The 66,019-nt window shown below is 36.7% G+C and overlaps 2 protein-coding genes across 3 annotated transcripts; one reads left to right on the plus strand and one right to left on the minus strand.

The window, feature by feature from the left end:
- Positions 1 to 1,032: 1,032 nt before the first annotated feature.
- LOC133864528 (ethylene-responsive transcription factor ERF023) lies at positions 1,033 to 1,847 on the minus strand. The gene has a single exon (XM_062300891.1). It carries the CDS (start codon positions 1,712 to 1,714, stop codon positions 1,190 to 1,192), a length of 525 nt encoding a protein of 174 aa, XP_062156875.1. The 5' UTR covers positions 1,715 to 1,847; the 3' UTR covers positions 1,033 to 1,189.
- A 29,755-nt stretch (positions 1,848 to 31,602) lies between these two features.
- LOC133862863 (exportin-2) lies at positions 31,603 to 44,982 on the plus strand. Of its 2 annotated transcripts, none has more exons than XM_062298761.1 (2): positions 31,603 to 34,734; positions 44,738 to 44,982. In XM_062298761.1, the coding sequence occupies exon 1, from the start codon at positions 31,804 to 31,806 to the stop codon at positions 34,732 to 34,734; it is 2,931 nt and encodes a 976-aa protein (XP_062154745.1). In that variant the 5' UTR covers positions 31,603 to 31,803; the 3' UTR covers positions 44,738 to 44,982. The 2 variants fall into 2 exon arrangements, with proteins under 2 accessions (XP_062154745.1, XP_062154744.1); XM_062298760.1 differs by lacking the exon at positions 44,738 to 44,982 and adding an exon at positions 41,608 to 41,788 and having other exon boundaries at positions 31,604 to 34,734.
- Positions 44,983 to 66,019: the final 21,037 nt, after the last annotated feature.

Below are 66,019 nucleotides of genomic sequence, written 5' to 3' on the forward strand. Positions count from 1 at the left end.
ATACGCCGTCACCGTTGGATCCGATCTCTGCATCGTCACTGCCGAGGCCCGCCAGATCCTCGACTCGTCCAGGTTTTGGTTCCTCATCACCGATCATCTCGACGCTCGCCGATCCTCATCAGCTCAAGAAATGAGACGGGTTGGGGTTGGGGAGATAGGTTGGGGTTAGGGGAGACCGGAGAGTGAGAGGGAGAAGTGAAAAAAAAATAAAGAAAAAGATTAAAAAATAATATTTTAAGAAAATGAAGAGTGGAATAGAGATTATTATTGGAGTGTTTTTAAGATAGTCAGTGGTTAAAGTAGAAATTTGTACTTTTTGAGTAGTTATTTTAACTCCAACTGCTGGAGATGGCCTAACAGTAGCCAATAATTTTCTTTAACAAATTATAAGATGTCACATCATTATCTTCTTTGTCCAAATCTACCATCAAAGCCATTAATTGCCCCCACGTCAAGCCTCTAAAGTTTTTTTTGTCCTCACTGGTTGTTTTTTATTTTCAAAATAATTAAACACATTAACAAATTACTGAAATTAAACACATAACAATTAAAATTATTTTTACTTTTATACCACATTCAAAGTTTAAAACACATTAACAAACTAAAGAAGCCTTCAATTTTCTGCAGGATACATATCCCACGATTAGGCACGGGCTTCATAAATCACTCTAATATATAAATACTTATATAATGTTTATCTTTTAAAAAATTCCAAACAAATTATCCTCACCACAATCGTGCGACGTTAGCCAACCACGATGGTGATAAAAATTTAAATTCCTCCACATTTAAACAATAATTTGTGCATTAAAGAATATATATGACCACTTATTGGTAATGTGGGCTTAACTTACGTCACCTAATTCCTCTATATATGAAGGATAAAATTTATATAAACCAAGTTAATTAATGAAATTGCTTTGAGTTTGATAGAAGATGCAGATATTCAATAGATTAAACTCATTAAAATGAGCTCAAATTAATATTGCACTAGAATGCTCAAAATAAGGTAGCAATAAGTAATAATAATAATTAATAAAAACTCCGTAAGACTTGCTTGGAATATAGGCCCTTCAATTCTTAACAAGTGTGAGAAGCAATACACAAACGATTGTCATGTACATATATATTACGTACATACATAAATGGAGCATATATACCCACCGTAGAAACAATGAAACAACACGCACTAGAGGAATGCCATGAAAGGCTGCGAAACCTCTCCGTCCAGCACCGCGGAGTCACCAGCGGTAAACGACCACCCACACGAGTTCCAATAACACCCACTATCCCTCAGCTCCGGCAATTCAATCTCACCCCAAAAGTCGTCGCCCTTCTTCTCCAAAGCTATGGCATGAGCGGCCTTCGATGCCGCGGCCTGGATATCCCTGGCGGTGCACGTGGGAGGCCTAGGCAAGTCGTCCACCTTGTCCGGGAAATTGAGCTGCGCTTTATGACCTTTTAAGCAATAAGCCGCGACGTCGTACGCCTTGGCTGCCATTTCTGGCGCTGGGAAAGAGCCTAGCCAAATGCGTGTCTTCTTGCGCGGTTCCCGAATTTCGGACACCCATTTACCCCACCTTCTCTTCCGAACACCGCGAAAGACCGGGTGGCGCGTGCCGCCACGTTGGGAGTCGGATTTACGGTGAGATTGGGTGGTGGTGGTGGTGGTGGTCGAGTGCAGGGCATCTTCAGTGTATTGTGGTTGCTCCATTTACAGTACAACCCGTTGGCTTTGAGTGCCGATAGGCTGAGGCATATGCATTTATACCTGTGAATCTGTGATAGACGTTACAAGAGGCGGACGCAAAGTACTGGTATGCCCTTCTGTGAGAATCGCCATATACTGGGCTGTTTTTTTTTTTTTAACGTAAATGTTTGAACAAGTGAGAGTTCTCCCCTCTGCATTATAGCGCGTGAGGAATGTGTCAGTAATGGGTCCTACCAATTGCGGACATGATTTTTTTTTCTTTTTTTTCTTTTTTAAGGAAATTGCGGACATGATTTTCTATTTCAATTTGACCTTAAAAAAATGGATAAGGTAAACTATAATTATTTGCTTAAATTTAAAAAAATTGATACATATAATTATAAAAGATTATTTATAAGATTTACTTGATCGAAAAAGTAGTTAAGCAACCTAATTTTTATTTGGTCAGGTAGGTCTCATAATAATCTCTCACAATTACATGTTCGAACTCTCTCAAATTCAAACAAATACTTATAAAAGATTCTAATCCAAAAAAATCTTCTTTATCACAATAATATTTATTTTGCATATATATAAGATTTAATGGTGATTTTAAAGGGTCAAAGGATGAGAGTCTTGAGATAATGATCATGGGAAGAAAATAAGCATTTTTCAAAAATATAAGATATTCTTTCATTTACGCTTGCTTTAGCGATCGATGAAAAGCTGATTTCGCTAAGCAGTGAATGGTTTCATTAATTTCATTTTTAGTATGCCCCACAAATTATGACCAAAAGTTATTTGACATAGTTTTTATATCATCAATCAATTAGCAATATTGACTCCAACATCATTCCTACTACAGTGTATGCACAATTTTCAAGTCATCTCCCTCTACGATTACCTGATGGATTTTCAAATCTTTATAAAATTCTATCACCTTTCATGTTGCCATAGTCTCAGCTACTGTTGGATCAATAATAAAAGATATTGAGGTATGTAATGTACACATAGTCACCAATACATTTCCAGCCATCGTAATCGATCTTTGGCTATAATGCCTACACCCATCTTTTCTTTTCCCCGGCCAGTTTATTCATCGTTGCGTTTTAATTTACTTTAACAAATTCAGCAGGTGGTTTTTTCTATTTGGACTTCTTCGCTCTCGTTTTCCTCCATATTATTCTCCAAGCTCTGTATTGCTTGATAGAACTCCTCCAATGAGTCTTTAACGCTTTTGACTATATGAAATGAGTGTATAAGATCACTTCAAAAGACTATTGTATTTCTATGAAGCCAAATCCTTCTAATTGTTGTTGCCATGCACCAACTCCAATCATTCTTCATCTACTCTCTCCATTATTTTTCCAAACAGACACATCAAGAAGTCATCTTCATTGTTGAAAAAAAAGAAAAGAAAAGAAAAGTTATGTTGCCTTTCAATTCGCCCGTACATCTATTGATGACGGCAACTCCGAAAAATATGACCGTTATTCTCTGCAACAAAGCCACAAATGAGACAAAGAGGATCTTGCACTGTCCATTTTCTAAACATATTTTATTTGGTGGGTAATAAATTATTGCAGGTCCTCATAAAAATATCTCTTCAACACCCCTTATACTCTCATTTTTCAAATTCTCTTCTACACACAGCTAGAGATCGATACTTTTAAGCATTCTCCTTTTTTTTTCTTGAATGCTTCTCTCTTTTTCAAGGCGGTAAGAACTTTTAACTAAAAAAATTTCATTCAAAGTCCCTATCCGCACCGGTTGATCTTTTTTCCCGTACACTTTTTTTATGGCCCAACTACATATTCTCGCCGCTTCACCGATCTTAATTAAAAATTTCTTTTATCAGAGTAATCTTCCACCGCTTTGTAAATATATATATATATATATCTCCATCTATTTGTTCTTTTACCCTTGCATCTCGAGGAAGCATTCTTACCACAGATTGAACGGACCGAATATGATGTTCATCCATATTTGATTATGAAGAACACTTAAATAAGATATTTCTTTGAAAATTATGTGGTGAACATGAGAGAGAGAGAGAGCTTTGACACAAAATACACGAAATGGGTACATGAAGTGGATGAATACATACCGGATGTATATTTGAGGGGTGAGATATGTGGAAGAATACGTATCAAATATTTGAGTGAGATGGTATAAAAAGAATTAGACTCCATTTATTTCGGCGTAAAATATATCCCCTAATCTTACTTGAGTGGGACAAGTTGATAACCATCGTATTAAAAGAATTTTAGGCTCTATTTATTTTGACGATAAAATATCGTCCAATCTTGCGTTCTAAAGTCATATGATTCGTCATACTTGTCACTATTTTTCGTAAAGACCATGCATGTTGATGGACAAAAACATATTTCTTTATAAAAGTACTGGTAGAGAACTGTTGGAAGCTAAGAGAGCGACAAGGTCAAACTTTTCAGCCACGAAGTTGTGGAAGCTAATTAATTAAAGGTAGCCATGACTAGCTAGCTAGAACCTTCTTGATGGATAGGCGTTGTTAGATGAAGTGCCATAAAGACATAAAGCGGCAACAGATTATTTCTTGCAATTGGGGGACTGAATTCAGGCATTTGTACGTACGTGGAACCAATTTCTTGAATTTTTTTTCTTTGTATTCTGTTGCAAAGTTTAACGTAGACATTGGAAGCACAATTGTTCGTCGAGAGAGATCGAACAACGTACGATAGGTTAGAAGAAGAAGTCGATGTTTTACCACCTCCAGTAATTATGGATACAATACAACAAATTATACGCACGTACGCACGTATGCGGTTGGACCACGTCCGAGGCGATTGAGCTGTATATGCATCACAGCGTAAGCGTTGCCAATGCTTGAGTGTGATCTGTGAGGGTTCTATCGCACTTGTCACTACGGTCCATCTCACATTTTCCCTTGTTTTGGAGCTTTCAAGCCCAAAAATAGACAAGTGGCTACACTTGTCCAGCACCACGCAACCTACAGAGAACCATCACATAAATGAGACATTAATTGAGACAAGACTCTTAAAGCAAACAAATTAAAAAAGGTATGCCTAGCAAGATATTATCAAATATATATCTTGAATCAATGAATATATCTCATAGAAACTGAACTGATTCAATTCGTTGATGAGATTGTTAGTGCTAATTAAGTACATCGTGGCAAGCCTGATGACTAAGATTAGCATAAGTGCAGTGACTGTGAGACTAAATGACAAATACAGTGCTGCTTCCAATTACTGAGCCCCTCATATCAATTATTGAGACAAAACATTCTGATATATATGCACATAACTTTGCTCGATCAATACACTGCTTCCAATCTTATTATTCGAAGGATTCTCATATCTTTTCTCTCCTCGATCGTATATTATATATCTCCCTTATCAGAGACCAAAATCCCCCTTAATTCCCCTTTTTGTTTTTTCTTTTAACTGCCCAGAAACAAAATATTGTTGCATTGGCATGCAAATTAAATGTGTCACATGCGGCATGGAAAAATGAAACTGTAGGAGAGGTTGCAAGCTAATTTTAAAATATGTTAATTATTTGGGCAATTAGTTTACATTGTGATCTATTTAAAATTGAAAGAAAATTTAAGAATTTAATTGTTGAATTTAAAAATTATATTAATTAAATAGCATGAAAACGCAAGTACTGCTAAAAGATGAAGATATAGGCAATTCAAGAAAAAAGTCCGGACTCTAAACAAATGGGTCATTTTAATCTTCTCTTTCTTTTACCTTTTGTTGATGGTGATACTAATAATTAAACATCTCTGATCTGTCTGATTGGCCGTGCAAAGGGACTCATGCTGCAATAGTACTTCACTTAATTAATTGTGTCAATATATAGTTGTGTGGGTGGCAACATTTCATATTTTTTTTCATTAGAGAAATGATATATACTTTGTCATCTAAAGATATAATTATTGATTTTTTATTTTTTTATTTTTTTAAAACAAAATACAAAACCAGACCCCAACCCATTTATATAATTTTGTGATTTTTTGTTTAATAATAATAATAAAAGTTAATAACTGTGTCAATAATTATGTCACGGTGACAATTAACATGCATATCAAATCTCTACGACAAAACGGTGTCAAAAATATTGAAAGATGCAGTACTGTATATCTTTCTTTCTCTCTACTACTCTTAGCTTTTGCTGAACGTCGTTAACCCTAGTACGTACGTAGGTGATCCCAAGATTCACAATTGAGAGCCAAACACGTGAGCTTTTCGGGAGGATGGAAGAAGACGAGAGAATCAACAAGAAGCGAGAGGTACTGGCAGATCACAAATTAATTGAGTTTTGTTTGTTTGTTTGTTTGTCTTTTTGGTTGGTTGGTTCTACTTGCTTTCTTCCGTGACTCTTTTCCTTTCCACACCACACAAGTAAAGATAGAAAATGTTACACGTGAGGAAAATTTGACGAAGTTTTGTGAAGGTAGGAGTCTGTGTCAATGTCAGGTCGATTATAACTAGGCCTAAGCCTGGGTCCGGATGGCGTATGATTATTCCTCTGCCCCCTTAATGTTTGTTTGTATCAAAGCCCCATTCCTTCAAATGACAGATCGAGTAGCAGTAATGCCTTAATGGCTAGGTCCACTTGGAGCTTTCTCCGATTAATTTCCCAATTGCCATGACACCTTTTCCTTCAATGCATGGGAGGGACCGGAGGAGCTGCCCGGCCCTACCCAGTGTCTCCCCCACTTCCGGGGGGTTTGGGACGTCGGGAAATTCTGATCAGTAAGCGTGGAGCAGATCTTACCAAACACTCTGCAAAAAGTAAAGCAGATCTTACCTAACTCCAATATCATGTAATGTGGGAAACAACAAAACTCTTTCTAAACTATGTGTTTGTATCTTTGTATAATCCATTAGGGATGTATGTACTTCCTGGTGTCCACCCTGTCTAACGTATCTCCTCCTTCAGCTTGTTTATAAAAGTTACTGTCAGAATATTTTTGTTGCTTAAGCTTGCACGGTGGAAATGGCCAATCAAGTGTGGAGAAATTAATATACTATGGGAATAAGAGTAACGGTACCGTACACATAGCGGCTCCAGCCTCAAACGATTTAAGCCGTTGCTTAAGACCTCATTGAATACGGCAGGCTTCTAACTAATAATTATATAATAAATAATCTTTAGTTTTTTTAAAAAAAAATTAAAACTAAAAAAAACAAAGGCTCTAATATGATAAAAAAGTTAATAAAATATTCTTTAATTAAGGCCTCCACTTAATAAGTGTACAATACAAGTTATTTCTAAAATAATATTTAAGACCCTAATATGGTAAAAATATAATAAATAGTTTCTAATTAAGGCTCTCAATTATGGTAAAAGTAATTACAAATTGAAAGTCTCATTATTCACATTCAGGAGAAAAAAAAAACCATAAATTCTTGAAAAGTCTCACTTATTTACTCTTTTTAAAAGCCTCATTTTTACATTCATGACATTAGTCCAACTTGCATAATTTTTTTTCCAAAGTTTATTTGAGTTGAAAAATGTTTAGAAAAATATGAAAAGTCTCCAAAGTACATAAATTTCCATTGTTTGCATTGTGCATAATAGATATAATTACATTATCAGTGAGTCTTCAATGTCCAACAATTTTTTCCTCACGCATTATGTTCTATTACAAATCAATCTTTAATTTATATAACTTATTTCTATTTTTCTCTTTATTTTTATTTAAATCTTATTATTTCATGTCTTAAATCAAATGATAAGTCATTCTATATCTAATAAGTTATAAAAAAAAAAAAGTTTTAAACTACATTTTACAGAAGAAAGTGCTCTAGTTGACATATTAAATAAAAAAAATATAATATAAATATTAAAATAACTTTAATTTAATGAATATAAGTATAAGAAAATGGTTTCACTTAGATCTCTAAATTTATCGAGCCGGCCTTGACGGTACACACTCTCACTTTCTCACTTATTTCCAAATCTCTTTGGTGACTTTTAAAACCACCATTAAATTCATGATGAATTTTTATTGAATTTTAATATAATAGTAGTTTTAAAAGTTACCTAAAAAAGTGTAAACATAGGTGTGAAAAAGTGAGAGTGCCTGTATCAATACTCTTGAAATAATATTAAGAAAGAGAGAAAAAGCAGAGACAAAGAGACAAAGTGATGGGCTACGTGTTTACTATATATATTGAATTATATGAAACAATATTACATAAGTCCCCTAAAAATGAAAACATAACATTAACAATATTCTAACAAAATGCTTGGCACTAAAATGGAAGTAATCAGGTCTCTACTCTGGTTTCTTGGCCTTTATAACTCTTCTTTAACTGTCCCTCGCATAACTCAGTATGAAATAATTAGGTTATGTCAACTGATTTGATAGGTGAAGTCTTTTTCTGCAATAAAAAGAAATGGCATGTTTGGCAAAGCACTCAATTTCTATTTTAAATCATATCAACTTAAAAATATTTTGTTTTTTTATATCATATCAATAACTTTTAACAATTTTTTTTTTACTTTTTATCATCAATTACTTTTTAATAACATTTTTCACTTTAAGAGAAACTTCACTTAATTCTCTTGAACTTCTATCAAATTTGTAATTACTCTCTAAACTTTAAAAACTTTTAATTTAGTGTATCAATCTTTCGATTTTTTTTTTTAATTTCATTTATCTGTTAGGATTTTCCATTAAATCCTAACGGAGGTCGGAGGAGTGTCAAAATTTCCCAAATACCCCCTTTTTTTATGGGAAAAAAAATGTAAAGATTTAAACGTTGGTCAGGGTTTAATGAAATTTACAAAGATAACAATGCATAAATCTTTGAAAAAAAAAATAGGGGCATTATGAGAATTTTTACTGAATTTAATGGAAAATCTTAATGGATAGATGAAATTGAAAAAAAAAAAATTGAAAGATAAATACACTAAATTGAGAATTTTTAAAATTTAGAAAAGTAATTACAAAAGCGACAACAATTCAAAAAAGTTAAGTGAAGTTTCCCTAAATTTTATACACAATATGAAATTATCAACCAGGTTCTCTCAAAGCCTCAAATGTCTGTTATGTGGCAATGTGGAGTTTTGGTTGCATGGTTAAAACTATCAACTAGGTTTCCTAGCCGAACAATATTGTTAGGTCCATTACTTTCTCACTTTTGTTTGTGCAAATCATGGAGAAATTTTATTTATTAATATACTTCTAATACGTAATTATTATTTTTTCTATATATAAGAAATATCAACTATAAGAGGATCAACTATATAACATACAAATAAGAAATAGTAATTGAATTTCTATAATGAATATATCAATTTTACATCTATCTACAAGAAAAAGATTAATCAATTATCGGATCTTTATCCAGCACCAGTGGTCGTGGTTCAATTTGCATCATGTAGGATTAGGAGTAATAATATGGACCATTTTTTTTTTTTTTTTATCATCTCAAATATGATGTGTCTTTTTTAAATTACTATTGGATTTATCATAAATTCAATGATAATTTTAAGAGTCACGCTAATTTGAGCATATTAAAAATCCGTGGCATTACTCACGGGCCTAGAGGTCTGGACCAAGCCTGCTAAGTTTGACCCAGAAGATGACGCTGCTTCAGAGTCAAGCTTAGGCTGAAATATTTTGACTCAACCCGACTAGATTGGGACTTCCGAAACAAATCCCGTTCACAAAATCATTTCTCCGGGTGCCAACAATTTGGGCTTGGTGAGCAGGAAATTGCAAGCGGTTGTTTTTCGCATTAAAACAAAATTAATTAGACCAAAAAAAAAAAGAAAAAAAAAAAAGAGGAAGAGAGTGAAAGTTGTTTCCTATTTGCAGCCCAACAATGTAATCTACAGAAATCCACTTTACCCACACGAATTGGGCTCCTCGGTTGAGGCTGAGGCCCACTGAGCCTATGAATGGTTTGTAGCGGTTGCCTGGCGGACTTGTTTGTCGACTGAGGGCTCGACGACAACGAGGCAGGTTGGGGTTGGTCTAGGGATGTAAACAAAGCAAAGGAATCCATGAGCTCGCTCGGACTACTCGTGAACACGAAACTATACTCGATTTTTAAACGATACATACCCTGATACCCGTATAAAACTCTGCTCGCTCGTTTAAAGTTCGCGAACATACTCGAAAAAAGGCTTGGCTCGCTTATTAGCTCGACTCGTATATATTTATTAATATACATATTTATTAATAAATATATGCATATATATTGATAAAAATAACTTATTTAGTATATCATTTATTAATTAACAATAATTAATTATTATTATACAATATATAATTATTAGTTATATCTATAAGTATCTATATAATATATAATTTAATTATAAAAGATAATTAATATGATTTATCTTATATGATCTAAGAGACAAAGACTCTAAGTCTAATAATTAAATATCTAATGATCGTTGAATTAACAATAAATTGTTAATCATATGATTTAATGAAAATCTTGATATTTAATCGTATTATTCAAATAATCATATCATATACAATGACAATGTAATTGGTATAATCCCAAATCAATTGATTAGCATTAAAATCAACAATGTGTTTCTTATCATCACAAATTAAGTATAATTATTAGAATTCATATCATTATATTATATGATGATCATATGTATTATAACTAGAATTTATATGAAATGCATATAATCTAAAATTTATATAATATTAAATCTTAAGTGATATGACACATTCTATCTTTTTTATATAATGTAATAATCATATCAATAATACTTATTTTGTATCATTGTATAATTAAGTGTGATATAAGTTCTAACAATGTACTATGATGTAACAACAATAAATTATGTGATCAAATAATTCATTTGATTTAATTTAAGTATGATCTAACAATTTATATGATATTAAATCTCATGTCATATGTCACAATGTATAATGTAATAATCATATAAAAAAATACTTATTTTGTATTATTATATAATTAAGTGTGATCTAAGTTCTAACAATGTACTATAATGTAACAACAATAAGTGATGTGATATAACATTTTATTTGATTTAATTTAAGTATGATCTAACAATTTATATGATATTAAATCTCATGTCATATGACACAATGTATAATGTAATAATCATATCAACAATATTATATCATATAAATGTTATTATTAATTAGATATTAAGGAAGTTATGATAAGTAATTAAGTATGATTCATAATTTTCATATCATATGATATGAATCATAATTCATAACTATATATAATTAAAATTCAATCTATAACAATAATTATTATAGCCACATAATGACATAGTCTGATAGTCACATACCTATATAAGTCATAACTCATAAGTATACAATTTACACTAAATAACTAATATAAATTATAATGATTAAGTATCTAGTTACTTAGATAATTTTGATACAAACTTGATACTTGTAGGTTAAGTATAAAATAATGATTAAGTATTATTATTATTATTATTATTTTAATTTAAATATAATTAATAATTTGTAGGCTTTTACTCTTGAGGCTATGAATTAATGAATTATGATTAAGTGTAATTTGTGTAAATGTGTAATTACTAATTATGGATTTATGATTAACATTTAACAGATTAACTAATTAAATATAAATGTATAATTATACGAATATGACAATATGTAACTTATAAGTTAGAATTAATTATCTTTAAGTATAAATAATAATTTTTTAAATTTTCAATTAACTTATAAATATAGGCTTATAATTTATAAAGTAATAAGTTATTAACTTATTGCAAAAATGAGAAAACTGTAATTTTTTTAAAAAAACTTTGAATCATCATATTAACTAATTAAAGATAACTGTTAGATTTGTTTGTTAATCAATTTCAGCTGTTGGATGGCTAATGTTCATTTCAGCTGTAGAGCACGACTGACACTGAAATTTATTCAGTGTTTCGCACGTCACGTTATTCATATATAGTCTAACAATTTATATAATATTAAACATTATGTCATATAGCACAATATATAGTGTAATAATCATATCAACAATACTTATTTTGTATCATTGTATAATTAAGCGTGATCTAAGTTCTAACAATATACTATGATCTAATAACAATAGGTGATATGATCTAACAATACATTTGATTAAATTTAAGTATAATCTAACAATTTATATATATGATTTCAAATCTCATGTCATATGGCACAATGTATATTTATTATAGAATCTAATAATCCTATAGTCCTATATAATGATAATGCTTATCTAGTTATATTATATCATATAAATGTTATTATTTGATACTAAGGAAGTTAGGATAACTGGATAAGTAATTAAGTATGATTCATAATTTTTATATCATATTACAAATAATCTCATATCATATGATATTAATCATAATTCATAACTATATATAATTAAAAATTAAACTATAACAATAAATTATTGTAGCCACATTATAACATAGTCACATAACTTATAACAATGTAAGTACATAAGTCATAACTCATAAGTTTACAATTCATACCAAGTAACTAATATAAATTATAATGATTAAATATCTAGTACATAAGTCATTAATAATTTATGTTTTGAGTGGCCATCATGATACTTTTTTGTTCAAAGATCAAATGATAATATCATAATACTTTCGTCCCCAAAGGGTAGCTCAATCGGCTGAAGACCACGCCTCATGAAGCGGAGGTCACTAGTTCGAATCCCCCCTCCCTCCTCTTGTGTGGACATGTCAAAAAAAATAAAAATAATAATCATAATACTTTCTTGTTCAAGATTATATAATACAATCTTTAAATATGTATTAAGTATATAAGTATATAGAATAAGTATCCGTGTATTTAAATTATGATTAGGTATCTAAATTATGAATTGTTGTATTATAATTTATAAATATATAATTATAAAAAAAGCTATAAGTTTGAGTTCACATAATCACATTATTATAAGTTTGAATTCACATAATTACAAATTAAGTTATGAATATTAAACAATTAAGTTATAAATATACTTACATAATCATACTTAAATTAATAGCTTAATTAATAGTCCATACTTCACGCAAGCACATAATTTAGAGCTTAAGTATTATTATTATTATAGCTTAGGTATAAATTTCATGTAATTTATAAAATTATATTTAATCTATTAAAAATATAACATATTTTAGTTGCAAAAATGGTCTACCGAAACTATTTTTTTCTTATAAATGAGAGAAGATTGCACTTTTTTGTTTTTTGTTTTTATTGAAAGAGGATTGCAAAGAAAGAACAAAGAAGGCCCACGTACATTAAAAAAAAAAAAAAAAAAATGTCTGATGATACCTCTCTTTTTTTATTTCAAATTCAAATTAACACATAAAATGCATGCCCATCTTAATGGTCGCCAGCTGCATTCTACCATTTAATATGAACTCATCTCGCTTTGACACGTTGTCTCGAGATACACGCTTCTCATTAATCCCACGCCTTCAGCCTTCTTTTACTTTTCCTATAATCAGCTTCTGGACTCTTCCTTGTTTTACGAGCTTCTTTGTTTATTTTATTTTTTTATGAGCTATTGCTCGACTCTTCATCTCATCTTCTTCCTATCTTCACATTTGAATGTTTACTCATTTTTTTTCGCGATCGCAACAATTTCGCCCACTCTTCTTTGATTGAAATACCTGAAGGCTCGGCCCATGGACCTATAGAGGTTGGACAGAAGAGTGAACCTGCCTACTGCCACAACATCGAGATTGAAGCCCAAGCGCCATGGGGTAAACCTTGGTTCTATGACATCAAGAGATAACTTGAGGGTTGTATGCTCCCAGCTAAAGTGTTAGGGAAATAATCAACTCCAAAGACACCTGGACTCCAGGACAGGTCAGAGGTTCGAACCACAGGTCTGATCGGCGTGTCACCTCGGTCAAATCACCTCAGATATTTGTCATAATCTTGTATGAAGGGATCATCTCGGTGCCTGGAGGATTGAATACCTCGGACCTAAAAAAAAACTCTACAGGGTGCGGAATATTTCGAGATCTCCTAGTTTGGGCAGAGCGAACACGTCTCGGATATTTGCGACTCGGAGAGTTGGTGAAGGTACGAAATAATCGCCTCGGGGTTATCTCCTCAGGTTTAACAAGTGTTTTAAGGTCCTTAGAACTCTATATCCAAGATTTATGGGTGCAGATTCCAATCTACGATTTAGTGAGAGTCGTGATAAGACTCCAATCCCAAGATCTTCGGGATTGACCCTTATCCCAACATTAATGGGATAAGGTACCTATCAATGTGGAAATCATCTAAACAGTCAGACTACTATCCAACTTGTTCCCGATTCAAACTCCATGGAGATAAGGTTGAAACCTACACGATCCAGGATTTAAATTACTAGTCCGACTATGCTTCAAACACTCCAGTAGTTTTATAAATGTGAACTGTGCGCCTATAAATATGACTACTACGCCAAGTATAAAGCACGCATTCTTTAAGCTTTGAGATTTTTTATTCACACAAGAAAGTTACGGAGTTTAAACTGACTTAGGCATCGGAGTGGGCGTAGTTGACACCCCCGACTAGTTGTTTGTTATTTTTGCAAGTAAAGAGGAAGGTGAAAATACCAAAGGAGAAGACGTATCACAAGGCGACACGTCACTGTACCGAAAACTGTACCAATAGTTTGGTGCCGTCTGTGGGAACGACATTGTTCTCTAAAAAAAAATCCATGATGGTGACTACACAGCGTACTAATCCGGGTCACAACAACACCCATGAAGAAGCACGACGTACTAATCTGGATCAGAACGACACTCATGAAGAAGCAGAGTCCATCAACCCTGAGGTCAGAATAGCCAATCTCAACCAACAATTGGCTTAAGCACAAAAGAACGTGGAGGATTTATTGGCTCAGAACGCACTGTTGCAAGCTGCTCGAACATCTGCACCATCACAACATTTGAAAATGGGGGAGAACCGGAGAATAGTCAAACTGGAGATGGCCAAGCGACTCCTATTGAGCACCTAGAAGATCCGGGAGAACGGGTCGAGCCACGGATCGAAAACCACATCCCACCTGGGAACCAACCTCCACCCCTACCAACGGAGGTAGAGAGAAGGCTACAAACGACTTGGGCGCGAAGTATGATGCACTGTCCAAAACCATGGACTAGAAGCGCGATGGGAAGGAGTCACTTGTGGACAACCTCTTCCAGAGCAAGGAGTCTATCTTTACCGACGAAGTGGCTAACTTCGACTTACCCAGAAGGTTTAAGGTACCTGATATCTCTGTTTTTTCAGGTTATGAAGATCCGGTCAAGAACTTGGATAACTTCCGATCCCACGTGTCTCTGCATAAGACACCCGACGCAGTAGCTTGTCGGGCATTTCCTCTCACCTTGTTAGGAAAAGCCCGAGACTGGCTCAAGAACCTCCTTCTAAGATCAATTAACAGTTTCGACACCCTCGGGAAGAAGTTCTTGGCACAATTTATGTACAGGAGAACTAGGAGGAAACCCAGAGGATATCTACTCTCTGTGCGTCAGAGACCAAATGAATCTTTGAAAGATTACCTATGGAGGTTTAACCAGGAGAAGTTGGGTACAGAGAGCGCACCAGCTGATTTTATTTATGGTGCAATATTCCAAGGACTAAAAAAAGATGAGCCGCTGATGGCCGATTTGGCGTTGAAACCACCGAAGGATCTCCACACTTTTATGATAAATGTAGACAGGTACATTAATCAAGAGGAGACGCTTCAAACCCTCCTCGGTTCTTCCTAATAGCAACCAGAGTCCTCATCTGAGAAGCCCAAGAAGAAGAAGAAGCCAGAGGCCGCATAGGATGACAGTCCCAGGGAATATTATAAAGTAAAAAAGAATTTCGGAGACTACAAGTAGACTCCATTGAATTCTTCTCTCACCGAGGTACTTATGGAACATAAAAAGGATCCTCATTACTAGAAGCCGAAGCCGATCCTGGGAGTTCCACCCCCACGCTTGGCTCATAAATACTGTGCCTTTCATGATTCATATGGTCATCTTATCGAGCAGTGTGTATCTCTAAGGCAATTGATCGAGAAGCTCATCGAGAATGGGAAGTTAGTCCGATTTCTCATTGATGAAAGAAATCAGCAACAGGAGAAGCAAGGCCAGTATCCAAGGCCTAGAAGAGAAGAAGACCGAAATGAAAGAAGAGATTATCAACCGAGGCGAGAAGAAAGAAGAGATATGGCTAGAGAACCTACACCTCGGCCTCGGGAGGAAGAAAGACGTGGGAGAAGTAGGAGCAGAGCCCGACAGGAGCAGCATGACAACCTTCCCATCATTCACACCATTTCGGGAGGATTTGGTGGGGGAGGAGAATCCAGTTTGGCTCGGAAGGCTTATGCCAAGCAGCTGGATGATTTCGAAGTATACTCGGTCTAGAAGCCCCCCAAGTCCCGAAAATGCGATCCTATGGCTATAGGGTTTTCGGATGAAGATTATGCTAGAGTCTCTCTTCCACATACTGACTCCCTTGTAGTTTCATTAACAATAGCAAATCATCAGACTCGGCGTATCCTTATTGACATAGGAAGCTCGGCTGATTTCCTGTTCAAACCAACCTTCGACTACATGGGCATTCCTCGGGAGAGGGTGGCCCCGGTCTCCTGCCACTTATTAGGATTTGCTGAAGAGAAAGTACTGCCCCACGGATCTATTGAACTCCCTGTCACAGCAGGGGCCTATCCGAGGCAGAAGGTCATTATGGTAAAAATTTTGGTAGTAGATAGACCTTCGGCCTACAACGCCATCTTTGGAAGGACGGATCTTAACGAGTTGAAAGTTGTCACCTCAACACTGCACCTTAGTATGAAGTTCCCCACCGAAGAGCGGGTCGGGGTGGTGAAGGGAGATTAGAGAAAAGCTAGGCATTGCTACAACTTATCCTTGAAAAGTACCCCTGAGAAGTACAATCTTGGGGAGAAAACCAAGGAAGACGGGAAATAGCAATCACCGTTGGGGGAGCCTGTGGAAGACCTGGAAGAATTTAAAGTCGGTGGTCCCAAGAAGAAGGTTCGTATAGGCTCGCAACTCCCCCAACATATGAAGGAAGATCTAGTGGCATTCTTGAGGCGCAATAATGATGTATTTGCTTGGAGCCATGAAGATGTGCCAGGAATTGATCCTTCGGTTATTGTCCACAAGTTGAATGTGGACCCAAATCACCGACCAGTGAAACAAAGAAAGAGGGCCTTCGCAGCAGAAGAAGTCGAGAAGTTATTAAAGGCCGGATTTATCCGAGAGGTGGATTACCCCGAATGGCTAGCTAATGTGGTGTTGGTAAAGAAGTCGAATGGCAAGTGAAGGATGTGCGTAGACTTCACTAACTTGAATAAAGCATGCTCGAAGGATAGCTTCCCATTGCCTCGGATTGATTTGTTGGTAGATTCAACGTCCGGGCACGAGCTTTTGAGCTTCATGGATGCCTTCTCAGGGTATAACCAGATCTTTATGGAAGAGATGGATCAGGAAAAAACTTATTTCATCACAGATCGATGACTCTACTATTACAAGATGATGCCCTTTGGGTTGAAGAACGCTAGGGCCACCTATCAAAGGTTAGTGAACAAGATATTTCGAAATCAGATTGGTAGGAATGTCAAAGTTTACGTGGACGATATGTTGGTGAAGAGCATCCAAGCAACTGAACACATAGCAGATCTCCGAGAGACTTTCTGGACACTAAGGAAACACAAGATGAAGCTTAATCCCATGAAGTCTGCTTTTGGAGTTTTTCAGGAAAATTCCTGGGATTCATGGTATCGCAGAGGGGAATAGAGGTGAACCCTGAGAAAGTCAAGACTGTCCTAGACATGCAAGCACCGAAAACTACAAAATAGCTGCAGCAGCTAACAGGGAGAGTTGCGGCATTAAACCGGTTCATCTCACGATCCACAGATAAGTGCCTTCCCTTCTTTAAGATCTTAAGAAAAGCCTTACCTGGAATGAGGAGTGTGAAGAAGCGTTCAGAAAGTTGAAGGCATACTTGATGAACCCTCCATTGTTGAGCCGTCCAACCAAGGGGGAGACACTCTATCTCTATTTTGTTGTATCTCCCTCGGCGGTAAGCTCGACCCTGGTTAGAGAAGATGCAGGAATTCAGAAACCAGTTTACTTTACAAGTAAGGCACTTCATGGAGCAGAAAAGAGGTATCCTCGGATCGAGAAGTTAGCATTTGCTCTGGTTGTCTCGGCTCGGAGATTGAGGCCATATTTTCAGGCTCATGCTATTCGTGTCTTAACCAAATATCCAATGAGGAAGGTTTTGCAAAAGTCCGACCTCTCAGGGAGATTAGTTAACTAGGCGGTGGAATTCAGACAGTTCGACATCGAGTTTCACCCTCGGACAGCTATCAAAGGGCAGGTTCTAGCAGATTTCTTGGTAGAATTTTACAATATCCTTGGAGCGGAAGAACTTCCCAAAGAATTGACATGGATTGTGCATGTGTATGGGTCCTCGACACGGAGCAGAAGCGGGGTGGGAGTCATCTTCAGAAACCCCGAAGGCCAAGAGTTTGGATTTGCCATAAAACTGGATTTTGTCACCATTAACAACGAAGCAGAATATGAAGCGGTAATAGCAGGCTTGGCACTATCTCGGGAGATGGGAGCAACAAATGTTGAAATTCGAAGTGATTCTCAGGTGGTGGTGGGCCAAGTTCAAGGATAGTTTGACACGCAATAAGATCGGATAGCCAGCTATCTGGACCAGGTACCTAAGTTCCAATCCTATTTTGAGAAGGTTGTTGTGACAAAGATACCCATGGAAGCAAATACCCGAGTAGATGAGCTCTCAAAGATAGTTTTAGGAATAGACGAGGAGATTGAAGCCTCACGACGGCAAATCATTGTTTTAACTGAGCCATCCATAACCCCGAAGGCTAACATTATGGAATTAGACACATCTCCGACTGAGCCAGAATGGGCTACTGAGATCATTCAGTTTCTAAAAAATGGGTCATTACCTCAAGACAAGGCTAAAGCCCGAAAGATCAAGAACCAATCAACTCGGTATAGTTTGCTTGGAGAAGTACTCTACAAAAGGGGATACTCCGAACCCTTACTGAAATGTCTCTCCAAGACCGAGGCGGATTATATGTTGAAGGAAATCCATGAAGGCGTGTGCGGGAACCATTCGGGAGGACGAATGCTGGCACAAAAGGCCATCCGAGCAGGTTATTATTGGCCTTCAATAAGCAAAGGTTCAGCCCAAGTTGTGAAGCATTGTAACAAATGCCAGAGATTCTCCAGAATTATGAAGACAACACCTGAGAAGCTTACTCCCATTACTTCTCCATGGCCCTTTGTGAAATGAGGGGTGGATATTGTCGGTCCAATGCCTATAAGGAAAGGAAGTCGGAAGTTCCTAGTTGTGGCTATTGATTATTTCACCAAGTGGGCAGAGGCAGAAGCACTGGCAGCTATAACCACAACGAATATCACAAATTTCCTATGGAAATCGGTGGTGTGTCGATTTGGGATACCACATGCATTTGTCACATACAATGGAAAACAGTTTGACTGCGGACCATTCCGAAGGTGGTGTTCAGAACTTCATATCCACAACTACTATTCGTTAGTGCTACGTCCGAAAGCAAATAGGCAAGTGGAGGCAACAAACAAAACACTGGTAAGAACATTAAAGAAGAAGCTCAAGAAGAAAAAATGAGCTTGGGCTGAGTATGTTCTTGAAGTAATCTGGTCATACCGAACCACAAGTAGAACTCCGACAGATGAGACGCCTTTTTCCCTCACTTGTGGGACCAAGACAGTAATACCAGCTGAGGTGGGCTCCCCTAGCTTTCGAATGGCTTATTACAATCCTGGGCTCAATGATGAAAGCATCAAACTACATCTAGATTTTTTGCAGGAAAAAAGAAATGACCCTCAGGTTACCTGGGCAGCATATCAAAATCGAATAGCTTGGTACTTTAATAAAATGGTGGTTCCTAGATAATTTTTAGGTCGAACATTGGGTCCTCAGAAAAGTGAGCTTAATGACGAAAGATTTAGCAGAAGAAAAACTGGCACCAAAATGGGAAGGTCCCTTAGTAAGATGTCATAAAAAAGGGGCTTATCATCTAATGACCGAGATAGGGAAGATGCTCTCGAGAGCATGAAACGCCGAGCATTTGAAGAAATACTACATGTAATTTTTGTTTTTCCAACAATTTTATCATCAATAAAGCAGCTTCTTTGCCAATTAATTTTCAAGAACGGCAGAACACTTAAGAACTCGCCCGACTCCCTTCCTCAGACGACTCGAAAGAGTTATGGAAGGGATACCCAAGGAAGAATTAGCCCGACTCCCTTCCTTGGACGACTTGAAATGGTTGTGAAAGGTGTTAGTATTTTGGCCTCATTCTGTGTTTGGACAAAATCACTTAAGTGTAAAGATGTTGTAAACATGGATTCCACTATTCAGAGTCTGCAAGTCAGAAGAATTCAAGTTCCCTGTCAGCCGTCCGGACGATCGAGCCATCTCGTCCGGAAGCCCATCTGTCCACTGTTCCATCCGTCCGGACGACGTGTCATCCCGTCTGGACGCTAGACAGACCAACATCATCCGTCCGGACGAAGTGTTCATTCCGTTCGAAACCCATACTGTATCGAGAAGTTTCTGTGCCAGCTTGCATCCGTCCGGACGTTTCAGCAGCACATCCGGACGCCTCCCAGTACTCGATCAGTTTCTGATTTCTTTCCAACTTCCAAGAAAGGGAAGATCAATCAACCGTCCGGACGATGTAGCATCCCGTCCGGACGCGCATCTCCTTAAGGCAAGAATCGCAATTCAGATATGACCGTCCGGACGTCTGACAGCTCTGGTCTGGACGCGCATGCATCAAAAAAGGAAATTGCCGATTCGACTTCAACCGTCCGGACGACTGCCTATCATGGTCCGGACGCGAGCATTGCAGATATGGAAATTGCATGTTGAAGAATAGCCATCCGGACGCTCATCCCCCATGGTCCGGATGCTGGAGAGCCTTATAAGGAAATTACTTGTAGCTAGGGTTGGCAATTTTTGACACGACCCGTGAACCCGACACGAACACGACATGAGAAAATAGGGTTTGGGTTTAGTATAATCGGGTTCGGTTCATAATCGGGTCGACCCTATTATGACCCTCCAGACACGATTCTGACCCGGTAATATCATATTAAAAAAAAATAGTGTAAGTGAAGAATGGGCTTTTATCAGTTTTATGACATGGAACCGGTCCTGGACTGAGTGGACTCCTGGTGGCTCTCACTTCTCGAAGATTCTAGGGTTTTGAGGACGATTTTGCCATCGTTGGATGGGAATCAGAGGTTCTGGGAATCCTGGGATGAATTGAACATCGAGTCGCAGTGCGTCAAGTGTCAACGCGTATACGCCTCCGGTGAAGAAGCCGGAGCTGCCGGCCCTGTACTTGGGGTTTCTAGTGGGAGTGGCGAGTGTGCCAGATTTCATGTTGGGGCTGATGAGGCTGAAGAAGGAGTCGAAGAGAGCAATGGAGATGAGGAGGGTTAGGGAGAAGCTGAAGAGGAAAAAGGACCTGGAGAGGATGAGGACGGAGAGAGAGTCTGAAACTCTGAAATCTGAATCTTGGATTCTTGATGGTAATAGCGACAAAGACGGAAGACCCAGCGCTTGATGGTAACAGCAAGTCAGTGATGAAAGACGGAAGACCCAGCGCTTGATGGTAACAACATCAGCGAGTCGGCAACGAAGAAGGAAGACCCAGACCCAGCGACTGAAAGCCTGAAATTGCTGAATCAGCGAATCGTGTTACCCGGGTCGTGTTCGGGTAACACGGATGGGAAGTGGGTCTTGTCACGCCCCCATTTTGGGATATAAGGGGAACGCGAACTTGAGCCTAAAAATACATTTACAAAAAACACACATCTTCCAAATATAGACCTTAATCATCTATTTTATTTATATGTATATAAAAGTAGCTCTTTACAATGCTATAAATCTCAAAAGGGAAACATACTATACAAAAGAAAAGTCACATCAGTCTCCCAACAATTTATTGCTCTTAGCGAGGTCTACGCCATTACAAAGAAATGACTCCGTTTTACTGTGTCATCTGAAAAGGTTTTGGGGGAAAAAAGGGTGAGTTCGACAACTCAGTAAGGAAAGCACAACAAACAAGAGTATGGTATTTTTTTTTTTTTTTTCAGGAATTTTAAGTAGAGTTCAAATAATTTAGCAAATAAAGAAACAGTTAAATGACATATAATTAGATCAAATGTAAAATAAATGGTGCATAAATCATTTATGCAGCGTGTAAGTTTTAACCTCCCTTGGTCCAATATCCGCTAATTAACCATGAGCGGCGCACGTTTGGCTCGTCTCAAAAGACAACTATGACTCATCCTATCGTCACAGGGGAGAGCTATACCAGGTTGGGAACTTCCCTAGGTGAAGGCCACTCGGCCGGTGGCCCACACTTTCGTCCTTCCGTGTGGTTGCCATGCTACCCACATAACACATAGCACATAACACATATATGATCCGGATCGTCTATGACATGGTACCGCGGAGGTAAAACTGTGTGCACATGAAATATATACTATGATATTATCAACCTTTGCTCATATGGTGCACATGTAACACATATACTATGATATCATCAATCTTTGCACATGTAACACATATATTATGATATCATCAACTTTATTCATATGGTGCACATACTTTGAGAACTATGATTTCACCAACTTTATTCATATGGAGCACATGTATCAAATATAAACCAAGTATGATCACATGAGATTTCAATCATATCATATGACAAAAGCATTATTATATTGATAATATAAAAAGACAAGTAATATTAAAGAGTTGAAAGAGTTTAGAAAATCTCCGTCTTTTTCTTTTGAAAAAGTTTTATTAAAACTTTGCCGGGGTTTTGATGTAGTGTTTCCCTTACCTGGTATTTTCTGAGCAGTATTTTAGCTACATTTTACCTAAATAAATTGCAAGAAGAATTTTAGAGAAATATTCTGAGATTTGAAATATAAAACTTAAATTAAGGTATCTTCTCCTTATTATTTCTTTTCTTTCATCAATTAATTAAACCCACATATATATATTACGTAAAATCTGGTGTATATATGTGTATATATACAACACCCATCATTCCTTTGTTTTTGGGACACGTACAGAGAGAGAAGAGAGATCCTTTTGTCTTTTATTTCTATTTCTTTCTTCATCTTATCTTTTCCTCTTCTACTATTTTATTTAATATATATACAAAACAACTAACTAAAAAAAATAAGATGATGAAAGAGAGAAGTGGGTCCATTTTTATTGACTTCCTTTTTCTTTTTGGCTTCTTGTTCCTTTCTTTTGTACGAGAGAGATATCTCTTCTTTTATCTATTCTGTCTTCCCTTTTATTCTTCCTTTCGTTTTCTTTCACTTACACGCACACACACAAGGGAAGGAAAACAAAGGACTTGAGGGAGAGACTTACGATGTGTGAGAGCAAGAGAGATTCTGAGATGTTCTTCAGCTTATCTTTTCTTTACTGTATTTTTGCAGTAAATAGGAATGGTACTGCTGTTTTGGGAGAGAAAACAGAGAGTTCCTTTGCTAATTTTCTGCTATTTAACCGAAACACAGAGAGAGAGAAAAGGTGAGTGATTCTGCAGAAAACAGAAAACCAGAGAGATAGAACTACTGTTTATGCGTGATACTAAGGGGCTGCTTGTTGTTTGAGAGAAAGGGACAGCAGGGGTGGGTTTTCTGCAAATAAAAAAAGAGAAGAGAACAAGAAAGTTTAAGAGAACTTTCCTCTTTCCTTTTTCTGTTACTAACCGAAACAGAGAAGGTGTGAGAGTGTCTTTGAGAGTTCTTCAAAGCTGCATTGTTTCCTGTGAAGAACATGAACTGCTGCTACTGGAACTCAAAGAGAGAAATAGAGATAGCAAAGAGAAGAGAAAGAACTTGTTGTTCACAAAAGAAAGCACCGAGAGAGAGAGAGAGTTTTGAGAGAATTTAGTGAGAATTGATGCCTTGAACGTGGGAGGGGTACCTTCTCTCTTTTATATTGAATTGGATGGCCAAGATCAACTCCTTTTGATCTCATCTAATTGCTGGAATTCAGCTTGGGGAGCAAGAATGATCAATGGCTGGGATGAAATTCCTTGGACAGCAAGTAGAAGATATTTTTGGTGTACAAGAAATCTAACGTAGAGAGCAAGTTTGGGCGTGATCAACGTGTATGGGTGCTGGCTGGGCCTTTAACGTGTTGGGCTGGGCTGTTTTAAAGGCTGGGCTGAGTTTGCACATTAATAAAATAGGCCATAAATTATTAATGCTAATTTTCGTCCAAAACAGGGCTAGTAATTTTCACGGGTGTTTTCATACTCTTAACGAAGTCCAAAAATTATGAAATTTTGAGGGTAGCTAGAGGATTTTGAGACAAGCATTTTGACTTTTGAATCGACCAAAACAGAGTTCGTTTGACCCTATTTTTGTTATTTCAAAGTTTAAGGTCCGTTTAAATTTTTGTTGGACTAAAACTATAAAAGCTCTTTAATAAATAAATATTTATATCCATATTTAAAATACGGGGTATTACAGGTCGTGTTCGGGTTCCGCAAGTCAACCCGATTAATAATCGGGTTGGGTTCGTGTCGGACCCGATTGTGTAATCGGGTCAGTCGGGTCGACACGAACCCGACCCGCCGACTCGAATTGCCAACTATATTTGCAGCGGACGTGCGACCATCCGAACGATGTGCCATCCCGTCCGGACGATACCCTTAAACAGGAAAGATTTCCCCGCGAAATTTTTGGAAAATCTTGTCGTATAGTTGTCCGTCCGGACGGCGCCCAGGTATATTTTGCCTGACGCTCATTTGAGCCCCCAGCCTATAAATAGAGGCCCCTGGGCACTGAGAACTACAAGAATTCGGTATCGAATTCCACAAATGCTCAGAGACGTGATATTTCCTCTAAAGCCATTTTCAAGTGTGCTGTTGCTGAGCTACAATCGAAGTGTATCTTAGAGGTCGGCTCTAAGGTAAGGAGTTCCATTGAAGACCCCTTCAGGTAGGAGAACCTGGTTGGGAAGCGTTCGTGTTGGGTTACACTTCAGAGATCAAGATACGACCACTGCATCGGGTATATGTGAGTGTTACTGTCTTGTATCTAGCTTTGTCTTCTGAATAGTGGAATTCCTGGGTTTGGCTGCCCCGAAGTGGTTTTTCTCTTGATTGAGTTTCCATTTCTTCAACAAAAATCTCTGTGTCATTTACTTTCCGCTGTGCTTATTTTTGTTGACACTTGGTGCGCACACACTTGTTGTTTAAATTAGAAGTCATTTCAATTTTCAGAAGGGATACCCAGGGAAGAATCCGCCCGACTCCCTTCCTCGGACGACTCGAAAGGGTCATGGAAGGGATACCCAGAGAAGAATCCGCCCGACTCCCTTCCTCGGATGACTCGAAAGGTTATGGAAGGGATACCCAAGGAAGAATCCGCCCAACTCCCTTCCTCGGACGACTCGAAAGGGTTATGAAAGGGATACCCAAGCTATCTGACTATCCCCCTCGGGGGGTCTCAGAAAGGATAAGGATAAGGATACGAATAATCTAAAGCTTCATCGTCATAAGATATGACTCTGCAAAGATTGATATGAAGAAAGATTTCATCGAAGAGATATGGGGATGAAACCAAGTAAGATTTCACACTTATGTTTTCTTCTAATTTCCTCAATAAAACTTAAACAAACCAATCGTTTGCCTAAGTTTTGGGGGGGTGGTAATGGATTGAAAAATTGAAAGTCCCTTGATAAAGATAGGAGTATGAAAGGTGTAAACTTTGGTAATGGATTGAAAAATTGAAAGTCCCTTGATAAAGATATGAGTATGAAAAGTGTAAACTTTTGTTCATTACAAAATTCTTCACAAGTTACAAAAAGGTCTTCAAAAAAGAAGAAGAAGAAGAAAGTCCATGTTTGGCCCTCGCGCCTCGGAGATAGATCTTAGGCTACCGCACTCTCGAGAGGATCATCATAGGGATTTGGTGTGGCAGAGCCCCAACTCGAAACATCGGGCATGAAGTCTTGACCAAAGTCCTCCATTTCCTTAATCACTTCATCTGGAATTCCAACTAGAAGCGGCCCGACAGTTTTGGGGTCGATCTTGTACTGAGAGTTCTTTGCCAAAGTTCAAAAATTTTCGAACCCCAGTTGAATCCCTAACCCCAACTCTAGTCTCGAAGATAAGGCACGTAGCTCTGCTACTTCAGATGGCGCTTCAGTTTGGCTTGGCCCGCGTCATATTTGGCTCTAAGTCAGATCAAAAGACTCTCCGATTGGTTCTGTGCTTTTACAGCTTTGGCTTTTTCAGTCTCGAGTCTTTCCACCTCGGCCTTAAGTTTCTCCTTTTCGGCTTCAGTCTTATCAGCATTCTTGCACGCTTTGGAGCATTTGTTTTCAACGGTCCTCAAACGAGACTCTAATTGATCCACATGGTCATGCTCACTGAAAAGACTTGCGACGGAGCGAGTATACTGCTCATTGGCTTCAAGAACTTCCTTTTTCAGCCGAGCATTGGTAGGTCGCTCCTTGGATATAATTGAGTCCCGAGAAGCAAGCTCTTCATCTCGGGATTGAAGGAGAGCTTTCAAAGTTGCTACTTCCTTCTCTAGCCCTGAAAGTCGAGTCTGCACCTCGGGAGTTGGAGTTGTCGGCTGCACTTCTTGATGGCTTTCGTACCTTCGCCAGAGGGCCGTCATCTTCACCAGAAGCTACAAAGTGAAAGGAAGAGAAACTCATAATAAGTTGCAAATAAACATAAAATCGGCTCAAGCAAAGGGTTGTTTTGGGAAGTTCATTTGATAGTGGGAAATGAGAATGCCTTGGGCGATCCTTTCGGGAGAAGTGGTCCCTGCATTGCCCAAGAAACCCTTGGGGATCAAGTTTTTGATGGTCTCCATCGGGTGTCCAAGAAGGCCTTTGCCCAAAACCTCGAAGGTCGCTCTAAAATTGGAAGAGCTGGGCTTCTCAGGAAGAGTAGCTCCAGTATTCGGAGCCGCCTCAGATTCATTAGGCCTTGGCCCAAAAGTGTTGGCTCCAAACCTATCTGGCACTTCGAGGTGTTGAGGTGCCTCAGACCGTTCTTTGCCCCCTACTTTGGGGTTAGCTTCCGGGCTATTCTGAACTCCCGTGTGTCGAGAAATTTTTGGCCCTTCAGCACCTCCCCTCTCTGATATTCCCCTTTCAACTACTTCGATCTAATCTGGAGCCATATGAGACCTTGGAGATATACCATGCTCCATTTCGCAGTTGTAGCCAAGGGGTGGGGGAGTGCCGGGTCGGTCTGCAGAAGGAGTCCGAGGGGTGTGCTCCTTGTCCATGTCTTCAGCCAAGGTTTGATTTTGGGGGATGGTGACCTTTTCCTCGCCGTCTCCAACAGACTTGTCGCCCGAAAAAAGTAGATTCTTGTCGAACCTCCTCGGCATCAAAGGGCCTTATGACCGGCTTACCCCACATCCGCTCAACCCCCGAGATTATTTTTGGCAGGTGATCTCGGGGGCCAAATTTCTTTCTCCATGCCACATGCTTCGCCCGACGCATGGCTGGCGCGGGGCTTGACTCAGTTGTCGGTCCGCCCTCCCCTTTTTTATCTTGCCGGCGCTGGACTTGTTGCCACTAATGCCCCTGCATTTGGGTCTTCATGAGGAGCGTCCGAACCATGGTGTGACGCCTTGGAACTAGTCTTGTCCCTTAGGCCGAAAGGGGGCAAGTGTCGAGCTCCTCGGGTCGGGGAGACTTCTGGCACAAAGCCTCGAAAATTCGTTGAGCCCTCTTCTGTGTTAGTTTCGACCGCAGGTCTCCTCGAAGGTGTCCTCTTCGCACCTACTGCAGCCAAAGGAATATATTGCTTCTTCTTCAAAGGAACATCTTTGGGAGTTGCATCGGCTGGTTCAGAAGCTCTCTTTTTAACAGTAGGCCTCAGGGACGAAGGGGCATCACTTCTTTTTTTGGCTGCGCCTCTCTTGGTGACCATCTTCTTGTTTCTCAGAATTTTGTATCCAAGAAATTGCCTCAGATTTTCGTCGGTCACAAGATTGTCAAATTCGATTTCCTCGAACCTCTTGGCTTTAACCCTAGTTGCAGACCAGCCGCTTATCTTCGTAACATCTTCCCGATCGGATATACTAATGGAATGGGGTTCGCTTCGGTCAGGTTGCAGCAGCCGCCAGGTCCGAGGCATCCTGCGGTTTTTGGGCAAAATCGTACCTTCGGGACATTCCCACTCCTTAGATACTCAAAAAAACTATTGCTCCCAGAACTTGTTGTTGGTTAACCCGCTCTTGAGTTTGATGAATATTGGGGGGTGGCGGACGGACAACTCGATCATTCCCTCTGAAGTTTGCCTCGGCCAGTAGATGTTGAAAAATTGAAGAATCTTCATCTCCTTCTTCAATACTAGCCTCCAAAGGATATAGGAGACAAATAAGTATCTCTAAGCATTTGGCATGATTTGGCTTGGAGCGACCATTATAAACAGGACGAAGTCCCGGGCGATCTTCGGGAAGGGGAGCCGAAGTCTGGCCGTGAACATCCTCTCGAAGAGAGTGACGTCGCCACCGTCGATGACTCGAGCTCCAAGAGTTTGATAAAACATCTCACTGTTTGAGGGATGTCATAGTTCAGCCACAGAACACCCTCGTGCCTTTTGAAGATGGCGGTTTCCACCTTGCTCTCCAGGGGAGAAAGGTCTACGGGACCGTCGAACCTTTTGGTCCAGGCCCGTGAAGTAGAGAGAATATTGGAAGCAACTTTCTTGTGGGCCATTTCAAAAAGAGGAAAGCAAGAAAGAGAATTTCAGAGAAGAAAAACTTGAGGAGTTGGCGACAATGGTGAAAAGTGAAAGAGTACGGTAAAATACAATATTTATAAGGGAGGAAGAATGAAGCAGTTGAAGAGTTAAATGCACTCCCCACATGTCCAAGATATCAAGAGGCGCCATCATTTCAATATTTCCGAAAATCGAAGAGACGTCCGTTTCAAATCCAGAAATTAAATCTTTATTAAAAGGCGCAACCTCGAGAATGACATGTCTTGGTTTGAAAAGACGGTGTCATCATGAGTGTCTAGACTTCTGTCAATATGAGGGAAAAATGCGGCAATATTCAAACGTTCAAAAAGGCGCGACATTTATGACAAATGCAATGATAGCTTTTAAAAGTGCGGGTTCACAGGAAACAAATAATTTCCTTAATTTCAAAAATTTGAAATAAGAGAATTAGGGGGGTATCGGTTAGGGAAATAATCAACTCCGAAGACACATGGACTCCATGACAGGTTAGAGGTTCGAACCACAAGTCCGACCGGCGTGTCACCTCGGTCAAATCACCTCGGATATTTGTCGTAATCTTGTATGAGGGGATCATCTCAGTGCCTGGAGGATTGAATACCTCGGACCTAAAAAAAACTCTACAAGGTATGTAATATTCCTAAATCTCTTAGTTTGGGCGGAGCGAACACGTCTCGGATATTTGCGACTTGGATAGTTGGTCAAGGTACGAAAATAATCGCCTCGAGGTTATCTCCTCAGGTTTAATAAGTGTTTTAAGGTCCTTCGAAATCTATATCCAAGATTTATGGGCGCAGATTCTAATCTACGGTTTAGTCAAAGTCATGATAAGACTCCAATCCCAAGATCTTCGGGATTGACCCTTATCCCAACATTAATGGGATAAGGTACCTATCAATGTGGAAATCATCTAAACAGTCAGACTACTATCCAACTTGTTCCCGATTCAAACTCCATAGGGATAAGGTTGAAACCTACACGATCCAGGATTCGAACTACTAGTCTGACTATGCCTCAAGCACTCCAATAGTTTCATAACTGTGAACTGTGCGCCTATAAACAGGACTACTACGTCAGGTATAAAGCACACATTCTTTAAGCTCTGAGGTTTTTTATTCACACAAGAAAGTTACGGAGTTTGAACTGACTTAGGTATCGGAGTGGGCGTAGTCGGCACCCTCGACTAGTTGTTTGTTATTTTTGCAAGTAAAGAGGAAGGTGAAAATACCAAAGGAGAAGACGTATCACAAGGCGACACATCACCGTACCGAAAACTGTACCAACATGAAGCATCACAGAAAGAGAAGCGTATGATCCAATGGCTAGCCTTTCAGTATATCATCAGCTAGCCTTGATTTATGTTGAGATTTTGAGGTTTTTGTTCTCGCGGGTGTTGGCTTAGCTTGGTTTAGGTTACATTGAAAGTTGTCCTCTTGAGCCGGGCGAGCCAAGTGCCCGATAAGGCACTCGACTTGTCAAAAAACCGAGCTCGAGCTCAAGCTCGGACAAGAATTTACTCTTGAGGAGCCAAGCCGAGCTCAATTTTAAATACTCGTCATGAGCTCGAGCTCGTGAAAATTTTGAATGAACCAAGCCTAGGCAACCACTACTTGCTCGAGCTCGGCTCGTTTACATGCCTAGGTTGGTCTAATAATTTTTTTTTTTTTGAAAAAAAAAACAGAAGAAAGCAATGTGTCACTAGCTCTTTGGTTCCACTGAGATCCGCTATAATTTCAATGATCTATACAATTCATTTGAATGAGGAATGCTAAGAATTATTATTATTATTATTATTTTTATGTTGACATGGTTTTTAAAATTACAATTTGAACAAATCTAATAGTTATTCATCTCAAATTAAATAGTGATTTTAAAGCCACATCAACATTAAAAGGATAAAAAATTATTTCCTAGTATGGTTGGGTATTAGTCAAATCGGCGACAGTAAGGATATTTTTATCTATTGAATCGAAAAAGTTGGTTAATTAACCAACTTCATATGAACAATAATAAATTTTGATTATTTTAGTTAAGTTGGTTAAATGTCGGCGGGTTAAGTCGGTTAGTTGTGGGTTTTTTTATATTAGTGCAAGCCTATTTTTATGGGCAAAAATGGTTTTTTTTTTTTTGCCAAAATGGTTTTTTTTTTTTTTTTTTTGCTAAACAGGTGATGCAAAAAAACTTAGGATCAAAGTCAGTTAAGTCGGATTGGTTAGAGTAGATTAAGTTGGTTTAGTTCGGTTAACCGATGAAATCAAAATTTTATCGCCTATTGAACCGAACCGACGTCGAAGCATTTTTTTATTTTTTTTTATTCTGACTATAAACTGATGGAAGTCGGTAGATGACAATCGGATATTCTTGTTAAAGTGTCTCACATTGCCAAGAGATACATGACATAGAGACTTTATGAGCCATAGTATCTCATCCTCTTTCAAGGCGTTTTTTTGAGAGTGAGTAAGGCCTATGAACTTTTACATGGTATCAGAGCCAAAGACCTTGAGTCCGAACTTTAACTCCGTCATTTATCTCCCATTTCAATTAAATATTTCATATGTTGGGCCTTACTTATTAAAAGGAAGTCTGAGCTTACACATGAGGGAGAGTGTTAAAGTATTGATTAAATTGTTAAATTTACCTCTTCCTATCAACTTAAGCTTTTAGGACAAGTGGTGATTTAATATGGTATCAGAGCAGGTTCTTTGAATGATGATATGCTTTTCCCTCCCGATGTTAAACACGTGTTTGGCCAAAGTTGCCACACGTGAGGGGGTTGTGTTAAAGTGTTTCATATTGCTAAGGGATACATGACCTGAAGACTTTATAATAAGCCATGGTGTTTCATCATTTTTCAACGTATTTTTTGAGAGTGAGTAAAGCCAATAAATTTTTACGATTATGTCCTCCCCTAATTCCTAGCATTACTCCATTTCAATAGTTTGAATCTTGTCAAGGAAGTAATTAAACAAATAAATAAAAAAGAAGTTAACAAGTTGTTGGACCATTCCATAAGGTTTACGTATACATTTTGAATGAAAGAAAATTGAAGTACAAAAAAGAAAGGAAAAAAAAAAAACACCACCCGAACGTGCCACTCCACCGTCAAGAGTCAAAACTCTAAAGCCAGGGTCCAAAACCCTCCTCATATTCCCTATTTAAATCCCCACAAAACTCTCAATCCCTCTATAGTCTATACTTTCCCTCTCTCTCTCTTTAAATCTCTCACTGGGATCCGTCAGACCCTGCCATATTCAAATCCCACGTAAACCCACACTCATGGAGTGGAACCCAGAAACCCTAAAGTTCCTCTCCGAATGCTTCCTCCACACACTCTCTCCGGCTCCCGAGCCGCGCCGTCGCGCCGAGGCCTCGCTCGCGGAGGCGGCCGACAGCCCCAACTACGGGCTGGCAGTCCTCCGCCTGGTCGCCGAGCCCTCCGTCGCCGAGCAGATCCGCCAAGCAGCCGCGGTGAACTTCAAGAACCATCTCCGTGTCCGGTGGTCCCCCGCCTCCTCAGCCGACGAGCCTAATGCCCCGTCCCTCGTCCCCGACTCCGAGAAGGAGCAGATCAAAGCCCTAATCGTTCCGCTCATGCTCTCCTCAACTCCCAAAATCCAATCCCAGCTCAGCGAAGCCCTTGCTCTCATTGGCAAGCACGATTTCCCCAAATTGTGGCCCGCATTGCTACCCGAGCTCATCGCTAGCCTTCAGAAGGCGTCCCAGGCGTCCGATTACACCTCTATCAACGGTATCCTCGGCACTGCCAATTCTATCTTTAAAAAATTCTGTTACCAGTACAAAACCAATGATCTTTTGCTTGATTTGAAATATTGCTTGGATAATTTCGCTGCACCGCTATTAGAAATCTTTCTCAAAACCGCCGCACTGGTTGATTCAGCGGCGAGCTCGGGCGCGCCCGCTGCGACCCTCAAGCCCCTCTTCGAGTCTCAGAAGTTGTGCTGTAGAATATTTTACTCTTTGAATTTTCAGGAACTCCCTGAGTTTTTTGAGGACCATATGAAGGAGTGGATGACTGAGTTTAGGAAATATCTGACTACAAATTATCCCGCGCTTGAGAATGGTGGGGTTGATGGGCTTGCGCTCGTGGATGAGCTTAGAGCCGATGTATGCGAAAATATTAATCTTTATATGGAAAAGAATGAGGAGGAGTTTCAGGAGTATTTGAATGATTTTGCCTTTGCGGTTTGGAGTTTATTGGGGAATGTGACTCAATCTTCTAGTCGTGATCAGCTAGCAGTGATGGCAATCAAGTTTTTGACCACGGTGAGCATGAGTGTGCACCACACTCTGTTTGCAGGGGAGGGAGTGATACTGCAGATTTGTCAGAGCATAGTGATTCCAAATGTGAGGTTGAGGGAGGAGGATGAGGAACTCTTTGAAATGAATTATATTGAGTTCATTAGGAGGGATATGGAGGGTAGTGATCTCGATACTCGGAGGAGAATCGCATGTGAGCTCCTTAAAGGGATTGCTACAAATTTTAGGCAACAAGTCACTGAAATTGTTTCTGCACAGATTCAGCATTTGTTAACCTCGTTTGTATCGAACCCAGTTGGAAACTGGAAGGATAAGGACTGTGCCATATACTTGGTCGTTGCTCTTGCTGCTAAGAGAGCTGGGGGTACTTCTGTCTCGACTGATCTTGTTGATGTTCAGAGTTTTTTTGCTTCAGTTATTGTGCCTGAGTTGCAAAGTCAAGATGTCAATGGGTTTCCAATGCTTAAAGCGGGTGCGTTGAAGTTTTTTACAATGTTCCGGAATCAAATACCAAAGGATGTTGCAGTACAGATTTTCCGAGATTTGGTTCGGTTTCTTCTTGCACAGTCAAATGTTGTTCATTCCTATGCTGCGAGTTGTATTGAGAAACTGTTGCTAGTCAAAGATGAAGGGGGAAGAGCAAGGTATACTGCAAAAGACATTGCTCCATTTTTTGGGGAGCTGATGACGAACCTTTTTAATGCCTTCAAGTTCCCAGAGTCTGAAGAGAATCAGTACATAATGAAGTGTATCATGCGAGTTCTTGGGGTAGCAGAAATATCTCGTGAGGATGCTGGAAATTGTGTTGTTGGGTTGACCTCTATTCTCATGGAAGTTTGCAAAAACCCAAAGAATCCAATCTTTAATCACTATCTGTTTGAGTCCGTGGCGATTCTTGTCAAGCGGGCTTGTGATAAGGAGCCCTCACTTATATCAGCTTTTGAAGGAAGGCTTTTTCCTTGCCTGCAGCAAATATTGGCCAATGATGTCACTGAGTTCTTCCCTTATGCATTTCAGCTGCTGGCTCAGCTTGTTGAGTTAAATAGTCCACCAATTCCTCCAAGCTACATGCAGATTTTTGAGATTCTCCTCTCACCTGATTTGTGGAAGAGAACTTCAAATGTCCCTGCGCTTGTGCGCCTGCTTCAGGCCTTTCTTCAGAAGGCACCTCATGAGCTTAGCCAAGAGGGGAGGCTTAACAAGGTGCTTGGGATATTCAACACGCTTATCTCATCCTCTGGTACAGCTGAACAAGGCTTCTATGTGCTCAACACCATCATTGAGAGTCTTGAATATGGTGTAATTGCACCTTATGTTTGTCATATTTGGGCTGCCCTTTTTGGGCAGCTCCAAAATAGGCGAACAGTAAAGTTTATCAAGTCTTTCTTGATAATCATGTCACTCTTTATAGTCAAACACGGTTCTGCAAACCTTGTAGATACTATGAATGCTGTTCAGCCGAACATATTTTCTATGATCGTGAAGCAGGTCTGGATACCTAATCTTAAGCTGATCACAGGTGCCATTGAGCTTAAGTTGACTGCAGTTGCTTCCATCAGGCTTATCTGTGAGTCTCCAGCTCTTTTAGATGCTGCAAATGTTGAACTTTGGGGGAAAGTGCTGGATAGCATTGTTACTCTTCTTTCACAGCCAGAGCAGGATAGGGTGGAGGAGGAACCAGAAATGCCAGATATTGCAGAAAATGTGGGTTATACTGCCACTTTTGTCCGTCTTTACAATGCTGGGAAGAAAGAGGAGGATCCTCTGAAGGACATAAAGGATCCGAGGGAGTTTGTGGTAGCTTTATTGGCAAGGCTTTCTTCCCTTTCTCCTGGTAGATACCCCCAGATCATCAATCAATATCTTGATCCAGCAAATCAAGCAGCATTACTTCAACTTTGCAACACATATAATTGCCCAATAGTTTGAGTAAGTAGTTATTTGAATCTATTTCTTCTTTGTTTATTATTTTACTATTTTGCTGCAAGTGTCATTAGTACAGGATAAAGTATGTTTTGATTACTACTGGGAATGCCTGCTTATAAAATACGCATCTATAATAGTATGGGGCTGGGGCTTATGCCGAGTCATATATAAGTTGCCAGATTTGTTCTGATATAGGAAATTGTGTAGTTACTGGGTTTCTCGTGCCTGATAGACCACTTGTGTGTATATTGCATGGTGAACGCATGTCATTAAGATACAATCAGCATATGATCCTCTTATTTAATGCATTGGATTTATTCTCTTTCCCTCTAAAAGTTTATAAATTTGTTTTAGTATTGTATTCATGAATCAGTTGTAAACCGAGTTCCTCTATTATGATTCTAGTGATGCCTAAAGGCTAGCTTTCATTTCTTTGGTATCTAAGTAACATCACTGTGTACTGGATTATAAATATAAATTGTATGGAAGTTGGGTTATCATTCCTCTGTATATGCTTAATGTTGTAAGCAGTTCAAATTTTGTGAAAAATACTGCTCATAATTTATGAAAGGGGAAACTAGGCTTACCCCCTCCGGCTATTACCTCAATTGCAATGTACCCCCAAACTAAAAAAAAAAGTTGCTATTGACCCCTCAACACTTAACCCTCTGCCGTTAGGATATTTGGTTAACTTGGAAGGCAAACACATGAAATGTCTATTATACCTTCAGCAAGATGTGTAAAAATACCAAATGCCCTTAACTTGAAGAAAATTGAAAAAAATATTTGTAGGAGGCTGTGAGTCCTCCGGTGGAGACCCACGGCGCGTAGGTCTCCATATTTTCATGGAGATCCATGGTGTGGGTGATTTTACAAGGGTATTATGTGTAAACGGTATCACTGCTGCCACCTCAGCATCCGCAGAATCCCGTCCAGGTTCATGTGAAGACTCCTCCCTAGTGCAGAATACTAATCACAGTTCAACTCCTTCAACAGACTCCTAACTAATAGATAGGTTCTTTAGATAGGATTCTGTATATTTAAAATAGAGAGTTTGAATTCTGTTCAAACTCTAGATAAGCTAGATAAGGTTTCTAGATAAGCTAGATAAGGTTTATGTTTGTAATTCAAACGTTAGATAGGTTTACTTAACTGATCAAAAGATCACCCGTCCAGGTTCATGTGAAGACTCCTCCCTAGTGCAGAATACTAATCACGGTTCAACTCCTTCAACAGACTCCTAACTAATAGATAGATTCTTTAGATAGGATTCTGTATATTTAAAATAGAGAGTTTGAATTCAGTTCAAACTCTAGATAAGCTAGATAAGGTTTATGTTTGTAATTCAAACGTTAGATAGGTTTACTTAACTGATCAAAAGATCATGTAACTATTTTCTCTATATATACGTTACTACACATCAATATAAATCATTGAAGTTCAAAATCTATTATGGTATCAGAGCTCTAAATTGCTCACGTAGAATTTTTTTTGATCTCTTCTACATTTCCGCTACTTTTTCTTTCTTCTTTTCTCTCTATCAATGGCTTCTAGCTTTGCTGTCCAATTTGTTCCTCCTAATATTGGCCAGCTTATAACCTTCAAATTGGAACGACCCAACTACATCACGTGGTCTAACCAACTGATTCCAATTTTGAAGACAAACAACTTAATGGGTTTCGTGGATGGTTATGAACCGTGCCCTCCCAAGTTCGTCCTAGATGATCAAGGGAAAGCTACTGCTACCCTGTGTCCAACTTTTCTACTTTGGACTAAGAAAGATCGGTTTGTTCTTTCTTGGCTTAATGCCACACTCACGGAGAAAGTGATGTCAACCGCCTTTGGTGTCACCAGCGCTCAACAAGTCTGGGACTCCCTCTCCAGCTGGTTTTGCTTCTCATTCCAAGACCCGGATTTCTCATCTTCAACGCCAGCTTCAGAGTCTTCGTTAAGGCTCTAAAGGTTGTTCTGAATATATTGAAGCTGCTAAGCAATTTTCTGCTCAACTTGCAGCTGTGGGTCAATCGGTTACTAAAGATGCTCTTATTGGTTACGTGGTTGGTGGTCTTCACCCGTCCTTCAATCTTGTAGTTACATCACTGTCTGTAGCTTCCTGCTACAAATCTCTCACTTTTAGTGAGTTTCAAGATGAATTGCTCTCTTATGAGCTTCTATTGGATAGCCAAACCGCTTCCAATACTGAAAACACTCACTAGTTTGCCATGTTCTCCTCCAAGCCTACTACCAACAATTACAACCGTAAGGCTAAAGCCTCTGGAAAGCATTGGAATGGTCCTAAGAGTACATCTTCTTCGCCAAAGTTTTAACCTCCTCCATCTTCTTCCCCTGCCAGACCCCCATGTCAAATATGTGGGAAGTTGAGTCACCAAGCATTGGATTGCTTTCATAGGATGGATCATGCCTTCCAAGGTCGTCATCCTTTTGCTCAATTGTCTACAATGGTGGCTACCTCCAACCAAACTGCTGATAATAGTCCTTGGTATGCTGACAGTGTTGCGAATCAACACATCACTGCCAACCTTGAGAATCTTTCCTTACAACATCCATACTCGGGTTCTGATGATGTAGCTGTGGGGAATGGCACAGGTTTGAGCATTCAAAACACTGGTTCTATGAGTTTTCATACTCCTAAATCTTCCTTTCATCTTTCTCAGGTTTTACATTGTCCTAAAGCTTATGCTAATCTTCTCTCCATTAATCAATTTTGTCGAGATAATGATTGTTTCTTTCTTCTCAATGGTTCTCATTACTTTGTTAAGGACAGCCACACGGGTCCCACTCTTCTGGAAGGCCGAAGTGAAGGTGGTCTCTATCCTCTTCATTTGAAGTCTTTCTCGGTCAATAAGCAGCATGCCTTGACTGCTTTCTTAGGTGTCAAGACTTCTGCAACTATGTGGCATTCTCGGCTTGGTCATACCTCTCAGCCAGTTGTTTCTCATTTGTTGCAGCAATTTTCCCTTCCGATCAGTGGGGTTAAGCATCTGGATGGTGTCTGTGAATCTTGTCAACTTAGCAAAAGCAAGCAGCTTCCATTTCAACCTTCTCCGCATGTCTCTTTATGTCCTTTAGATCTCATCCATTTGGATGTTTGGTCATGCACTACGAAGTCCTTAGGTGGCTGTTCATACTATGATCTTTTTATTGATGATTTTTCCAAGTTTACTTGGTTGTATCCCATCCATAATAATCGGATGGGAAATGGTAGGCAGGGGACACTCATCCGTCCCCTGTCCTACTTTTAATAATATAATAATATATTATATAAGCAAAAAGTGATAAAATCAAAGAAAATAAATGAAAAAGTAATATAATATATTATTATATTATTAAAAGTAGGACAGGGGACGGATGAGTGTCCCCTGCCTATCATAGCTCTAATCGGATATGTTTCAAGTTTTTGTCCAATTTAAGTCTCTTGTGGAAAATCAGTTCTCTTTCTCCACCAAACAATTTCAATGTGATGGTGGTGGTGAATATATGTCTAACCAATTTAAAAAATTTCTGGTTACTCATGGCATATTCCACCATGTTTCTTGTCCACATACACCACAACAAATGGTGTGGCCGAGTGTAAGCATCGCCCTATCATGGAAATGGGTCTATCTTTGCTTGCTCAATCACATCTTTCTTCCATTTTTTGGGTTGATGCTTTTGTCACATCTGTTTTTATCATCAATCGGCTTCCTTTCTTCGGTTCTTGGAGATGTTTCTCCATTTTTTAAACTCTTTAACAAAGGTCCCGATTATTCATTGTTTCGTTCCTTTGGGTTTTCCTCTTTTACATCCTTACTCCACCCATAAATTAATGTTCAGAAGTAAACATTGCATCTTTCTCGGATATAGCTCTAATCAACGTGGGTATCGCTGTCTCGATCCTGCGTCTCGTAAGGCGTATGTGTCAAGGCATGTTGTTTTTGATGAATCTCAATTTCTAGCCACAGAGGGTATTTTATCTAATTCTGCTCCTGCTGATTCGGTCTCTACTGTTTCTTTTCCTGCTTTTCCTAGCTTTCACTCACCTTCTTCAGTGCAGATTACGCCAATTACAATTGTTGTTGCTCCTGCAGTGCAGGATCCACACTCACCTCTACCGAGTGCTCCTTTGTCCACCCCTCAAGTTGATACTTCACCTTTTCTCGAATCCTGTAATCCAATTATTTCTCCCCTGCCCAAGGCTTCCTCAGCTCTTATTCCTTCTCATTCAATGGTCACACGGTCTAAGACCGGTACATTGAGGTCTCGGTCCTTTCCTGATTACACTTCCTTCTCTACCAAGCATCATGTTTGTGCTCTTTCCTGTGTCTTTATTCCTATTGAGCCTACATGCTACTCCCAAGTTGAGAAATCTCCTGAATGGCGTGCTGCCATGGGTGATGAATTTGATGCTCTACTTGCTAATGAAACGTGGTCTTTATGTCCTCGTCCTTCTTAGCATAATATCATACGGAATAAATGGGTTTACAAGATCAAGCAGAAACAAGATGGTTCTATTGATCGATATAAGGTGAGGTTGGTTGCTAAGGGTTTTGATCAAGAAAGTGGGTTGGATTTTACTGAAACTTTTAGTCCAGTGGTTAAAACTTTTACAATCCGGGTTATTTTGGCCCTTGCAGTTCAGTTTAATTGGGTTATTCGCCAATTAGACGTGTCTAATGCTTTTCTCTATGGACATTTGCTGGAAGTAGTTTATATGGAACAACCAAGAGAGTTTGTTGATTCTCAGTTTCCCTCTCATGTTTGCAGATTGCACAAGTCCTTGTATGACCTTAAACAAGCAACCCGTGCTTGGTTTACACACTTATCTCAGACTTTGTTGGAGTTTGGGTTTGTTTCTTCTACTGTTGACAATTCTTTATTTGTGTTTCATGAGGGAAGTGTACACCTTTACTTCTTAATATATGTGGATGATATCATGTTCACTGGAACATCTTCCTCCCATATTGCCTCTGTTATTACTAAGCTTCAGCAGGTGTTTAAACTCAAGGATCTCGGCAACTTGAGTTTCTTCTTAGGCATCCAAGTTGTTCGGTCCTCTCAAGGTTTACATTTGAGGCAAGTTAAATACATCTCTGACTTGCTGTCTAGGTTCAAAATGTTGGGTGCTAAGCCTTTTTCTTCCCCTTGCCTTGCTGGTTCCAAGATGTCCAATGCAGATGGTGATCCTTTATCTTCAACTGACACTACTCTCTATTGCTAGACAATGGGTGCCTTGCAATATTGTACCTTAACACGTCCGAATATTGCTTTTTCTTTAAATCAGTTATGCCAACACATGCATACTTTGTCTACCCTTCATTGGACAACAGCTAAAAGAGTACTTCGTTATCTTAAAGGAACTATTGATCACTGTTTATGGCACACCAAAGGTCCCTTGATTCTTCAAGCTTTTTGTGACTCTGACGAGGTAGGTAATTTGGATGATCGTTGTTCTACGACTGGTATTGGTATTGTTTTGGGAACCTCTCTAATCTCTTGGACTGCCAAGAAACAAATAGTGGTTGCATGATCAAGCACAGAGGCTGAATATCGTTCTATGGCCCTTGCCACTACCGATCTATTTTGGTTGCGCATGTTATTTAAGGATCTTGGTATTCCTTTGTTTTCAACTCCTCGTCTATGGTGTGATAATATTGGGGCTCTTGCTCTTACTTCTAAACCTGTTTATTATGCTAGGACTAAGCATATTGAAGTCGACTACTATTTTATTTGTGAAAAGGTTCTCAATGGTGATATATCCATTAAGTATATTAGCACTCACGATCAGCTTGCCGACATCTGCACTAAGGGTCTCAGTTCTATTCGGTTTTCTTTCCTACGTGACAAGCTTATGGCTTGTTCCGTCCCCATTAGCTTGAGGGGGGCTGTAAATAGTATCACTGCTGCCACCTCAGCATCTGCAGAATCCCGTCCAGGTTCATGTGAAGTCTCCTCCCTAGTGCAGAATACTAATCACGGTTCAACTCCTTCAACAGACTCCTAACTAATAGATAGGTTCTTTAGATAGGATTCTGTATATTTAAAATAGAGAGTTTAAATTCTGTTCAAACTCTAGATAAGCTAGATAAGGTTTATGTTTGTAATTCAAACGTTAGATAGGTTTACTTAACTGATGAAAAGATCATGTAACTATTTTCTCTATATATACGTTACTACACATCAATACAAATCATTGATCAAAATCTATTATTATGGTCATTTTGGGTCACATGCGATTTAACAAAAAAGTTTAACGGAGGGGCTAAGTGAAAGGGGCAAATAGTTTAGGAAGGACATTGCAACTTTTTTTTTTTAGTTTGGGGACACATTACAAATTAGGCTATAGTAGAAGGGTAAGTGTAGTCTCCCCTTTGAGAAAAAGAAATAACTTGAATTATAAAACATCAGTGGAGGATAGGTTGAATAAGTGGTATGATCCAAACTATAAGTGAAACCTTAACGTTTTTCTGGAGTGAGTGACAACATCAAGGTGATGAGATGGAAATGCATGTTCTTTAGGTTTAGAAAATGGATGCTACCATAGTGGAGCTATGTTGGTGTCCACAAGTGTTGGTGATTCAAACTTCAATTTTATTTTTTTTTGGCTTAGTTTAAACATCAAGTCCAAATTCAGATGTGAGTTTAGCTACAATACTTGTATATTTTTCTCTATTCAATTATGGCCTTCTTGGTAGCCTTAAAAAATCTTTGTTCTCAAATCCACCATTTTTTTTTTAGTAAGTAAATCCACTTTATATTAGGTTCGTTCTAACCCTCTAAATTCTTGACTTGATGCTTTATATTTGGAATTTTACCAGGTGTTACTGTGCCAGTTTGTTTTTATTGAACTTTTTTTTTTAAACCATTTTGATGCATCAGGTCCAATTGGAATGCGCAGAGAGAGCAATTGTAGAGCAAAAAAAACTAGCTATGGAGAGAATGGAAGAAAGTATTACTTTGTGTTTTGTTCACTGTTGCTAAGTGAGAGAAGCATGTTTAAAAGAATTAGAGACTGTATACTTTCGTATTCTTCAAGTATTTTTTGTTTTCAGTTTGAAAACACTTTTTTTTTTATTAAAATACATTAACAAACACATGAAAACACAACATTTTTTATAAAACCTTTCACCCCTTGTAGGAAGATTTTGACAAAACAAGTGCTTAGCTTTTGTATGGACATGAGCTAACTTATTATTTAATTTTTTTTAAAGAAAATATGTATATATATATATATATATTAGAGCGTTTGTGCGGTCACCCTCAGTGGAGGATATGGGTGGCTGCTCAGCCACCTTGAACAGATCGGGGGGCCGTGTGGCCACCCCTCCTCCACTGAGAGTGGGAACATGGCCGCTCTCTCCTTTTGTAAAAAATATAAATAAGCAATTGTAACCCACAAAAAACATTTTCTTAAATGTGAATCTCACTGGAAAACACTTCTCACATGTATGTCATCAAAACACTTTTTCAAACCAATACCAAAAACATTGAAACAATAAACACTTACCCGAAAACAGTAACAAACATACCCATAAATATTCAGTTAAAGTTTGTATATATTTTTTTTAAAAAAAATAAAATAAAATTGCATGAACTTAAAATCTTAAAAGGCGAACATTGTCTGTGTCGCTTGTGAGTTGTGAGTGCTAAAGTATGTTATGCAGTGGTCATTTGTGACAATGGCTACTACTGGTGTTTTAACCCAAGGAGTTGTATGGTCACCATTCTTCATTTTGCTGATAACCATAGTGAATAAGACAGGAATTGATTAGTCCCTTTTATTTTCTTCATGATAATGCCCTTCAAAGCTTGTAGCTTCTTTACATGAAGAGTGAAAAATTAAATGACTTCTAAAATAAACAAGTGTGTGCAAAAATGTGCGCAACAAAATATTAAAATGCGAAAATAAAAGAGACAAATATTGTGTTGAAGTGGAACCTCAGTTAAGAGAAAAATCACTTCGGAGCAGTAAAACTCAGGATATCCACTATTCAAAAGACAAGACTAGTTACAAAGCAGTAGCACTCACATAACCTTATGCAATGGTTGTACCTTGAATTCTGACGTGTAACCCAATACGAATGGATCTTCAATGGAGTCATTTACCCTAGGAGTCTTCAATGGAATCATTTACCCTATGGCCAACCCCTAAGATAGACTTCAAATCAGCGCAGCAACAGCACACAACGACAACGACTTAAAAGAGATCAACTCAGCACTATAGTCCTAAAATATAACTCTCTAAGCACTAAGGAATTCAATATCGAATTCTTGCAGTTCTCAAGCCTAGGGACATCTATTTATAGGCTGCAGACTCAAATGAGCGTCTGGCTTGAAATACTTAGGCGCCGTCCGGACGATAGACATAAGGCGTCCGGACGGATAACTGTGCGATCGGTTTTGCAAATTTCACAAAAATTCTTTCCTGAATTGAGCTGCGTCCGGACAGTGTTGCCATGTCGTCCGGATGATTGCACTTTAGCTGTACGCAATTTTCATATCAAGGCTTCGCGCGTTTGGACCATAGGATTTGTTGTCCAGACAGTTGATCTGATGCACGCAATTTCCATATATGAAGCTCGAGGACCATGAAGACTGGTGTCCAGATGTCTTGATTTTAAATGCACGACTTGCCTTATGGATGAGCGTGTCCGGACGTGAATCCACATTGTCCGGACGACTGTAGCTGTCTTCTCATATCTGTGTTTTGGAAAGAAATCTCATAGCTGCTTGAACACTGAGTGGCATCCGGACGTGCTGCTGAAACGTCCAGACGGATGTAAGCTGGAACAGTTCGAAGCTTCTCGACACAGAGGAAGGTTCGGACGGAAAGTTCTTGTCGTCCGGACGGGTAATGCTTTGGACAGTTGGGCGTCCGGATGATATATCACGTCGTCCGAATAGCTGCAAGGGATCCGATTTCTCTTACTTGTAAACTGTACAGAATCTTCTAGAAGAACTCTGAATAGCTGAATTCTTGTTTAAAAGCATCATTACATAGAAGTGGTTTTGTCCAATAGAATGTAGCCAATTAAAAACTAACAAAGAGAAGTAGATGTTTAAGTTCATTCCATTACATCATTGTTCCTTTGATGGAGATCTTTTGACCTGAGAATTGTGGCTACTTTGGCCTCGACTTCAACTGTGACTTAACATTGTGGCTCAAAAATAAATTAAATACTAAAGAGATGCTTCCCTGGTATTGTGGATCAGTCGGGCATGGTGGCATTTGTATGATGAACCTTTTGGTTTTGCTTTCTATAAAGAGGTGGTTTTGGGGTTTAAAGTAGCATAATCTTTTGTGCTTTGTTTACGTGATTAATTTATGCATGCATGGTTCCAGCACCTGCAGCTCTGATTGGATCTTGCTCTATAGATATTTTAAATCTGGCAATTTCAGCACTAATATATTAACCAAGAGGCAATGCTATTACCACTGAAATCCTCTATGAGGACTTATGCCTTATCAAAGGGCTTTAGAGTGGACCTATAAAATGATTTGTCTTTACTGTTCTCTGTTTCTATTCTTGCTTCTTTATGAGATATCTTCCATGTGATCCTAGTTCTTTTCCAATTTAAAATTTTACTCTATAAGGATATTTGTTATATCTCAATGTTCTCTGATTAGTTGTCTGTTTTATGTATTTATTTTGTGAATATGGACAAAGAAATAAGAAGGTAGATCATTTTGTTTCTGGAACCATCTCCCTGTTTACTTGGTTGTTTTTGAGTTGGTGACTGCATTGGCATGCGTAACATGAGAGTCCTCTTGTGTGTATTGGCTTGTCACTTGCATTGGCATATATTTCTTGAGTTTGTTGCTTCTTCTATTTATGTATACATGCACTGAGATCTCTAGCTAGTCTCATGCTGGCTTGCTATAGAATTAGATTGAAACTTTCTTCGTTTGCTTCATTGTCACCCCTTCTGTAGTCGTTCTTTTGTATTTTGTGCTTCATCTATTAGGCCCTCAAGGATCTTCTAATCATCCAGTTGCACAATCTTACAGGATCTTATCAGCAATGGAGTTGGCTTGTTTTTTTTTTGTTGGCACGATTTCAACCGAGTCTTCTTCAACATGGTTTAGATGGTAATAGTTTGTCATCCAGCTGTATAGTCACCCAAGATCTTATGCAGTGTGATGTGGGATTTTGAAGACCATATTATTGCGGTTGACCAACTTATTTTGTAGACTTGATTATCCATGTATGCGATTGTGTCATTTTTGTCATTTTAAAGGCTAGATTTTCAGCATCTTTCGTGCTTGCCATGTATTAATCAGCATTAAGCAGAGACCGAGATTTTAAGGAGTGGCACCATTTTGAACCGAAAGAAGGAAGACGACCACCAAACAAGACCCTTTCATAATTCATGGCAAAATATTTACTACTCTCTCCTGGTTGTGGGTTTAGTATATTGGGCTTTTTCGAATTTGCTGGTTGGAAGCTGGCCCGAACTTAATTAAGTGAATAGGCTTAGCATTTTCTTTTAATGGAAAAATGTTTTTGAGGTACATTTAAGTACTAATTTTTATCAAATTAGTTTCTAAGATTTAAATTTTATCAATTTCCTCTCTAAAGTTAGAATCGTTATTAAATAGGAATAGGATCTTCTCTATTTCAAATGAAATGGAAAGGAGCCGGTTAGTTATAAAACAAGAGGTAAGAGAAATGTTTTACCCCTTATTTGAATTGGAGAGAATCCGTTTCCTATTAAATAGATCCTCTCATCTACCTTTTGTTAAATTTTTAACGGTACTTTCGCCCCCACTTTTTTTTTTTTTTAAAAAAAAAAATTATTATGTTTTTTTTATTAAAGGGGACACGTATTGTCTTCTAATTGTGTAAGACGTGGCAACGTCGTTAGAAATTTAAGTCTATAGTACCTGCCACATGGAATATAAGATTACTCTGCGTCCCGACTTGTTAATTAAAGTGGGGGCATTACATTAGGGCTATTCGATTTCAACACGAACCCCATTTTGTGGTAAACGATGTAATTGCGTACCTATTTTTAGGGTCAATTATGTCAATTGGATTTATTACGGGTAATCTTGACTATTCCTTACACAATTTGTTGCGTGAATGGAAAGTAACTGGATAGAGGGCAATTGTAGCTGGTTAGAATGTTGAGTTGACAAATAACGTGTTTAAAGAGAGATTGATGACATAATTTATTAGCTTGATGTGGGCAATTATTAATTAATTGAACAGTAAATTGATGATGAAATCTATTTAAAATTGGAGTAAAATTCAAGGATTTAATTTTCGAAGTCAAAAACCTAATAACTAAATTAAAATCGCCCAAAAAAAATCAGAGACAAAAATATTATTTTTCCTTTAATAAAATGTTTTATCAATTTTCTTTCCTTTTTCTTTTTTTGAGCCCAATGCTGTGGTGTACCGTGTACGTGAGTAATTGGCCCGCAAATCTCTTCGTTGTTTACAGCTCTACTTGGAGGCCGACTAAACCTAAAGCAGCTAATGAGAGTGGAAAGAGGAGACGGTACAGACGGATGGGATCCATTTATATGTCTTCGTGGGCCAGTTGGGCCCAAGGCCGAATAAGACCGGTTTGGCCTCCGTGTTGGAATCGGGTTTGGTTTGGTGTTAATTCCAATTTTTTTTATCTTTTAATGGCAGATATAAGGAAGGGTCTAGTATTCTCTTTAGGACTTCTAGGGGGTCTTTGGGTCATATTCGTGAAGGATCTTGAACATATCATTTTCAATATGCATAACTAGATATTCCTTTCATGCATTGATATTTCAGTCAGTTGCATAAATAATTTTCAACAATAATTATTACTAAAAAGAGTCTTTCAACAATAGAATTCGTTTCAATTAATACAAAATACAAGAAAATGATGAACGGACTCGTTCGAGAGAGCCGTGATTTCTAATGGCTACTTCGAGAGAGCCTAATCTCCTAAACTCAGTAAACTGTATTATACCAAACAATATTCATCATGCACCTAACTTCTTCATTAATAATCTCTTTTAAATAGAGGACGAGCAATACTGATTGATTACAAAAATAAATAGTAATCAATATAGGAGTACTCTTAAACTATCCGACTGGGATTAAGACGGATTCTATTAATTCTAGACTAGAACTTTATAACTCTACCAAGAATAATTAGAATCAAACTCCTTATCAGATATTATTCGTTATTGAATTCTTGCTTAAATACTAAATAATATGATTACATCACAATTGTTATTGCAACTAGCAAAATGAATGAGGATGTCTCCATCCTTCGGAGCACATAAATTTGCCCACAAGCTCACAAATCTGTGATATTTTCTTCAAGTTTGAAAAGTTTGCTTTCACAGGCGTTCACATCATTTTGAAAAGTTAGCTTTCTTTCACAAATTTCTGATGTCCAATCACTTTCCGTTTATACCAGTGTCATCTTCCGCCTATGGAGATGCAATGAGAAAATGGAGGATTTTAGAAACCGGCAAGAAATTACTGTAGAAAACGGGATCGTTTCAGCTAACTTTAGTCTTTAGCTAATCGTCTTTTTCCAATGGCACGTACGTACTAATAAAACCTAGCTTCTTAATTAGCTGGTAAATAATGATTAAGAAATATTGGTTTGCCACATCATGCATATGACATGCATGCGTTAGCTAGCTACGTTTCAATTATATATATATATTATTCAACTGCCAATTGTTTTAACAACATAACCCCTTTATGAAAATCACCGAAACCTTATTTTATTAAGGATTTATAGTACGAGGCACCCAAGCCTTTTCTGTCTCTTGCTGTGAAAAAAACAAAATTAAGAAAAATATACAATTTAATGTCATTAACACTGTCTTTATGATTAACTCCAAAAACAGGCCCCAAAAAAATTTATTATTCTTAAAAAAACATATATATATATATATTATTTTTAAGGGAAATCAATTAAAAAGCAATACTCCCACCTATCAATAAACAACAGCTGGAATGTAGGGTCGTCTAAATGATGGCATGGGCCCCAAGTAGGAGAGAATGTTGATATATGTTACCAATCCAAAACCATTGATTCTTCCGGCTTGTTTCTCTTCTTTTATTTATTTATTAAATAATTAAAAAGAGATTCATTAATTATAATTTTAAATCCATCTCAAAATAACCGTTTACCAAATTAAAAATATCTGAATATAATTACTTAAATATTCCTTCCTTCCTTATTCCTTAATTAACAATATGGGAATTTACCCACGAAATTCTGACGGGGCCTTTTTAATTTTTTAATTTTTTTTGTTGTCAATTTGCCCTAATATATATATATATATATATATATATATATATATATATATATATATATATATATATATATATATATATATATATATATATATATATTGCTTTTAAAAGTCAAAATTAATGGTTTAAAGCAGCTAATAAAATTAATTCAGGTGCATCAACGACATCCCAATTATATATATAAAAAAAAAAAACCCATTTGCATAAAAATATAAGCTGCATTAATTGTTTAGGGAATTAAAGCGTACGTACGTATACATTATTAAATACGTCCGCCCAATTAATGTGGTGAATTTTGGCAGACTGCCCATCTGAGTTCCACTAAAAAATTGTTTAATATTTGTTGTAGGGTTAAGTAATTTTTAGGTTAATATTAATGCATGTTATATATAAGTGAAGCCTCGCCAATCCACAGGCACAATATGGTTAATGAGATAATAATGATTATGATGATTGTCATAATGTAATGCCTTTTAGGACCCAACCACATGGTTGAGGCTCAGCCATGTCTTGTCCACTAGCAACCCTTTCCCACCCAAGTTTTGAAAACCTGCATTTTTTTGGCACTGGTTAATTTGATCGATTAATATTGTCCAAGGCTAGGGCCCTTCAATGACCAATTGCAAGTAACCAAGTACTAATTTTTGTTTAGTGCTAACTTTACTTGATTTGACCAATCCTCTGCCCTTCTTATTGCTTACTTTCTGTTTATATTTACTTGGGGGTTAAGCTTGGTTGAGAAATAATCTATGGCATGGGTGGTGGGGTTATACATAGAACATGAATCTCAAAAGTGACTCTCCATGGAGGAGAAATAAAGCTACTTGACTTTGTTGAGGGTCATATACTCGATCGATCGTATCCTCGATCTCTTATTATTATAGATAGTTGCATCCATTTAGACCGATAGTATGCAACGAGGCTATCTATTGCACCATACAATAGACATAGAAATTCTCATTGCATGAGATTTAAAGATTAATTTATTGCGTAATGCAATTGACAGCTTTTGTAAGAGACTTATTCAAACTCCACCTACTCAGACAATTTGATAGGGCTTAACAACCCGTCCGAACACTTGTGCCCGAATAACAAAAACTTAAAAAAACCTCTTACAATAGTTACTCATTACTTGTTGAGAAATGATTAAAACACTCACACTACACAACAATGATACAACACTAAGGCACAATAGAGTGAAATTTACACATGGACCCTACTCCATTGTACCTTGGTGTTGTGTAGTGTGATTGTAAGGATCACTTCCCTTCTGTTTCCATATATATGTACCATTTTTGTTTGCTAATGACAAATTTCCACGTAGGACGGTAGGGTTGAGTCTTTTTCTAATTACCCAGTAGTGTAAAGGTGACGTTAGGTGTGTCCTTATTGAAAAAAAGGTAGAAATGCTGAGAAGAAATTTAGGGAATCAAAAAGATTCTCAGCTTGATGACTGGATCTGACGGCTTAGAAAGCGTCAAACTAGGTCAAAAGCAAGTTCCTGATTTGTACGGACAAAGTGAACTAAGATCCCACTCAGCCTCCCTAAAGGCTAAAACAGTTTACAGTGTTCACAAATTCTAAATCTAATCCTTTGGGAATAACACGGTTTCAATTTTATACACGAGTTTTAAAATTTTGACAATTAACCCTTTAAGATTTTGGATGATTTTCAAATCAATCCTTTTATCACTTTTCTATTTCTTTTTAGCGCAAAATTTAGCTATATTTGCATAAGGTAACGTAGAACTACCACTTTACTATCACGTGACCAATTAGCCCATCAATGTCAAATTCGTTAAAAAAAAATAAACACTATTTTTTTTATACCTTTAAAAAATAAAGAAATATAGCAAAAAATCCAGATAAACAAATTTTTTTCCTTGACCAGTTGGGAGAAGCCTTGGGATGGTCTAGCCACCCCCCACCAGCAATATTAGGGGTGGCTCGAGCGACCTCTATATTATTTTTTTTAGATTTTGTTTTAATTTTTTAATAATATTAATCATGCATATAAAACACATGACATCTGCTTATTAGTTTGATGTGGCACACCGTTAAAATGTTGAACAAAACATGAACGAAAGTATCATTTACGACACTTTTTGAAATTGAGGGGTTTGTTTGATTTAAAGACAGCCATTATCAACCAACTAGGTGACGCTTGGCCAATGGCACCCCATGTTAAGAAACACGAATTTGAGGGCCATACCTTATCAATGAATAACACTTGGCCAAGGTCATACATCGTTCGCAAACACTTAATATAAAATGGAGCATGCGACCTAATCCAGGTACATACACATTATCATTCATACTACACTCTTCTTCCAACGTTCATTCTCTTTTCAAGAATTTCATCAACCATCCTTGCTAAGTTAACTATCAGCGGCATCCCTCGTCGGAACCCCTAACATGTCTCCGACTCTTATTATTCTCTTTTGTGGACGTCTATTATTTGTGATTGATTGTGTGATCAACTGTATCATCAATTATAATATTCTTAAAGTATTATCTAATTTATATTTACATGATATGATTTATGATACAAATCTTGTCTATTTTAAGGATAACCTAGAAAATTAACTATATAAGAGCTTTCACTTTTAGAAAATGAATATGTATTTTGAGATGGATTGAAAAAGAATATAAAACATTTAAATTGAGAATGAGAGAATATTAGGATTAGATTATGATAACTTTTTCACAAACTTTAATTTTAAAAATCAAGTGCAAAACTTAGGGCCTCTTTGGGTGTTGTATTATATTTGAAAAAATTGTTTGGGTTGGTTTTTCAAGGTAAAATTGTACTTGGGTTTTTATTGACCCATTTTTTACCTGTTTTTAACCCAATTCAAAAAAATAGTTAACCCAACTCAAAAATAATAATTTTTTTTTTTTTTTAAAAAAAAAAAAAACGAAAAACTCAGAATGTTTGGGGGTGGATCTTCCACCCTCAAAATTAATGGGGGGTGGCCAAGCCATCCCTGAGCAATTTTCGGGGTTGGCCGAGATTCAGGGGTGGCTCGGCTACCCCTAAAATAGCGGTTGGATTTTGTTTTTAGTTTTTTTTTTTTAAATCAGTTTTTTAGTTTATAATAATATAAAATTAAAAAAAAAATCATTTATATATATAGATTTTTTTTTCTTAATTATATTTAATTCAATTCACACTCTCAAACATATTTTTTTTTTAATTTTGTCTCAGATTCTCTAAACCATCCAAACATAATTTTCTAAAACAAATTTTTTTCAGTATTCACACTTTTGAATATATATAGTAGAATATAATACAAAAAAATCAAACATTCAAACGTGCTCTTAGTGTCTATAATATAGCGCAAAGAATCCAAGATTGAGACTTTTGAATTATTTGTGAATGAAAAATTGAGTTGGACCATCCTTAAGAGCTAGTTCATCTTTGTAATGTAATGTAAATCCAAACCTTTAACAGAGTAAATTGAGTTTCAAAGTTAATTGTACGTCGACCTAGGAACTTATTCGGTTGCTTAGATATGCTCTGGATATGTGCTTATTTCTCTTATAATATAAAATATGATTAAAGAATATATATAAGTGTGGTCTTGCCATTAATTCTTTGAATCCCTGGCCTCCTAATTAACTGTGCTAGAATTCAAAAGCTAGCCTTCTTCTTCTTCTTCTTCTTGGATGGTTTGAGGGGTAGGGAATCATTAGAAAACTTCATAAATCCGATTGCCCGCCCATGATTGTTTTCACATGTTTTAACATGAATTCGTACGTGGATGCTGAATTGTTTAGACCTTTGGCTGTCCCCAGATAAAATAAACTAACCCTAATGCTTATTTTTTAGTAATATCAGCTGGGCTCCCAACAGGAAAGGTACTAAAAAAAAAACCTAGGTGGGGGCATGAGAAAAGAACTATAGTGGCCAAACCTAGAGAGAATGTGGGGTGCCTCATTATGTGCATGGTTTAGGGCAGCCAAGCAACACAACCTAAATTGGTCTCCACATGGGGCATGCACTCAAAACCCCCAGTCCCATTAATCATGTGTATTTTCCAACATTTTTTGTTTTTTTTTTTTTTTTTTAATGTTCTTGTCAAAAAGTGTAGGCGCATAGTGTAGATGGAGATCATGGAGGTCAACCCCGACAGTCCCCCCCTTCTGTCTCTCTCTTTGTTAATCACCAATCACCATGCCATTTAGCTTGCTTTACTTAGACCTTTCGGGAAAAGAAATTTCTTCAAAAACCCAAAGTAATGGGAAGAATTCAGAAGATTCTTCCAATATACCAAATGTTTTATTAATATTTGTTTGCGAGGAATAGAATCAAAGGAAACACTTGGGTCGGGTCAAGACGATAAAAGAAGCTATTTATAGTCTTATTAGCTTTTTTCACCAGATGATTTAATATCTAATTTTTGTTTAGTTTTAGGGATCTAATCTCTAATCCTAATGGAATCTCCAGAGATCAGAAGGATAAGATTATACGATAAGATTACTTCTACTTTGTTTATAATTTACTCATAAAAAACTCTCCCTTTTTTTTAAAAAAAAAAAAAGTATTTCTGAGAATTAGAGATTTTGACCCTTCGGAAGAGCCAATTAAGAGTAATAGGGATGCCCACTAACACCCATTAATTATGATTATAATGTTATGGATTATGTGGTCCAAAATAAATAGAATTAATTAGCTTATAAAGAAAAAACTTTATTTATGATTCTGCTTGAAGTTTGAAGCATAGAAATACGGGTATCTCACTCTGATCGATTGGTTTTCCTTTACGTGTCCTATAATAACAACCCTAATGAATGGATTTTACGGTAAAAATATGATACCTTGTTATCGTGTACAATAATGACGAATAATATGTAATGAAAAAAAAGAGAATAAGAAGAAATTAAGACACAGATTTATCTGGTTCAATAATATGCTTACGTCTATAGGAATGCGGCTATATTCAATAATGATTTAGGGTTACAGCATAACATATTAATAACAAAACTCTATTGTACAGACAGATACGAAAAACTCAAAAAATACCGTGTACCGTACCGCGGGGGCGTTGCCTTACGATGCTCCACCAACTGGCCACTATACTGATACTCTCTCTCGTATTACTTTCTATGCCTAAAAAAATATGAGTCACTTATTCCAATATATCTCAGAATATATAATTAACTTTCTTAATCAGGCTTTGGGGAAGGTTAAATGCAAAAGAAAAGCAATTTGAGGGAAGACTTTTTTTTATTATTTTTTTAAAAAAATTCTCTATTTCAAAGTGAAATGAAGTACAAATTAGATTTCACAAATTTAATGATGTATATGCTAACAACTGTATCAAAAAGAAACGTCTCGTTAATTAGTATTTCAGATAAAGGTTCTCATTCCAACTTTTCCCTCTCTCCTCAAATAGCAGCTAGTAAAATTTGATAGTGAGTTAAGTTAATTCTAAGGTATAAAGTTCCTCTCTCTCTCTCTCTCTATGTGGGAAAGGAAGGTGTCATTAGTCAAAAGAATAGCTTAAATATCGAAAAGATTCAAAGAGAATCGGATCCTCCTCACATAGCAGCTGGAAAGGAAGGTAAACTCTCACGCATAATTTGCATCTGATTTTTGTTTTCCAAAAGCGAAGGTAAAGAAGCCTTAACCCATTTTAAAATGCATAATCACTCCATCATTGTTTCAATATTAATATTAGCCCCTACCACATAATATGATGCTTGCGGCTTAAATCCTCCAGAGGCAAAAATGGGTCACTTATATATATATATATATATATATATATATATATATATATATATATATATATATAACGAGCACCGAATAAAGGTTACAAATGTCACGGTGCAAGAAAAAACTACAAAATTTTGAAAACAGACCGAATAGAAGCTTGGCTAAATAGTTTTTTTACACACAGGCTAATAAATAAGCCGCTAATAATCTAATTGATGGGCTGTTTAGAAAAACGCTAGCTTATCGATTATCTGGCCAAGGGATTATGAGTCAAATGACAAAAATATGTTGTAATCAAGGGGCATATTCATATATATTAAAAGTTGATCAAATGAGGGAGAAAGAGGGTAGTTATGTAATAATGTGGGAAGAGGGGGTCGATTATTTAGTTGATGTTGAATGAGTTGTTTCCTTGCCGATGATTAGTGAAACATAGCAGCATAATAGATGGGGGGGGTGGGCATTTGGTGCTTTAATTTAATTAATTATTAGTTAAGAATATGATTTGGATCCCACTCCACTACCAAATTAAGCTTTCTTCTTAATATATATGTAAAATTATTCTCGTCCGTGCTCGTATATACAAATAGAATAATATTTTGAGCACAGCCATTGGTAGCTTTGAAAGGAACGGTCCTCAATAAACTTCAAAAATTACATTTAATAAACAAAAATCAAACCCTGAGGAAGATTCTCCTCTCTTCTTCCCTCTCTTCTCTTGGTCAAAAGAAAAATATAAATCTCACGCGTGCTTCTGCTCTGCGTACCTAAATGCACACGTGTAAGCAATCAAGCTCATCTCATCACTATAAAATTTTCCTTCTCATAAGTCATAAGGCATAATAAAATAAAATAAAAAAGAATAAAAAAATCCAAAAATTGAGTTGTGATTTAGAGGGGGTAAGTATAATTTTCTAAAAAACTTATTATTTTCAATGAACTGTCAAGTATTTAGAGATCCGAAAAAATGGATTATTGCCTTTATAAGGGAAACAAGAAACCCGAAGAAGTAAATATATATGTATGGTCAACTACCATGTTTTATGAAATGGAGATTGTTAATTCAGTCTCTCACGATCTTTCTCTCCTTCAATCATTCACACATAAAAATAAAAGCAGAGAAGGAGACAATACTATATATATATATATATATATAGCACTTTGTTCTCTAACATAGTATATTAGTATGTAGGTATGATGCCAAGGGAAAATAGCTTAGTATTTATTATAATTATCAAGATATCTTACCTAACTTGTTTGGCATAAAAAAAACTACTTCTAACTTCGAAAAATAAAATCTTCTATATAGATTTTGAGTAATATTACTCTTTACATTTATTTATCATGTTTATATCACAATTCACACCGGTTGGCATGATCTGTTTTAAGCAGTTTATACTTTTGTCATTTTTAAAGTAAATGGCATAGAAAGTCACTTAAACATCATATCAGCTGGTGTAATATGGATGTGATAAATAAGTATGAATAGTAACATTACTCACATATCTTTGGGTGCAAAAAAAAAAAACAATAAACAAGTTGGATAGGAGTAGTTTTCCTAACCCAATAAATGTTGCTCTGATTTCATTGCTTCTTTGCAAAACTATGGAAGATTATGGCTAAAGGTGTTTTTGAGATTGCAATTTCGTAGACAATAAGTGCGATTTGAAACCAAATCGCAGAATATAAATCGTTTGGGAACTGCGTTTTTAAAAATTGCGATTTGAAAACGTAGAAAATCTGCTTTTTCAAATCGCAGGTAAGATGGTGCTTTTTTGAAAACGCAGAATTTTAAAGGCTAATTTGCGATTTTATATGATAAACTGCGATTTTGCTAAACGCTTAACTGCGTTTTTAAAAATCATTTTTTTTTCAAATTGCACATTTCAAAATCATGATTTTAAATTGCACTTTTTGAAATTGTAAACCCAAACGGACCCTAAGATTTATCACCCCAAAAAAGAAAAGAAAAGAATAATATTCCATAAGATCATAATAAAATAAATATGCATTAGAAATAGGTCGAGGAATAAAGAGTATGATTGTCAAACTTAAATTTGGTAATGCTCCTTTAATTGGCATTTGCGAACTTAGTAAGTGGTCTCGGATGCCATTTTGCTTTCTTTTTCTTCTTTTTTTTGACTTATTCTATTCTGCAATATCATTAATCACATATTACTTTTTTTTATATTTTATTTTATCTTAACTAGTAGTATATCGTTTTGTCGGGTGACAGATGAATATACTATATTTTTACCGAGTATATTTCTTCAAATTTTAACAATTATTTTTAATTAATTTGTATCAATATTTACTATTTTATTATTTATTTACACTTTAATTTTAAAAATAATAGTTAAATTTTGAAGAAATTTTCCCTATAGAATACCCAGAAAATCGTAGAGATCATTCAATTCATGCATCTTTTTATCATTTCTAAATAGTGGTTTACAAATCTGTCACGAATCATACATTCCTCTGTTAGATAATTTACTTTCGGCAACAACAGTATATCATCTCTAATTTTCAATTCATTAAATAAGCGTTTAACTTTTCATATTTTATTAATATCCTTGGAATTTTTTAAACCGGCCCTTTTGAAACTTCGACTCATTTATTCATATGCGAAACATATAATTTATATTCGCGTGTCGGGTTCAGAATATATCGAAATATAAGAATAAAATTATATAAGTTAATTATAATTTGACATATTTAATCAAACGGGTCTATCTCATCAAACATTTTATTTTAAATTTGCGAGCCATGTAAAAAATTGTCATCTTTAAATGCTCCGTGTCAAATTTAGATTGTGTCAAATAACAATGCCGATCGATCCTGAAATTCTAGCCATGAACTACCAATTTCAAATCCATACAAAAAAAAAAAAACCCTACTAATTTCCGGATCCTAAGTTCTTTTATTTTCATTCTAATTGTGTAGGACTTTTCCCTTGCGCAAGCCAAGCATTTGTAGCAAGGCTTGTTTGTTTGGTTTTTACTTTTTATTTATCTTTATATTACTTTAAAATATTTTCCAACTAAAAATTGAAAACACATTAAAAAAACCTAACTTAAGGATTTATTAGAAGGTGGACTCAACTCAAATCTACATCATATAATCTTTTTTAAAAAAATAAAAAAAAATCCATGCAATTATAAATGTTTTGAGAGTTTAGTATACGTTATACCATATTATGATTCTAAGCGTCTCACAATTTAATTATGTGTATATAAACTTTAAACACTTTTTTATTGTAAGTTAGTTTTAAAGATAGGTTTTACCCAATGTTAATATTAAAATCATGCACTTCATCACGAATACGAGTCATGAAAGAGACAATCTATAAGATAAAGTTGGTTGTTATAAACTTCAGTTGAAGAGCGTGGTGATATATTACGTTGTACAATCTTGATAATATGTATTTAATTTTGAAGATCGACTTGAAAGAGAGGGTGATTAGGGCTACAAATGCTTATTAGTCTTTGGTTTAAATTTGAATATTTTTGGCTTCTCTCTTGCTGACAGATAGGCAGTTTGATTCCGAGGAACATGTTTTACACTCATGAGAAGAAATTATCGTTTTACTGTTGTCTGTTGGGTTGTTCATTTTGTTTAAGGAGTTGGAAGTTGGCAGCGCGGAGTCACGTATACAAAAGTTGTGAAATTAGAATGTCCCACATCGGGAAATGATAAACTAGTAAGCTTGTAACGCGTAGGAAAGAAAAGGACCAAACCACGTGGCTGGGCTTAATGAGCTAGGCATCATGACGTGTACCGTGGGACCACAACCAGAATTTTATTTTTCTTATAAATCTGGGACCACCAAACAGACCGGAATGGTCATAAGTACATAATAGGCGCTGTAGATACCTAAAACCCACGCCCTTCCACAGAAAGTAAGCCCCACGCAAGACCCAACGGGCTCAAGGCAGAGACCAAGTTAAGGTTCATTTATAACCAAAAAAAAAAAAAAAAAAAAAACATTTTGAAGATATATTATTTTAAGATTTATATTTGTATTATTTTTCATAAGAAGTGAAATTATAATAAATCTCTTCTGAAAGTTACTTGAGCGAGCGCGTGTCTTGCACCCTCCCTCAAGGGCACTAAGAGAGAGAGAGGGGCACAGTCTGTGCAATTACACGGGTTCTCCCAGGTCAAAAGACGACCACAAAATGTGTAATTTTTTTTTAAAGAAGAAAGAAAAAAAGAAAAACAAAATGCTCTGCCGCCTGCCGGATTTACACGAGCCAATACAATTGCCTGCCACGATGCAGACATGGAAAGAGATGGGTGTGTGCGAAAGAAAACGGGAAGGGAGATTTAACTCCGTTTATTCTTGAACCGTTACAGTTTCCAATGCGCCATCAGCTATTCAGCTATTTGGCGCATGATTGATGCGATGTGAAAATTACAGGCAATGAATGCCCGCCGCCGTTATCCACGGCTCCTATGAGCTTTACCAAGTATGCCGTACGGTAATCCCGTGATCCCCATTTTGAGCGTAAGGACGATTAAATTAATCGAGAGAGAGAGAGAGAGAGAAATATTTGGATGGTGACCGTCCGATTGGCTGGTTTGGTGTGATTTTTTTTTTTATTATTTGGTACTATATTTAAAATTATAAATATCGAAAAAAAATATTTTTTAAAATTATGTTTAAATAATTTAAAAAAATTAAGACAAAATTAAATAAAATTTGGGTAAAATTTAAATTTTAAAAAATAACCCAAACATGCTTTTGAAAAATAATAAAATATAATAAAAAAACAATTGTACATTATCCAAACATGTCTATAAAAATAAGATGGAAAGAAGATTTAAAAATGAAATGGATATAAAATAAATTACGGATGAATTTGTATTATTTCTTTAAAAAATATTTATGGTCTATTTGAGTTTGTGATTTTAAAAAGTGCAATTTAAAAATAGCGATTTTAAAATGTGCGATTTAAAAAAAATGATTTTTAAAAACGCAGTTAAGCATTTGATTTGCCTTTAAAATTGCAGGTTAGCCTTTTAAAATTCTGCGTTTTCACCTTATTGCCTGCAATTTGAAAATGCAGTTTTATACGTTTTCAAATCACAATTTTTTAAAAACACAATTCTCAACATATCATTTTTTACGATTTAATTTAAAATCGCACTTTTTGTCTACGAATCGCAATCTCAAACGCACCCTCCTTTTCGCTTTTCATTCTTCCTTTTATTTTTTCTATTTTTAAAATAAAAATATTAATAAGTAACTTAAAAAATAAAATGTGTAAAATTACTTTCACATTTATACGGTATCACAACAATTTTTTTTCAAACAAAAATTACATTCTTTCAAATAAAATATACATTCTAAAAAGTATTATATATATATATATTACCGACATATATAATTTTATTATTGAGTAACAAGTATCTCACTGTGCAATGCGGGTGTCAATGTATCATTGATTTTCTTTTAACAAGAGCTTATTCAAAGATGAGTTGGCGCCACATGACATAGTTGATAGTGGTCGAATATTTGTGTAGTATATAATAGTACTTTTTATTTTTATGTTATTGTTTTGAGTAATACTAAAAATTACAGTTTTATGTGATAACTATTACATTATATTGATGATAAATCAATCATTTTTAATTTTTTTAAACAATGATTATTCGGTACTGCACATCAGTAAGATAAGATAGTGATAAAATAAAAGTGTATTTTCTATAATTATTCTATTGCTTTTATATAACACGTAGTTTCTTTATATGTAAAATCGTTTTTTTAACATGAAAATTATTTTTATACAAAAATTATTAAAAAATAAATAAAATAGCATTACATTAGGATTAGAACTATGGGGGTGTTTTCAACTAAAAAAAAGAGCAAAATTTTATAGATAAAGGAAAGAGAAAGTCTTCGTGATATAAGGAAGAAAGATAAATACTTTTTAGAGCAATGCTATAAGGACTATTTATCTTTTGCCATCTTTGCCAATTAGAAAGAACAACTTGTACATCGATAATCGATTATCAATTGTCTGTATTTGCACCTCTTGCTTTTGTTAAGGTAGTAGAATTGAGAAAATTCTTGAAGGTATCTGTTATATTGTTATTTTAGACTAAACTGCTTTTGTTTTATAGAAATTTAGTATTTTTCTTCTTTTTTTTTTTTTTTTTATTATTATAAGTTAGAGATTTAGTTTCTTGATTGTTCATAAATGTCTTGTCTAAGTTATTTTTCTATTAGGTTGAATAAATATCAAATTTTATGTCGAAAAAAAGAAGAAGGGAGTATTTATTTTTTTTGAGTTCTCTTAAAATTGATATAATTTTTAAAATTATAATTGAATTAAAATTTAATAATAATCAATTATATATCTAATAATAACTTTAAAAGTAATGTAAATTTTGAGAAAATTAAAGGACAGCATAAGTCGTCGCATAAATAGTCGATTTGTATGGCCAAAAAAAACTGTGGAGGTAGTAGGTAGCCTCCAAGGAGACCTTTGGGATCTAGTTTTGAAACGTGAATTGGGTTTTCTTGAAAAATTCTAGTGATTCTCAGGAAATGAATATTGGGTTGTGTGTGAGAAAGAGAAAGAGAAATAGAAAGAGAGGATGAATGAAAATGGATTTAAATAGCAAATAATATATATATATATATATATATATATATATATATATATATATATTTTTTATTTTTTTTTCAATTTGTGCGTTGCATGTTGATGTGCTATTTTTTTATTGGATGACACAAAAGACCTCATTTGTGTCAAGTTCCTATATAAATTAGAAAATAATACCAAACATTTGTCTATAAATTATTCTAAAAAAGAAAATAGTCTACAGTAAGAATGGAATGAATGACACTTATATCGCATTAGTAAAAAAAAGAGAAGAAAGACACTTCAAAGCCAATTACGAAAAAAATGGTTATTTGTTCATATTAAAAATTATTAATATTTTTAAGTATGTTTATACTATTACTGATCTTTATTCAATAAAAAAATATAACATAATAAATAAATAAATAAATAAAAAAGAAAAATTAGAAGATGAATCTATGGACACGATAGATTAATTTTATATGAAAAAAAAAAATTAAACTTTTTATCATGATATAAATGTTTTATAGACACGGATACATGTGCGTGTTTGAGTAATGGTAACCCAGTGAATTTTTATGAAAAAATAGGCGCCCTTTGATGCTAAAATAAGGGGGCATAAAATGTGCCTGGGGGATTTTAACGAAATTGTGTCTTTGGGGAAAAAATCTAGTACCTCAATTCGTCCTAGAAACCAAATGGAAGCTTTCCAAAATACTCTGGATGACTATAACTTATTGGATCTTGGTTTTTCGGGTCCTAAATTTACTTGGTGCAATGATTGTGTGAGCAGTGGAATTACTAGAGAACGATTGGATAGAGCCGTTGCTACTCACAGGTGATGCCAACTTTATGATGTTGTAGCGGTAGATGTTCTGCCTTGTTACTATTCGGACCATCATTGTATTCTTGTTTCTTTTTCAAGGCACCAGGCTACTGTATGGCACAAGGGAAGACAGTTTCGATATAAAAGTAGCTGGGAGAAACACAAGGATTATGGGGCATTGATTAAGCAAGTGTGGCGAGTCAGGGAGTCTTCTGAGGCTATTTGGGCTAAGGTGAGAAACAATCTTATAGAGTGTAAAAGGGTTCTTCAGCAGTGAATTAGGAAGAAAAGTGGTGATCTAAAAGAAAAATTGCAGTTGAAAGAACAACAATTGTAGACTATGCAGATGCAGGATCCAGTGGCAGGGAGAGAAAAAGAGTGTCAAGTTCGGGATGAAATTCATTCTTTACTTGAATAAGATGAAGTAAAGTAGAAGTAACGGGCTAAGGAGAATTGGCTAAAGTATGGTAATAGAAATATTAAATTTTTCCATGTCAGTGCAAATCAGAAAAACAGAAGTAGTCACATTGAGCAAATTCTGGACCAAGATGGGCGGCAGTGTTCTAACCAAGGGGAAATTGAAGGGGCTTTTGTTTCTTATTTCCGGACTCTATTTACGGCAGGGGAAAATTTGGAGGTGGAAGCTAGTACAAGGGCTGTACAAAGAAGGGTAACCCAGGCTATGAACAATAGACTATTGGCTGAATTTACTATGGAGGATATTAGTACTGCTTTAAATCAAATGGCGACTCTTAAGGCCCTGGGACCCAATGGTTTTGCAGCAGGGTTTTACCAACAAAACTGAGCGACTATTCACAAAGAGGTTTGCATTGCTATTCTATATTTCTTCAATACTGGTGTGCTGGATAATAGAATAAATATGACCAATATTGCTTTGATTCCTAAGCCCACCTCCCATAGTAAGGTCACGGATTTTAGGCCTATTAGTTTATGCAATGTCATTTATAAACTAATCTCTAAAGTTTTGGCTAATCGGCTCAAAGAAGTGTTGCCAGGAATTATATCATCTTCTCAAAGTGCATTCATCCTTGGACGATTGATTACTGACAATGTCATAGTAGCTTATGAAACTATGCATTCTATGCAGACTCGGATGTGGAGTAAGGTCTGTTTTATGGGGATGAAGCTTTATATAAGTAAAGCCTACGACTGTGTGGAGTGGGTTTTCTTGGAAGCTGTCATGAGAAGTTTGGGGTTTGATGAGAGGTGGATACATTTGGTTATGAGTTGTGTCCGCTCAGTTCAATATTCAATGGTGGTTAATGGAAATCCAGTGGGCAACATTCATCCTACTAGGGGAATTCAGCAAGGTGATCCAATTTCCCCTTACCTTTTCATAATTTGTGCTGAAGCTTTAAGTTCTTTAATCTATCGAGTAGTAGATACGGGTATTATCACAGGTGTTCCTACCTCCCCTGGTGGCCCACGATTGAGTCATTTTTTCTTTGCAAATGACAGTTTGCTTTTTTGTAAAGCAAATTCAGTTGAGTGAAGAAGATTAATGAGGATTCTGGGAGTCAATGAAGCTGACTCGGGGCAAAAATTGAATCTTCAAAAGACATCAATCATTTTTAGTAGAAACACTACTGATGAGAAAAAACAAGAGATTCTTACTTTTTCTGGCTTTGTGGAGGCTCAACGTATAGATACTTATCTTGGTTTGCCTTCATATATTGGCAATAAAAAAAATCCAATCTTTTAGTAACATTAAAGATCGGGTTCAGAAGCAATTAAATAATTGGAAGGTTAAATTATTATCTCAGGCTAGAAATGAAGTACTTTTGAAGGCTGTTGTGTAAGCAATTCCAACTTACAGTATGAGTGTTTTCCAGCTTCCAGCCACTTTGTGTAAAGAGTTGCAAGGCTTGATGCAGCATTTTTGGTGGGGACATATGGTTACGGAGGTTAATGTACATTGGATGAGCTGGGAAAAAATGGGAAGATCCAAATCTATTGGGGGGCTTGGTTTTCGGGATCTTATTATGTTCAATAAAGCCTTGCTTGCTAAACAAGGATGGCGACTTATACAAAATCCTGACTCCCTTATAGCTCAGGTACCAAGGGCAAAATATTTCCCGCGTGATTCTTTTTTGTCATCTGTGGTAGGAACTCGGCCTTCTTTTGTATGGAGAAGTTTGTTGTTTGCAATAGATTTATAAAAAGAAGGTTTGGTGTGGAGGGTTGGTGATGGGAAGAGTATTCACATTTAGAATGATCGGTGGTTGCCTACACCTACTTCTTTTTCGATACATCCTCCCCCATGGGTGATTTCTACAGACTTGGCAGTTTCAGCTCTTCTTGATTTAGAGCTACAAGGGTGGACAAGGGTGGAATACTAGCCTTATCAATGCTGTTTTCAGTATGGAAGAGGCAAAGGTTATTGCTACTATTCCTTTGAGTCCTACTTTTCCTTCGGGTAGAATTGCGTGGCAAGGCACAAAGAATTGAGTTTTTTCAGTTCAAAGTGCATATCAAATGGGAATGGAAATCAATGTTCGCAGTATGGGAGGTACATCACAGGAGGCAAGCGGACTGCAAGTCTGGTATGTTATTTGGAATTTGAGAGTTCCAAACCCAATAAAGCTCTTCATATGGCGTGCATGTAATGGTTTACTTCCCACTAAGAGCAATTTATTTCAACGTAAAATTGTGGCTTCTAACATTTTCCCTTGCTGTAGCAGTGACTCTGAAACTGGTTTTCATGTCATTTGGAAATGTCTAGCTGCACAAGATGTATAGGGTGGGAGTTTAGTGCAATTTCAGAAGTGTTCTTTTATGAGAGATAATTTTATGCAGTTGGTGGAGTACTGTATTGAGTGTTTCTCATCTGAAGATTTAGAACTTAAGGCTGTTATCTCTCGAAGAATTTGGTTACGTAGAAATCAGTTTATTTTTGATAATATTTTCACTTCCCCTCAAACAGTTTTTAAGGAATTTATGGAATCACTAGATGATTTCCGCAGGTACAATAAAAAAGATGAGGAGTTAGTGATTTCTGGAGGGATACTAGTTCTCATATATTACTCAAGGGTGGCAACCTCCGCCTGCTGGAATTATAAAGGTGAATTGGGATGCTTTTTTGTAAGGTAAGGAGCGTCACATTGGTATTTGGATTGTGGCTAGAGATGAATATGGAAACTTCTTGGGTGCACGGGCTATCACGGAAAAGGTTGTGACTACACTGAAAGTGGTTGAAGCTATGGCTGCCTTATAAGTGATTTTATTTTGTAAACAGACTGGTTTCTTCAGTGTTCTCCTTGAAGAGGATGCTAAGCAAGTGGTAAATGAAGTAAATCATGGTTCCCTAAAATTGTCAACTTCTGGCCATTTTATTGAGGGGATCATTTCAGAAATGCAAGGGCTCAGGTATGCAACTATGGTTTATGTGGGTAGAGAGGCTAATAAAGTGGCCATTTGCTTAGCAAATGAGGCATTTTGTATGGTTGTTGATTTAGTTTGGCTTGAGGATATACGTCATTGTATTTTGCATTCACTACTTAGGGACCGTTCTTGTCCCTAGATCCTTTTTTTGAGGATCAGTTTTTGTTCTATCAATGAAGAAGTTCCAACGTTGTTCTATCATTAATAAAAGTTGAGTAATCTTCCACTCAAATTTGCTCTAAAGATTGTTGGATTGCCACCTTCACTAGCTTGTAAGTTGCTACATTTGCTTCTCTTTTGACGTGACCCACATTCAATGATTGGAGACCTTTAAGTATCATGTTCGCACCATCAATCAATTGCTTATATCAACTTGAAAGTTGTCATTTCATTCACAACATATTTACTATTTCCATAACACTGCCCTCCAATGTTATAATCATAATACCCAAATTTCAGCTGAATTCTACCGTCTTCTATGCCGCACATGCTTTCATAACTGTTATAAGGGTTGAAGGAGCACATGTTTGCCAAAGCATTTTTCTCATGATCTCTAACAATAACCCTCACACCCATCATTTTTCTTGATTTGTTTATAATCCCAATTAACTTTTATCACTCCAGAAGGCGGGGCTATCCACTTTGGTGCTTTTGTATTTCGATCTTGCTCTACATTATCCTTAATAGATTCCTTAGCACTTCAGATCAACTGGAAAAGGTGAGTGAACTCTCCTCCAAAAGCTATTGTATTTATGTGAAGAAAAATGATTTTTGTACAACCCAAATGCATAACTCTTATACAACCCATGACACATTAGAGAGACTCAGACCCATATGCATAAATCCCATCAATGTGTTTTGAGTTGTGTAAAAGTTGTACATTTGGGTTGTACAAAATGTACTACCCAAATCTTATTCCTAACACATATTTTCCTAACTACTGTAGCCATTACTTATTCCTTTTTGAGTTTATCTAATAACTCATATATTCAGGATACTTATAAAATCTTCGCCCTCACCAACACTTTTTTGAATTTTCCTTAAACAATCCTTTCATACATCATTTGAAGATGGATAATGGCACAAAATATGAATTGTAATCTCTACATCCAATCTACAATAAAGGCACAATAGATACTTAACAATCCTTTTTTTTTTTTTTTTGTTAAATAGATTTTCCTTCGTTAATTGGCAATAAATTGTTACAAGTCCTCCATAAGAAAACTCTCACTATTCCTAGGACATTAAGTTTTCATATCAACTTCCATAATGTCCTTTGTTGTTTATTAATATGAAAAATGCTATATATCACATAAGCATTATTCATACTAATAATGCTTATATGTCGTGCAAACACTTCACAGATATCTTGAAAGTTGAAGTGGTAGGGTATAGTAGCCATTGTTATGTATATAGTTTGATCAATATTCTTTACATTGATGAGATTAAATAAAATGATTGCAACAAAAATTAAACAAACAAATATTATAAA

Source organism: Alnus glutinosa, chromosome 3, assembly GCF_958979055.1.
Source record: "Alnus glutinosa chromosome 3, dhAlnGlut1.1, whole genome shotgun sequence".
Lineage (NCBI taxonomy): Eukaryota > Viridiplantae > Streptophyta > Magnoliopsida > Fagales > Betulaceae > Alnus > Alnus glutinosa.

What these genes read in the sequence shown, in the direction of transcription:
- LOC133864528 (XM_062300891.1), bottom strand. Translation starts at nt 1,714, where the DNA reads ATGGAGCAACCACAATACACTGAAGATGCCCTGCACTCGACCACCACC.
- LOC133862863 (XM_062298761.1), top strand. Translation starts at nt 31,804, where the DNA reads ATGGAGTGGAACCCAGAAACCCTAAAGTTCCTCTCCGAATGCTTCCTC.